Genomic DNA, 72089 nt, shown 5'->3' with positions numbered 1-72089 from the left:
GAGAGATGGTTAGTTAGATTTTTGCCTAACAGGTATTCCAGGAAAGAGAGGGAGGGGAAAATACCTCAAGTCTGAAGAAGAGAGAAATTTCAAACCAAGTGACTAGAACAGCGAATAAAAATTCAGCACATCAAAAAAATTATTACATGAAGGCTCATCATCATGTCATTTTAGAAAATCAGGGATAAAGGCAGTATCTAAGCACTTTCTAGATTTAAAAAAAAGTCATAGGAAGGATTTTGAATCAGAATGACATCATGTTTCTTAAATTAGAAAACAGACTGAGCTTAGAATTCTATGAAAATTTATTTTCACTCAGAATTTTGAAGTCATTCCCTCACTGGTTGTTAATTAAGAGTAGCATAAAGTTGTTTGTCCATGTTTAGGATATCAGTATAATTTAGATTTCATACATCACTTCTCAGGAAGCTACTAGAGAATGTGTCCCATCAGAATGAGAGAGTAAACCAAGAAAGGGGAAGATTTGGGGTCCTGGAAACAGAAAGAGGCAGAAGGAATTCTCAGGATGCTGGTGTGATCTCGGGGCATCTGCTCTGAGCCGACCCACCTCTGACGAGTACAGACTGGAGCAGAGACCAGAGGAAGGTCTGGTGTGTATATATTTGGGGAGAGGGGGTGGGGGTGAGGGCAGGATAGACATGGAACTGTGACAGATTATCCGAGTTAAAAATTGAAAGGTTGTGGAGGGTGTTGGAGGAATTATCAAAGAAAATAAAAACAGAGGCAACCAATAATCCCAGGAAAATTTAAGAGTTGCATAAGAAAGGAATCATAATCACACTATACTGCTTGCTCAGCGGTACCGATTCCATTGTCAAAATAATACGTGTGCAGTCTAGATTTAACCCCCCAAATGTTATACTGTTGGGGAAGCATGGGAGGGTAAGTCCAGGATTGGTGATGGGAATTTTAAAAACCAAAAATCCTCTTCCATGTGTGAGAAAATCAAGTTAAGTGGTATCTGACGTTGATAGGATATATTATAAGCAGCTTACTTAGAAACATGGAAGTCCATACTAGGGAGCAGTGCCAATAACAGAAACAGTTGTAAGGTTTGAAAGTGGTTGCTCTGTGAAGTAGAATTGAGGATAGATGGTGCTGGAAAGCTTGCCGTGAAAAAGGAGGAGTGTTTTGCCTCCCCTGTGTGCGTGTACTACTTTGAAAAGAATAAAAGTGGTTTGGAAAATGAAAGTACACAGTATATATACCTTGGGCAGAATTATAGAAGTTTTAGTATGGTTCAGATTTGGGGTTCTCCACCTTGGTGATATTGACATTTGATCCAAATAATTCTTTGTGGAGGGGGCTCTATGCAGTGTGCTGTGGGATGTTTCGCAGCCTCCCTGGCCTCACCAGATGCCAGTAGCATTCTTCCCCGGAGTCCTGGCAACTAAAAATGTTTCCACACGTTGCCCCGTGTCCCAGGGTTGGGGCCGGGGGTGGGGCGAAATCAGCGCCATTGGAGAAGCACCGATTTAAAGGATTTAAAATCTGGTATGGAATGAATCATCTCAATATATAAAAACGCTGGTCAGCACAGTATGGGCAATGCAGGAAACAGCAGCCTCATCACGCAGAGCTTGAACCCCACATGGAGCAAATGAAGTGGTTTGGAATTCTCTGGCACCGTGAACCGCCGCCGCCCACCCCTGCCTTTGGGACCAGAATGTGTCTTAGCCCCTGGCTCTTGGCCCGGTTAATTCAGGGCTCACTAAAAAAAGAAAAGGACTCAGGAGGAAACCGCGGCTCCTCTGTCATGCACCGTGGCTTCGGAAAACATATTTTAGATTTTTCACATTATTTTCAGGGTGATACAACTGAATTTCTCCAGAGTGGAAATGTTAATCATTATGGCAACTTCGGGGAAAAAAATGCGCGCTTTGGATATATTTCTCTGCTCAGTTGGCTGCAGGACGAGATACATTCCTCCTACCTCCACCCCCTCCCTCCCTCCCTCCCCCCCTCCCCCCCTCCCCCAGCAATTCTTTTGCAAGTTCTTGGTTCAGTTCCTTGCAAGGTGTTTTCCCTTAGAATTTACAAAGGAAGTCAACAGGAAAACGGTTCCTCAGATTTTTTTTTTGATGTGGATGAAACCTCATAAATAATTTAATACCCTCATTTCACAGCTGAAGAGTCTCTGGTTCAGAGAGAGTTTCTTAATTAGGAGCAAAGTGAGGCCTGTAACTCTGCTCTTTTTTTTTTTTTTTAACGTTTTCATTTAAACAAATAAAATGCATGTGCACAGTAATGCTGTGGAAGGGAGACAGAACAGGGCAGTGAAAGGGATCAGGCCTCTGGCGTGTTTTGTCAGCACCTCCATACAGTTCAGCGTTCTGAGCATGATCTGCCAGGAGCGTGTGCCCTTCCTTGTCAGCTTAGACAAAATGAAGGGAAAAAAAAAAAAAAGAAGCCAGAAGCTCACGAGGGGCTCCTGAACTCCGATTCCTGATGGTCCAGACAGAGCCCCTTTGGGGGGTAGGGGGTCTAGGATGACGCAGGAGCAAGTCAGGAAGGGAAGCCTCAGGTCCCCCCGCCTCCCAGCTCTTGTTGGGGCAGTCCTGGAGCCAGCATGCTCAACCACTGCAGCTGTCCTCACACTGGTGGCCCAAAGAGTGACGTTGGTCCGTACCGTTCGGGCGACGCCTTCCTCCCTCTGCTGGATTGAGGCAGCCGCGTTCTCTCCACCGACTGGCCCTCCGGTACTCTGCTTGCTGTCAGCATCCTCATTCCTCAGTAACGTGATAGCGAGAGCATCCCCCGATATTTTGGGAAACTTCCGTGCCTTCCTCTTGCTCCCATTCGTTGCCTCCAGTACCGCTCAAGCAGTAGCCCCTTTCTCTTCTACCTTGCCTGACTTCTTGCGCCAACAAGTGCCACCTCCTCCATGAAGCCTCTCTAGATTTCTTCCATGCGGAGAAGACGGCGTGCATGAGTCCTGGTCATCCTGTCAGCCGCGGTCCTCCTTGTCCTCCATCTCAGTAGCAGTTGTTTGCTAGTCTTTGCCTGATTTTTGAGAGACGGCTGTCACTAGAAGCCAAGAACACCACACTATTTTGGATTTCCTCCTACGTTGCCATACTCTCCTCTGTCTCATTGGCCAGGTCCTTCTTCTCAGGGTTCAGTGGTCAGTATATATAATATATATATAATCGACTATATTATATATATAATCGATTATATAATATATAGTTGATTATATACTATATATGTAGTTGATTATATATATCACATATATTACCGACTATATATATTACATATATAGTCAATTATATGTATTATATATATAGTCGATTATTTATGTATAATCTATTCTTTTTCAGATTCTTTTCCATTATAGGTTATTACAAGATACTGAATATAGTTCCCTGTGCTATACAGTAGGTCCTTGTTCTTTATTTCATATATAGTAGTGTGTATCTGTTAATCCCAAACTCCTAATTTATCCCTCCCCCCTTCTCCCTTGGGTAACCGTAAGTTTATTTTCTATGTCTGCGAGTCTGTCTCTGTTTTGTAAATAAGCTCATTTATATCATTTATTTATTTTTTATTTATTTATTTTTATTTATTTATTTATTTTTGCTGTGCTGCACGGCTTGTGGGATCTTAGTTCCCTGACCAGGGATTGAACCCAGGCCCTCGGCAGTGAAAGCTCGGGGTCCTAACCAATGGACTGCCAGGGAATTCCCTGTATCAGTTTTTTAGACGCCACATGTAAGTGATATCGTATGATATCACTTGTTTTTCTCGGTCTGACCTAACTTCACTTAGCATGACCATCTTGAGACCAGTGGTTCTCAACGGTGCGAGTATGCCCTCCAGGGGACGTGGGCAGTGTGGGTCAGTTTTGGTTGTCACCCCTTGGGAGGATGGGGGATTCCTATCGGTGTCTAGTGGGAAGAGCCTGGAATGCTGTTCAGTATCCTGCAGCGTAGAGGACAGCCCCACTGCAGACACAACGGTCTGATCTAAATGCCAGCAGTGCCGAGGATGAGAAATCCTGCATCAGATGCTTCCTTCCAGGCTCACAGCTTCAGAGGTCATGGTTACTGCCGGACTTAACTCTGTGACTGTGACCTGTCCCACTTGCTCAGACCTGTGTGTTTAACTACCTAGTTAACAGCCTGCTTGCAGAGCCAGTGGGCGTTTCAAAGTTCACACCTTAAAAGACTCTTGATTTCTCTTCCGCTCAGCCTTCGTGCATCCCGGGCAATGGCCCCACCGTCCAAATTTTGCTCAAGCTCTGAACCTAGAAGTCGTCCTTGCTTCTTCCGTCCCCTCCCCAGCACGCCTCTGCCCTACCGGTGTGTCCTCCGCATCGCACCCCCAGGACACCTCAGACTCTGTGCGTCCCTCTCCATCTCGTCTCTCATCTTCCCCACCTGCACTGTGTGAGCCACTGTGTTCCTCTGCTGAGCAAGAGCTGCTTCGGGTTTTGTTCTAAGAACGATGGGAGCCCCTGAAGGGTGTCTAAGTAGAAAGATGGTCACATTTTCTTTTCTCGTTCAGTCTGGTGCTGGGTGAAGAGAGGTCAAGAAGAAAGGATCAGAGTCCTTTGCAAGGGCTGCAGAGTCCTCTGTGATCCAGGAGGACTCACTTCTGCTGCCCAGTCCGCTGACCTTCCTCCCTGTCTCCCAGTCGCCAAGGTCGATCTCACCACGGGACGTTTGCACTTGCTGGCCACTCTCACTCCCATTCGAGGGCTCCCTCCTCGTAGAGCTCCATCCCAGCCCCCGGTGTAAACTCAGCTGCTTGTCCGCTGGTCCCTTGTCTCCCACTACCAGTTTGAGCGACATCACTTCTCTCCTGTTAAACGGTCTCGTTGTGAGTTTTCTGGCGAGTTTATCGTCACTGATCTCCCCTCACTGAGATCTCCCCAACCCCCCTTCTCACTGTCCGGCCGGGTAAGTGTCACATGACGGCAGACCTCTGGTGTCCCGGAAACCAGGGCCGCACTGAGCAGCGTTTCCGCTTTCCACAGGACTGGGCGTGTAGTTCTCAGTAAGCATGTGCTGAGTTGCGTTGAATCTAGAAATACCTGTGTTTTCACTTAGCGTCTTTTAGGATGCTAGAGAAAAATGAGAGATGGGTAGATGTTTCAGTGACTGGAATTCCCTGGGAATGTGATCACAGTCGGTTCTCAGATAGCGAGACTTCTGAACAGATTTGTGTGTGTGGACAGTCGCGTCGTGTGCTTTACCTAGAGACGTAAGCCTGCCGTTCACCTACGGTGGTGGTCCGCCATCTGACGCCGTTATTATTTCAGCTTCTTAAGACCTCCTATTTCAGAAGTCTGCCTGCTTCGGGAATGGTCGAGAATGTATTCGAGATGTCTTCGTTGATATGTTTTGCCTGACTTTGGGTATTTTTTTCATTGACAGGTAACTGAAGACAGAAAACAGGCCTAAAAATAAACCCTAGAAGGAAGAAGGGATTTGCCTGCATTTGGCTCTGAGTAAGTGGAATTGTAAAATGGATTTCTTTCTTATTCCATAATGAATATCCTGTCAACCCCTCCACGTTTTCTGGGCTTAAAAATTAACTATTACTGTATTGGCTGTACGCACCGGAAACAGTGATTTCCCAGGATTTCTTGTAGTAGGTGATCTGGTAACCAGAAAATGCTTTGTATCTGCGTCGGCACTTCATAGCAAGCTCCTGTGTTATTTAGCTTCTGGAAGTCAGGAACTTTAGGAGAGAGAAGTGGAGATGGTCGTTAAAGTGCGTGTGCTTTCGAGGCAAGCGTCGTTGCTGCTGGTTTTTCCCATGTGCGTTTCAGGTACTTATTTTTCCTCAGATGGCTGATTTATAATAAACAGAGTTTTTTGACTCTTTTGCCTTTCACAGGCTCCCTTTGTCTTGTATGTGCCTCTCAGAATGTGTTTGGAAAATGACAGGCATCCACTGCTTGTGGACCAACCAGAATTTTCCATAAAAGCCTTGTTTGGTACCATTGTGAGGCAACGTGGCCTGTGCTCTAGGCCCCTGGGGAGGCGTTTTCCTTCTGTCTGAGCCCCACGTGGACTGTTGTGAGGGGTAGAGAGAACCCAGACTCACCGAGAACAGGGCCGTCTGGGTTCTGGAGTTGCCATCTTGGCTGCTGTGTTTCACCCAGTTTACAGCGAGGCCCGATTCTCACCCACATCAAGAACATCCTTTTCAGACCACCTTTTATGAAAGTCTCCTATTTCTGGGATGACCATCCTTTGAATCTGTTACTTCTGGAGCATTGTGGAGTATACAAGGATGTGTGAGGTGTGTCTTGTGTTTTGGGGTAAGGGATTACAGGTGCTGGAAAGCCGTGGTGTGGATGGGCTGTGCCGTGGGTGGTGCAGACATCTCCTGCTGTGGGAATTCCTAGGAAGGGTCTATCAGCCTGTGCTGGAGCAGCTGAGGAAGGCTGGACCTTTCTCTTGAAAGGGACACTTGGGTTGGGTTCGGTGCTGCATGGGATTTCAATACGTACTGAAGAAAGGCGTTCTAGACGGGGACTCTGTGGGCAAAGGGGAGGAGTCAGGAATAAGAAAGCTTTTATTTTTTTTAGGGAAAAGTGGATAGGCCAGCCTGGTGGAATGCAAGGGACTGGGGGGAGGGGCAGAAAAGGTATAAGGAAGAGGCAAGGACTCTGAACTCGACCCTGTCTGCACAGTGCCTAAAGGAGACTGATTCTGATTCTCTTAGCATTAGAGCTGCCATGTTTGTGCACCAAAGGTGACCTTTAGAACCAGCCCCTACGGGTGAAGAAGGATGAGTATATCATGGCAAAATACTTCTGTAACACTTACTGTGTGCCAGACACTGCCATAGTTTGGTTAACAACTTTATTGAGTCATAATTCACACAGCTGACAATTCACCCATCTGGAGTGCACATACAATTCAGTGGTTTTTAGTGTATTCACAGAGTTATGCAACCGTCACAGTTGATTTTAAAACATTTCATCACTCCCCAAAGTATCTCATACACGTTAGGAGTCACTCCCCATTCCCACCTCCCCCAGCCCCTGATCACCACCAGTCTACGGTCAGTGTCTGGGGATCTGCTCATTCTGGACATTTCATGTAAATGAAATAAATCATGTAATATGTGTGCTTTGTGACTGGTTTCTTTTTTACTTAGCATAATGTTTTCAAGTTTCTTTGTAGCATTCCTTTTGTTTGCCAAGTAACATTCCATTGTATGAATAGACCACATTTTGTTTATCTGTTTATGAATCAGACACCGTTATTTTTGAAGACTTCTATTTTGAAGTAACGTTGGACTCAAAAAGAGGCTGCAGAAATAGTACAGTGAAGTCTAGAGCACCTTCCTCCGCCTTCCCCGGCTGATAACATCTTACGTGAAGGTACTGCTTATGGAGAGTAGGAAACTGACATGGGCAGTGTTGACACAAATGCAGCCCTTATCTGGATTTTAGCAGTTCTTATGTGCGTGCGTGTGTGGGTGCATGCGGACAGTGTATGAAATACAATCACGTGTAGATTCGAGCAACCCCCATTGTAATCTGGTGCAGAACTCTTCCATCAGCACAAGGAAAGCTCCGTGTGCCCCGTCTGTATGGTCACCCTCTCCAGCTCCTGGCAACAACTGGCTTCTCCGTCTCTGTAATTTCATCCTTCAAGAATGTTCCATAAATGGACTCGTGCAACGTGCGGCCTTTTGAGACTGCCTTTAGTGACTTAGCCTCCAGCCCTTCAGATCCATCCCAGGTGTTGTGTATCATTACCAGCGCCTATGCCTAGTATTCCACAGTCTGGGTGCAGCAGTGTGTATTTATCCACTCATGTGTTGAAGGGCGTCTGGGATCTTCCTGGTTTGAGGCTACGACAAACAGAGCTGCTGTGAACACCCACGCACAGGTTTCGGTGTGAGCCAGATGCTGTTTTCAGGTCCCATTTATTCCTCATGCCGTCCGGCGAGGTCGGTGCCATTGTTGCCTCTATTGCCCAGAGAAGGATGCTATGGCACAGAGGAGCCCTGGGCCTCCCCAGGTCATGTGGGCAGTGCTGGAGCTGCCGAGTTCGGAAGATGCAGCGATGGCATTGGGCTTCCCCACCTTCAGGACGCTGCTCAGGAGAGAGTTCTGGCCCAGCTGATGCGGAGAGCAAGCCACCCCGCGTCCCCCGCCAAAGAGAAGAGTGCCAGCGTCAGGGCTGGGATCTGAGCCGTGCCGCTGGGGATGAATCCCTTTCGTGGACAGAAACAGACCCAGCTCGGAGGGAGGCAAGCCCGCTGTCCTGTTGAGCCGCATCCCCCTTTGGAGGCCTCTGTGTGTGATCGGGGAGGAGGGTCAGGCAGCTGGGAGCCCGGGGAAGCCCTGCAGGTGTTGTCAGCTTTTGGGGTGATGGAAGTCAAACCCGCGGTCCACGGGGCACGCATCCGTGTCATTGCTGCCGAGAGCCACCCGGCTGCGCTCCCAGAGCTGCTGCCCACGCGCGTCTCCAGGAGCTGCCTTCAGAGGGGCTGCTTGCTTCCACCTGGAGTTCAGTCATCCAGGCGGCGAGAGGCTGAGCGGTGTCCTCTGTCAGTGTTGTCGTAGTGCAAGGACAGAGGCAGGAGAGCAGGAGAGCCCCCCTGCTTCCATCACCCGCGCCTCTGGCCCATCTGGGAGGCTGGTGGGATCCTCTGAGCCTCGGTCTTCTTTTCTGTGCAGCGAGGAGGTTAATCCTGCTTCGTAGTGTTTCGGTACACTGTGTGCAGCAGTGTCTTGAGTGCATCGAGTCAGCGCACATGCCTGTTCTTCCTCCTGCTCTTTTCCCACTTCCCCTGCCTTAGTCACAGTCTGGAAGTGATGGAGAACCCCGGACTACACAGTGTTTGTTTTGGGGCTGCGTTCTGTGTGTGTGTGTGTGCGCGCGCGCACATGCGTGTTGCTTATTCTAAGCCTTCTGCTTTCTCATTGTTCTCTGCTGTTCTTTTTTTTTTTTTTTGGTAGGGGGTTCCTAGTAACTGGGATGGGTGGCCAGTTCTCACCAATTCCTTTCTAGTCATAAAATCCAAGAAGGGCTCAAATGAGCCAGGTAGCTGTCATTAAAAGGAGCCCTGACTGAGAGAAGTGGTTCCCTGGAGCTCAGAGAGAGTTTCCCGTTAGAATTAATTAGAAGTGGGCACAGAAACAAGGACAAAACAGTGTCTTTTGTGGATCTCATCTGGGTGGACCGTTGTGTTAAAGACCAAACCGGTTGCCGGGGTTTTCATACTAAGTTGGTGCAGGTGGCAGCCCGGGGAGGGGTGGGGTTTGTTCAGCAGGCCTGGGCTGCCATGGGCTAGAGTGGGGTGTTGCTCATTTGTCTTATCGAAAGCCATAAAGCGTCCCGGGTGCCCTCGGAACCATCGCCTGTTGATTTAAAGACATGAATTCCATGTGGTGGAACAATTGCATTTTCTGTGGTCTCCAGCTGATGAAACGTGCTTGATGAGGTGCTGTTGATAGTGTGATTCAGCCCTTCCTTCCTCCCTTCCGACCTTCGGTTCAGATTTATTCAGTGTACTGTTCTTTCAAACGACGTTTGTCTTCTTGAATGCCCAGAACACACAGGTCGAGCCCCACAGACACTCCCTCCCTCCATGTCATCAGGAAAACTGCTTTCCCCCGAGAAGCTGCTCCTTTCCTCTCGAACCCACGCAGGCTGGGCAAGGGCCGTCGGGAGCAGCCATGTCCCAACTGAGGGATTGAAAGTCTGGTGAACTTCTTCACGATGGAATCTGATGCAGATAGACATTACGTTCTGATTAATTAAATTCAAGAATAAGCTCTTGAAATTGGCTGTCAATTCTGGTTGTAAACTGGCCCGAAAATGATGAGACGTTTCTTTCCTTTCTGACATCTGTTGCTACTTCTGGCTCTTGTACCAAATCAAAGTATGTTGTTTTTCTTAGTGTTTCCTTTTGGCTTTCCTTGTAAACATGGGTGGTTCCCAGAGATCTCTTTCTTGGTTATGGACAGTGGCTCTCAAGTGGGGGCAGTTTTTTACCCCCAGGGGACACTTGGCAAAGTCTAGAGACATATTTGATGGTCACGTTTGATTGATTTGATTGGGGGTGTGTGTGATACTGGTGTCAGTGGGTGCTGCCAAACAAACCACAATGGACGGGACAGTCTGCCGCACCCCGCCACACACCAGAGGATTATCTGGCCCCAGATGTCAGTAGTACGAGCTTGGCTGCTCTGGGGTTTGGCCCAAAACTTGGCACGTGTTGAACATCGCCCTCTGTCTTCTTTCACAGTAGTTCAGCGCCTGTTGGCATTGACTCTGAAGCACCATGGTCAGGAGTTTTTGATCCTCCTACGATGTCACGAATACGCAGTATGACTATACTTTTAGAAAAGTATATGCTTGCATTTCTGTTCCTAAATTATGTTTTCCTTTGCAGGAAGAAATGCATTTTTGACAGTGTGATCGTATGTATAAATTCATAGGCATCAATTCAGTTCAACTTCATTTAATTTATAGTCTGTTAAAGAGTTTGCATAATTTGGTTTTTTTTTTTATGGTCAGTGATAATTCTAAATCTTATTACTTAGAATAATTGCGGGGAATTTCCTGGCAGTCCAGTGGTTAGGACACTGTGCTTTCACTGCCCAGGACCCAGGTTCGATCTCTGGTTGGGGAACGAAGATCCCACAAGGCATGCTGCACGGCCATCAGAAAAAAAAATTGTGGGATCCTCCAAGTTCCTACTTATTGATTGATTGATTGATTGGCTGTACGACGAGGCAGGCAGGATCTTAGTTCCCCGACCAGGGATCCAACCTGCGTTCCCTGCAGTGGAAGCTTGGAGTCTTAACCTCTGGACCACCAGGGAAGTCCCCAAGTTCCTACTTTTATAAGATACCTCTGTGCACAATTAGCAAATTTTTAAAGGAACCCCCGACATGAAAATAGTCCTCCGGAAGACTGTAACTGAAAGATCATGCCTTTACTTAATACCTATTTAAGTCAGATTTACAAGGGATTATTTTTTATAGTGATAATATGCGTAACATATAATTTACCATCCTCACCATTTTTTTCCCAATAGGTGACAGTTTTATTTCCCATCTTAACCATTTTTAAATGTACAGTTCAGTGTCGTTAAGTATGTTCACATTGTTGTGCAACCATCCACGTGCAGAACTTTTTTCATCTTCCCAAACTAACACTCTACACTCATTAAACAACTTTCTATTCCCCTCTCCCGGCCCCTGGCACCCACTATTCTTCTTTATGTCTCTGAATTTGACTATTCTAAGGACCTCACATAAGTGGAATCATACAAGATTTGTCCTTTCGTACCTGGTTAATTTCACCCAGTGAAATGTCTTCACAGTTCAGCGATGGTGTAGCATGTGTCAGAACCGTTTTCCTTTTTGTGGCTGAATAATGTTCCATTGTGTGTGTGCACCATAGTTTGTTTATCCTTTCCCCCATCGATGGATAGTTGAATGGTTTACAAAGAACTATTTTAAAGTTGGGTCCCTTTATGTCTGACTTGTGACCACTGTTTAGACATAGAAAGTGTTCCAGGTGGTGTGTGGGGAAATGACGAGGTACTCACATAGAACACTCCAGAATCTTCCTCATACTTTTCCTCAAGTGCCCTTAACACAATTCTCTGCTGATGTAGGAACTGTCTTCTGAGATGGGCTTATGTGTTCATCCCACCTGCCTCGTTCCCGTCAGCTTCCGAAGGAGAGAGCAATAGAAGGAGTATTTTGATGGGTAGCAGAAGTGTTCAGAATGGCACCCTGTGCCAGCCCACGTCCCACCGTGCTCTCTTGCATTGAGGGCTCTTCCTCCTTAGCTTTTCACCAGAACCCCCTAATGGAGATGTGTGAATGTCCCCCGCTGCCCCTGAATATGTTTTCCTCTTTCCACCTCTTGTGCCTTTCCTTCTCTGCGAAAGTGTAAACTCTGGCTCTGGGTGTATAAACTTCTGAGACACTTTGCAATCAACATGATGAAGTCTTTATGTGAAAGAGTTCTTGATTATTCGGAAATGTGTCTGTAACTTAAGCATCATCTACTTAGCGCTCCTGTATTGGGATCTGATTTTGTCCTGACACGTTATTGCGGTACTTAATCCTAAAGCAACTGTTGTTTACTTGCAGGGGTGTCTTTTCAACTCTCATGAGCTTATAACTTTATTTACACAGAACAATTGAAATGAATTTCTTTGACATTTTGGTGCAAAGTAGGAAAACAGAATTCATATTGTATCTGTTCTTTTGTTTCGCAGGTAAGGAGTGCCTTCTGAGTGCTGGGTGCTGAGAATGGAGCAGGATATTATTTTGCTAGGGGTGCCTGCCACACAAAGATTTGATCTGGTTTTTGGTCTGAGATGGAAATCGTAGGGTGCAGACTTGGAGGTTGATGTAAGCGCAATAGAAATAGTTGAAAATCTGTTACAAAATTTATATTATCTCTGGCAAGTTACCTTACTCAACAAAGTGCTCTCGTGGCATTTTTAAGTCTTTTAAAATACACAGACACCAGCTACCTTTTGTTTTTTCGAACTAAATAAGGCGCCGTTGTATGCTTTTTTTTTTTTTTTTTTTTTGTAAACCTAAAGAAAAGCTTCATTTGAAAGGCAGATCCTCACAGCAGAAGGATTTTCTGGTTTATTTTATGTTGCTGATTAATTTGAAGTATGATTCAAGTTTTAACTTATAGTTTCTTTATTAAATTAATTACATTATTGGGTACGCATTTAGTCTTTAATTTTATGTTGCTGATTAATTTTAAGTGTGATTCACATTTTTTTCTTTGTTAAATTAATTACATTATTGGTTACTTTCATTCTTTCATTTACAAACCTAATCGGAGGCACTGCATTTGACAGTGATAAAGGGCTGGGTATTTCCTGACCTTTAATATTTTTCCATCCACTTTTTTTTAAAGTTTTTTTACATTAAATGTAAAGCTTTTTACATTTTTTACAGTAAATACATTAAAAAATGTATTTATTTAATTTATTTATTTTTGGCTGCGTTGGGTCTTCATTGCTGCACACAGGCTTTCTCTAGTTGCGGAGAGGGGGGGCAACTCTTTGTTGCTGTGCGCGGGTTTCACATTGTGGTGGCTTCTCTTGTTGCAGAGCACGGGCTCCAGGCACGCGGGCTTCAGTAGTTGTGGCTCTCGGGCTCAGTAGTTGTGGCTCGTGGGCTCTAGAGTGCAGGCTCAGTAGTTGTGGCTCACGGGCTCTAGAGCGCAGGCTCAGTAGTTGTGGCGCACGGGCTTAGTTGCTCCTCCCGTGGGATGCATGTGGGACCTTCCCGGACCAGGGCTTGAACCCGTGTCCCCTGCCTTGGCAGGCGGATTCTTAACTGCTGCGCCACCAGGGAAGACCTCCATCCACTTTGAAGGCATTTTTCTATGTGACCACATAGTGTTTGGTTTACAAAACGTATGTTCCTCTAAAACACCAAATCTAAGCTGCAAATGTGTTTTCAGCTGAGTCTTGTCACAGTGTTTACTGACATAGAATGTTGTCACTTTGCGTGCTGTAGCTATTTGTCTTTGTCAGTGGATGTAGGTAGAATATTAATCTTGTATGAAATTCAGATAAGCAGGGGGCAGATGGATTTATGGCGCTCGAAACCTGTAAACTCTGCAGCTGCGGTGAGTTCTTGAGCTGTGAATAAAGAAATTCTGGACTGTGGCTAGCAAGGGCTGGCGTGACCTGATGTGCCACAAAATACGTCACCCTGTCAGGGATCTGCTTCTTGCGACGTGTCTTCTCTGGTTTGGTCCTGATGCTGTGATGCTGCAGCCGTGCACTCCCTTTGAGAGGAGAGTGAGATGCCTCCTTCGTGTAGCAGCCCGGGCATGGGCAGAGCTGCTCCGCATCCCCGGGAGGCTTTGGGGTCCCAGTGGCTAAAGCAGGTTCTCGGGTCCATTTAGTCTCTGGAGGTTGAGGAGTGTCCGCACCACAGGCTCTGTGTCAGCCAGGTAGGGTGCACGCGAGGCTCGGCGAGCGGGCGCCCCTCCCGGCGTCACAGGACTTCATCGACAGGACTGCAGCACCTGCAGGACGAACAGAGTGGGGTGTACCGGGCCGTGCAGGGATTTTGGAAATGGCAGCACACACACACACACACACAAACACACACACACACACCCTTCCCTAGAGTGGAAACATCCTCTGCTTGCTGACTGCATCCACTGTCTCAGAGAAGGAATGAGCTGTGTTAGTGCATTTGTGATTCATGGCCCAGGCTGGATGGCTTGTAGCCACTTCAGCCAGAGCCACTTTTTTCAGCAGCTTTATTGAGGTATGATTCACGTACCATCAAATTCACCCCCTTAAAGTGTATGATTTGATCGTGTTTAGGGTGTTCACAGAGCTGTACAGCCGTCACCACAATCTAATTTTAGAGTATTTTCAGTACCCCCAAAAGAAAGCCCATACCCCTTAGCAGTCACTCCGCATTTCTTCCTCACTCTCCCCAGCCCCTGGCAACTGCAGATCTGCTTTCTGTCCCTGTGGATTTGCCTATTCTGGACTTTTCGTATAAATGGAATCATATGATACATGGCCTTTTGTGACTTGTTTCTTTCACTTTGCATAATGTGTTCAAGATTTCGTGCGTGCCCTAGCATGTGTCCGTGCTTCATTCCTTTTTATAGACAAATGATACTATTTCATTGTAGGGATAGACCCTATTTTGTCCATCCATTCATCAGTTGATGGACATGGGTTGTTTCCACGGTTTGACCATGGGAATCATGCTACCGTGAACATTCCAGTACAGGGTTTTGTGTGGATGTGTGCAAAAGTAAGATCAAAATGACCCAGTGAACCGTTTGCTCTCAAAATATTGGATTGGCCAAAAAGATGTTAGATGTTCCGTAAGAGGTTACGGAAAACCCCGAACAAACTTTTTGGCCAACCCAATAATAAAGGGAGGTTTTTAAGATGAAAGTGTACATTTTTTCAAGTTAAGGATTTTTAAGATAAGTATCCTTGTAAATGTGTTTTTGTCTTTTAGCACCCGCCCCGTCCCCCAGAGTATAGCACAACAGGGCTATTTGAAGTTTGGAAGGTGTTGCGTCCTTCCCTGGGTTGGGACAAGCCAGGGCACATGAGTGTGCTGTACCCAGGAATGCCTCGGACGCTGTGTGCCGCACACTTGGGCAGATGCCAGGCCTGCTGAAGGCGGTGCAGTATGCAAACAGGTTTGTAGATGGACCCGGAGAACTCCAGGAGCACAGAACTGAGAGCAGGCTAATCAGGGAAGGTCGGGTAACGTGATGAGGTGCAGCAGGTCATTTAAATGGGCCCACGTAGCTTGTTCGGATGAGGTAGGTGCAACCCTTTTCCTTTAACCCAGACTATATTTTTAGGCCCATCTAAGTATTTTCCAGGTTCATATATTTTTCATGTATGGCCTGTAAATTTGGAATAAATGCCTTCTCTCTCGACTTCCTGTTTTTAAAAAATACAGTTCTTACAATTACCAGCTTGTCCAAGGGTCCAGTGGTCAGTTTGTGGAAATTCCCATTCTTTAAATCTATAAGAACCGCCACATTCTTTGCAATGAGTTATTCTTATTTTTCCGAGCCTACATCCTCCATCGTGCCTGGTGTTAATTTGCCTCCCGGTCATTCTTCTCCTGAGGCCCTCGAGAAGCACGCGTGGCGTTAGAACTGTAATGAACGCCGTCGGATGGCCTCGGGCAGCCGCCCCCGATGGAACTTCCTAGGAAGGTGGGGTCGTTCCACACCCGTGCCATCCGGTGGAGCAGCCCCTGGCCCCGTGTGGATCTTGAGCTCTTGAAATGTGGCCGTTGTGCCTGAGAAAGTGGATTTTAGATTCGTTTCATTTTAATTCATTTAACATTAAAGAGCCACATGTGGCCAGGGGTTGCCCTTCGTGGACAGAGCGGGTAGATCAGGAGCCTGATTTGATGGGTGAGTTCAGTGAGGCCCGCGGTGGTGGCAGGAGACAAGATGCGTCTGTAGAAGAGCCAGACTGACCTGGGCCTTTATCTGGGGGGATACCTGGAAACCTGTGTGGTCCCTGACCCCTGAGAGCAGTGGTTCTCTGAGGAGGTGGTTTGCGTTTGCCGCCCCTCCGCCTCCCCAGATATCTGGCAGTGTCTGCAGGCGTTCTGGGGTTGTCACCGCCGGGGGGCAGGGGAGCTCCTGGCATCTAGTGGGTGGCATGCTGCTCAGCATCCTGTGGTGCACAGGACGGCCCCCCACAGAGTGATTTGGTCCCAAATGTTACCAGTGCCGTGGGGGAGAAACCCTGCTGCAGATTCACGAGGCTGGCCTGGTCCTTCCATGGGGCGCAGACGGCCGCGGCCCCATCTTGTAAATGGCGAGAGGGAGCTTGCTCACGGGCTCGAACCGGGGCAAGTGTGCCGCCCGGTGGGACCAAGGCGGAGGCGGTGAGTGGGGCGCCCGCCCCCCGTGTGCTGGTCCACTGAGTGTACAGTAGGAAGGCGGCGTTTGTCAGGGGTCAGTCTGAGAGTGTCCTTTTAAGTGACAGAAGCCACAAAGTCCTCCCTGCTCTGCGCTGCTTTCTCTCAAGCTGAATTACGGGAGCCCTGCCCCTCCCTGGTCACCAGCGTGGCGGGAGACGGCCATGGGGCCTGGATGTGTCCTCGTCACTTCAGGTTTGGTGACTTACCCCTCCAAGATACTCAGAAAGCATTTGGAAAGGTCCATTTTTGCGAACCCGTCTTGGCAGTGTCGAGCCCGTGTCCGCTGGGTAGCCGCAGAGGGGCACCCACGTCTCGTTAGGGCCGTGAGGGAATTCTTAAGAACGTTTCCTGGGTGTAGTAAACGGCCCGGCACGCACCCCAGCTGGAGGCGGTCCCCCACCTCCCAGCACCCCCAGCCCTCCCCCCAAAGCAAGCTGCTGCCGTGGGAGCTGGCCCTGGTCCCGAGAACGACGGGGCGTCGTGAGGACCGCGTGCACGTTTGAGGGTCGAGGCTGAGCGCTGCATCGCGCCAAGCTGGAGGAAGCGGGAAGGAGCCCTGGGAGATGCGGGGCCGAAAAGGGCTCTGTCGGTGGTGCAGACCGGAACGGGATGCTGCAGTCAGACAAGCGGCGTCCTGTGCTCGAGCACAGACGGGTTGCCGCGGCAGGTGCAGGGGCCGCTTCGGCAGCGAGGCCGCTCCTGGCATCGTGGAACTGAACGGGCCGTTTCTTCTAAGGATACTGCAAAGTCTTGCGACCTCTGTCATCCTGAGGAAGGTCGGACAGCTTGCGAAACAGATAACATTGATAATAAGAGGAAAAAGAAATGAAACCATGATGCTTCTATTCTGTGGAAGTCATTTTTATCCTGTTTGCAGAAACCATAGATTTAAGTGGGACAGATGTGTCAGCAATTTAATAAGACAGTTATCCTAGGAGTTAAGTTGAAATCATTCACAAAAATAAGCTCTCTGGCAAACTTGAAACCCCGGGGGGATTTTGGATCCTATTTAATGTAAAATGCCTTAAAGCGAAGAGTAGCAGGCATTTTGTTCCAGTTCCAGGCAGTTTATTGTTTTGTGTTTTTTTCCCCTAAATATTTGTGAATGTGTGAATTACTCTGTGTGCCAGCCATGGAAAATAAAACCACAGAGAGGGGGAGGGAGGTGTCAGATAAATTCCTTTTCAGCAGAGAATTGAGGCGTCTTGTTATAACAGAATTCATCTCCACAACAACGTGATGCAAGAAGCTGTAACAGAGCTGAACTTTGCGGACTGTATCTCCACCGTCGATGCACTGGGAAGCCCACCCAGGCCTCGTCGCAAACTCCAGTCTTAAATTTGGTGTGAAAGGGGCTTTAGGACACCTGCCTGTGGGGTAGCGAAGGCGCAGCTTCTAGGATTCCGATTTTACGTCTTCTAGGGACTGGCCTTGACATATCTTGTGTCGACGCTTACCGATAGAACTGGAAATCGGAACCAGAATAATTAGATTGACTTTTCAGATCCCGTATGTGAGCTGAGAAGGGACTCGAAAGCATGCCCTGTTTATTCTTGCGAGGCTGAGGGAGGAAACGACGGGGCCGTGAGTCGCTAAGAGCTGGTTGTCATTTTCCTTTACGCAGCACGGGATGCCCTCTGCATTTGGGGGTTCCGGATCTGGCGGGCTAGGATCCCCGTGCGGCCGTGAAGAGAAGTGAGCAGCATGGGACTGCTAGCTGGTTTACACCCTGACCTCCTCTCAACAAGTCAGCCTTTTAGTCCCTGCCCGCCCCCCCCCACCCCCCTAGAAGACAGCAAGGAGGGAGCCCACAGCCATTTCCCACGCTGGATGTGAGCACTTCTGCACCTGGGAGTGACAGAAGGTCGAGGAAGGGAACGGGAAGATGGAGATGACAGAGGGGATCTTTTAAGTGGGTTCATGAAAGTAAAGGGAACCACACTGGTACCAGCTTTTTTTTTTTTTTTTTCCTGGCTGTGCCGCCTGGCATGCGGGATCTTAATTCCCTGACCAGGGATTGAAGCCATCCCCCTGCAGTCGAAGCACGGAGTCCTAACCCCTGGACCGCCAGGGAATTCCCTTGTACCAGCCTTGATATTCGTTAAAATCATATTGATTTAACCCCTGTCATTATTAGTACTGCTGTGGTTCTTGTTGCTCTTGGAAAAATTATCGCACATCCATCTTGAGTCCCTAGAAATGACAGCCCTGCTGAGTGAAAATGGTAAAGACCCCTTTCACGTGAGGCCTGACGTTGCACAGGAACAGTTTTTTTTCATCTTCCCAAAGGCCGTCTGAGTGAGTCGGTTAAACTCGTGAGCTTGCACATCTGCAAGTTCTTTTCTCGTGCTCTCTGTTATGATTGGTTCTTCCATTTCTTGTCCACCAGGACGCATCAAAAGGAGTCAGAGTTCACACTTGGCTCCGGAACATTCCAGAACTGGACTAGGCTCCAGTGAGGAGCCTTCAAGGGCTCTGGTTCTCACTGAAGGGGGATCTTCCCCCCGGCGACTCTTGGCAATGTCTGAAGATGGTTTGGGTTGTCCCAGGGAGGGAGGCACTCCCCTCATCTCTTGGGCGGAGACCAGGAATGCTGCCCAACACCCTGCAGTGCACAGGACGGTCCCAACAGCGGTGCCACCCAGCCCCAAATGTCACTGGTGCCAAGGCTGAGAAACCCTGGCCTAGGGTGCTTTCCACTTGCTCGGTGCTGCAGGAACGGCTCTCTCCAAAGATTGTCTCCTTGGAGAGGGCCAGGTCCCTGTACACGGGCCAGCTGTGCAGGTCCCCGAACTCTGAAAGGAAGTTGGAAATGTGAGGGTCAAGTCAAAGGAAGCCTGCTGCCTGTTGAGCGAAGCAGGGACCCTACCCCTGTGAGCTGCTGGAGGTCTGCTGCCTGGCCCAGCCCGGCCAAGGCCTGGCTGCGTTTCTTTTTTTTTTCTCTTTAATTTTATTTATTTTTGGCTGCGTTGGGTCTTTGTCGCTGTGCGTGGGTTTTCTCTAGCTGCGGCGAGCAGGGGGCCACTCTTGGTTGCGGTGTGCGGGCTTCTCGTTCCGGTGGCTTCTCTTCTTGTGGAGCATGGGCTCTAGGTGTGCGGGCTTCAGTAGTTGTGGCACGTGGGTTCGGTAGTTGTGCCTCATGGGCTTCAGTAGCAGCACACAGGCTTCAGTAGTTGCGGCACGTGGGCTCAGTAGTTGTGGCTCGTGGGCTTCAGTAGTTGTGGCACTCGAGATCAGTAGTGGCGCATGGGCTTAGTTGCTCCACGGCCTGCGGGATCTTCCCGGACCAGGGCTCGAACCCGTGTCCCCTGCATTGGCAGGCAGACTCTTAACCACTGCACCACCAGGGAAGCCCTATCTGCTCAATTTTCTGTAAACCTAAAACTGCTTTAAAAAATTGTTTATTAATTTTGTAAAAAGTGCAACCCATGGCTTGACCAGTTCTGTATATACCACTTTCTTAGGCAGTAAATTATCTTTGCAGAGCGCCTTTGGGCAACAAGCAATGATGCAGCATAGCCCACATAGACAGAAGGGTTTTGAAGACAACAAGCCTTCAAACTCATCCCCCCACTAGAGTGTGAGCAGGAATGACAGAAGGGGGAACAGAATGTGGTGTGTGGAACCCTGGGTCCCCCTTTTAGCTACAATCAAGGAGTCACTGAGCACATGAAGGCAGCCTCGCAGGGGTAGCACCGCTCTAAGAAACAAGCGACACTTCTGACTTGTTTTACCCAAATAACTTAAACAAGCAAATAATAACCAAGTGATTCATCCTACATGATCTTCAGTTTTCCCATTGATACAACTGACAGTATTATGCATTATAGATGCTGCTGTGTTGTTTTCAAGCCTTCCTTGAAAGGCTTCACAAAAACGTCAAAACATCCTCGCATATGATACTGATGATAAGGAAGTGGATATGTGTGATCACATATGAGATATCTTATTAAGGGAAGTGTGGGAGGGTTCTTCTTTAGAATATTTTCAAAAAGCTCTTCTAAACACTAGATATATTTTTTATTACTTTTACTGCTGTTATTCTCCTACTTGTTACCTGAAGTTTTGTCTAAGGACCGCAGGGGTTTTCTTAACCTTACAAGTAAGTTTCTGTTGAGTAGAACCTCGTCATGCTACTTGTTGCTATTGATAGAGTTTGTTAAGCCAACAGTGAAAGCAATCTGTCCTCTCAATGCATGGTAGCACTTCAATAGTGGAGATTCTGGAATGAATTTTAAAATCAGAGATGAGAAGCATTTCCCCCACCCACCTGGGATTGGAAAGAGAAAATTCAGTAAGACAAAACAGGATGCAGAGCTTAAGAAGTGGGTTAGAGCCCACGAAGTTCTAAGAATCACAACTGTTGAAGAAGTATTAAGCAGACGAGAAAATTAGTGAAATGAGTCCAGGTTGAGTGAGACTGAATGCTTTCCCCAAGTCCCACATGGTAACTGCCTTTTTTCTTCTGTAGGGGGAGAAAGAATTGGGAAGAGATTTCAGATTTCTAGAGATTCCCTTGAATAGTTCCTACTGGACTGCTCACTGGGACAATATTCTTTTTCCTCCCCAAGGTGGCCATATGCAGCAGCAGTTCACCCCATCCATTCACTCTCATCACTTAGAATGGAGTTGTCCCCATGCAAACATCGAGCAATGGCACCGTGAGAATTGATAGGCTCATGAAAGCAAGGCTGATGGGAGCCCTGGGGTGCACCCCCAAACTAAAAGGACTCAGGTTGCAAGACCTGTCACTTAACAGTCACAGCAGGATATATTTTTGGTAATTGAAGCCTAATTTGGATTGTGTTTTTGGAAAACGATAACATTAGTTTTCTAAAAACTAGAAAATTTGTTAGGGGGGAGTGGTGGCTCTCTCCAACTCCACTTTGAAGCTAAAATGGCAAACTGTTTGGAATACAAACTTTTCCTTCCCGTGGATTTATGTAGTAGATGTTTCAAAATGACTGGCAAATACATAGAATTCATACAAAGTTAGAGGCAAAAGGGTGCTCCAGAACCCTCTGGTTGAATCTCTTCACTCTATAGTTGAGGAGAATGAGGTCCAGAGAGGCTAAGTGTTATGCCCAAGGGCACACAGCTGGCTCACAAGACGAGACTTGAATCCGGATTGCCTATGTACTGGCCAATGCTCTTCCCTCTCTACTGTGCGCTACTTCCCAGCACCACAAGAGGACACCTACTGTGTCTTGCAGAATCTAGACTATTTTTTGAAAGCTTGGAACTAAACTTGTGACTAATTAGAATACAGTGTTCCACCACCTTTAAGTCACCAGCTAAAATCCACTGCTCCCCGTCGCAGCACGCCCGAGGCCTTCTGGGTAACCAAAGAAAGATTATTGTCTCAACTCAGTTCTCTGTGTCTAGGTACCCACAAAATGGAAATCACTTTACTTGGGGAAGAGCAAGAGGACAAGATGAGATGAAAAGGAAGCATGTTTAAAATGGATAAAAGGAGGCACTTTTTCCCCACTACACACAATTGAACTGGGGAACGCACTGCAGCAGGATATTAAGATCAATGGTGAAGATTTGTGTTTTAAAAGATTAGACATTTCACATGCATATCATCAACAGCGACACTCAATGGGATGAAAGTAAGATGGATGAAAGTTCTCAAGCTTCAGTGCATAAGTTGATCACCAACTGGGTCAGGTGAAAAGAAAAAAAGTTGTCTACTGGATTAAAATTTCACAGAAAGGCAGATCTGGGGGGTTCCAGTCATTGTTGCTGTGTAACAAACCACTCCAAAGTAGTGGTGTGAACCAACAGGCATTTTATTATGCACATGGATACGGTGGATCAGGAATTTGGAGAGGGCACAGCAGGGATGGCTTGTCTCTGATTCATGACATCTGGGGCCTCAGTTGGGAAGACTTGAACAACTAGGAATGACTTGAGGTTGGGGGCTGGAATCATCTGGAAGCTTCTTTACCTAACCTGGGATGACTTGAAGGCTCACTCAGCTGGGACTGTCAAGTGGAGCATCTATATGTAGGTGTCAAGAGGGAGTGTCCCAAGAAAAAGCACTTCCAAAAAACAAGTGTCCCAAGAGACCCAGGTAGAAACTACACGGCCTTTTATGACCTATCCATGGAAGTTTTAGAGCATCACTTCCAACACAGTCCATGGGTCCAAACCGTCACAAGCCCACTGAGATTCAAGAGGAGGAGACTTAGGACCGCCTACATCCCTCCCCTATGGGGAATGGCAAGATCACATTGCAGAAAAACCTGTGGGATGGGAGAGGTTTTCGCAGCCATCTTTGGAAAATGCAATCCCCCAGGGAAGTGGTGGGTGATGTGAGGTTACAAGAACACACAATCTAGTGGAAAAAAACTGACATATGAACAGAGAATCACAGTACAATAAAATAAATTTCAAGGTAGTTATTTCCCCCTCTTTTGCAAGAATTCTTTTTTTTTTCCCTTTGATAAGAGTCATCACATTAAAATTTTTTCATTCATTGTCTGTCTTCTACTAGATTGGAATCTCCATGCATTTAGTTTCCTACTGTAACCCCTGTGCCTAAAACACTACCAAGCCCCAAATAGGCACTCAATAAATATTTGCTGAAAGAGTACACGAGTAAAGTGCTGTAATAGAGAAGTAGTGGGAGGGCTGTGGGAGTACAGGTAATAACAAAGCACTCAGCTTGACAGAAATGACATTTGAGTGGGTCTTGAATGCTCTTGAAGGATAAACAACAATTTTTCTGGTGGAAAAAAAAGGGAATAAATTTTTCTCCTTAAATCTCCTCCAGAGACTTCATTAGCCAAGTTTAAGTGGGCAGATCTCATCCTAAGTGTACAGACTGCAAGTAGTAGTTACAATGTTCTTGGTTGCAAGTGAAAGAAAACAGGGACTCAAATGTATGAAAAAATAAGCAGCGTATCGTATCACATAACAACAAGTCTGGAGGCCAACAGTTCAGGCAGCCTCAATGCCATCCTTCTTCACTGGGTCAACTTAGCTCCTTTGTGGTTGCAAGATGGTGCCCACAGTGGTAGGCATCACAGGCAGACAAAACAATACCCAGCAGGGGAGAGGACTGCTTCTCCTTTGGAGTAAGAGCTTTCCCATAAGCCCCTGACAGACTTACCTCACACTGGCCCCCACACCACGCCTTATTGGCTAGAACTGTGTCCCATGCATGTATGTAACCTAAACGCTGATAAGAAGAAGGGGAGAAACACGAGCAGTTAGACTAATCACGTGTTACTCCTTGGGGCTTGACCTGAAGCTCCTGCCTCTCCTGAAGCACAGGGCTATGCAGAAAAGGGTGGATTCCCCCACAAAACAGAACAAAACAAATAACGGGGGTTTTGTTAGGAAGGAAAAAGGGGAGATGACTCCTCGGCACATAATCAACAGTGTTTGCAACATTAGGCTTGGGGAAGGTTAATGTTCTGTTTTCTTTGTGGATGACTATTACCTAACAATTTTATTTATTCTTTTTCATGCTTTTTGCTCCTTTCCTTTCTCCTCTGCACTAGTAGTCAGTTGAATACATCAAGCGCTGTATCAATAGGAAAGAGTGTCATGTGTACAGTGTACATACGAATCTAATTAATCAAAAATATGTTGATTAGACGTGAGTGCACTTTCAGGTAAAAACCTTGATTCACATGCTTCTGATAGCATAGCCATGCCCAGCTGTTCACCACTTGAATCGTGCTCTTTCATGGCCTTGTGCCCGTTACTTGTGCTGATTCCTCTGTCTAGGAAGTCCTTCTCAGTTTCCTTACCTATAGTGGATACTAGTGATTGCCTCTCCAGCGTCCATTCTATCCTTCTAGTAATTTGCTTGAAGAGATGGCGAACTGCCAAACTACTTTTTTCAGACTCCCTTGCAGCTAGGGTCTTGATCTGAAATAAGTTCAGTCAATCAGGTGCACTTGTGTAAGATTTGGAGGCAGATGCAAGGAGAAGGCATCATTCTGTTGCTGTTGCTGTTGGCCAGCAAGGTTTGAGCAATAATGTTAAGAGGCATTTAATGCTGTTGGACTCAATGTCCTGTTTCAGTGTCTAGTCACCAGTTTCATGGGTGTGAAGCGCCCTTGCTGCAGCACCATCCCAACTTCTGGAACATAGCTACTGTGGTAGGCCCATGAACTCAATAGCCCAGGGGTACCCCCCTGACTTCTGCCCCTCCAGCTCATCAATTTTGTAAGCCTCTGTTTGATTCTCAGTATTAAATATTTCTCTGTTTGAAACACCTAGAGTGGTTTCTTCCTGTACTAAACCCTGACTCATAGATCACCTAATTCATATTCAGCCTTCCAGGCACAGCCTGGGTCTTCCCTGAGCCACCAGGTTGGGCCAGGTGCTTCCTCTGTGCTCCCACCACGTCCTGCCTGGTAAGCCCATGCCTCTTTATCTTTGCACCCCTGGCACCAGTGTTTGGCTCACAGCATGTGCAGCATCAATATTTACCGAACTGAAGCTCCCTCTGCCAAGATACCAGACAGGTCCTGAAATCTAGTCTAAAGGGTGCCCCACCTCATGCCTGGTCTGCAAAGCCCAAAGAACAAGTGGCTCTAGACTTATACTGGATTCTAGATGAATCCAGAGCCCTCAGCTTTTCCGTACTTTAGTCCCCCACACAAGAGGCCACACCAGAATTGAAAATTTGACCTGATCCCCAGGAAAAGGATGATAAGGAACAAGGGAAGTTGCTTATCTCAAGAGTTACCATCTGGTGGTTTTCAGGACCCTCTACTGCTGGGCCTACAACGAGGCCTGCAATCAATGGCAGCATAGCCTTTGGAGCGAGGAAAACCCAAGTTGGAAGGTGTGTGCCGTTGTGTAGCAAGTTACTTTCTGAACCTCAGATTCTTAATCTATAAAATGGGGTTGATAATATCAACCTCACAGGATTCTTGGGGGTAAAAGAGATTATATATGTAAAATGCTTAGCACAGTGCATGCACATTGGAAATGCCCAATACCCAGCAGTTACTGTTACGGCCACCATTGTTGTTGACTGTGCCATCACTGTACCACAATTCTGTTACATATTTTTTACTTCATATACATATACTTTCCTTCAGCCCAAACAGACGCACATGCAGTTAGACTAAAACGTACTTCTCTATACTTTCTCCCGAGGTGTTCCATTTTACATCATGATGTGATTAACCCTTTTCTGCAGAAGATCCAGCTAGGCCCAAGTTTGGGGCTGTGCTGAGGAAATAACAAAACCATCTATGTCAGTGGCTCTCGACCCTAGCTGAAAATCAGGATCACCTGGAGAGCTAAAAACAAAACGGCAACAAAAAGAAACAAATAAAACGAAACCAAGAAACAATGTCTGGGTCCGTCAGCCAGAGATTCTGATTCAGTAGGGCCCAAGCATCAGTAGATCTTAAGGCTCCCCAGGTGATTGTAATGTGCAGCTGAGAGCCATTGCTGAGGGTGGGAAAGATTAGCGCTTCCATCGCCTCTGGGAAAGAAGAAAGAAGCTCTTACTTTTCTATAATCGCCACCACAGTGGAGGAGGGGAGAGGACTAAAGATTACAGTTGAATGATTCCACTTATAATGTGAACAAGGCATTCTTATTATGAACCTGGATAAATGACTCATCATGTTAATCCTCTGATTAGTGTCTGGGTTTCTCATCTAGAGGTGTCTGATCTGATGAGAAGAGGAGTTATCAGAAATGCTCTAGGACATGGAAAAAGCTAGTCTGGAAATACCTGTGAGGGATTTCAAGTTGGCTTGTGGGTGTCTGTCCTGTGCCAGCCCTGTGCACACTCGCACACTTGCGGGCTGGTTGCTGATGTCAGGTGTACGCACTTTGATCCAGGGCAAGTGAAATGATCCCTGCTTTGGCATAAAATCTAGCTAATATCTAAATGCTAGAGATAGCTGGTGACAGCTGGGCGTGTGCTCAGACATAAAGTACAGGCATACCTCATTTGACTGCGCTTTGCAGACTTTGCTTTTTCACAAATTGAAGGTTTGTGACAACCCTGAGTTGTCAGATGATGGTTAGCATTTTTGAGAAATAAAGTATTTTTAAATTAAAATATGTACTTCTTTTAAAGACAGAATGCTCTTGCACACTTAATAGACTGAAGAATAGTGTAAACATAAGTTTTATAGACATTACTGGAAAACCAAAAAATCCATGTGACTCACTTTATTGTGATATTTCCTTTATTGCAGTGGTCTGGAAGCAAACCCACAATATCTCTGAGGTATGCCTGTACATCTAAAAAATGTAACTTTTTCCCCATTATTAAAGTGATACACAAAAGAAAATAGAGTGGGAAAACAGAAAAATAGCATGAACCCAGTAGAAACTAATAACAGACTTAAATAGAGTTACGAGGTGCTAGACATGGTTTTAAGCTCTTCACCATATAAATTCATTTACCCCTCACTACAACTCTATGAGGGGTAACTCCACTTTACAGATGAGGAAAGAGGACCTGGAGCTGTCGTGTGACTTGTCCAAAGTGGCAGCTAGTAAAGGAAGAGCCAAGGTTTGGACTCATGCTGCATTTAACAGGGTAGGGTCAACCTCAGAGATATATATAGCTCATAAGGTAAGCTTTATCCAAGGATTCAATGCCACTTGCTAAAGTTTAAAAAGTTAATCTCAGTTGCCATTTATTCATCCATTTATTTCACAAATATTTACCAAAGGCATCTATGGGCAGCACACTGTTCCAGGCTTGATTATCAAGATACTGAAGAGTATACAGAGGCTACCTGTCCAGTCATTCCTATAGCATTGAACTCTCAAGTGTCTCAATATGTATAATCAATACAAGTATAGTAAGATTAGAAATGCAATAACTATTCTCTGATTACAAAATCCAAAACCAATACTTCAAAACTTTCAAAATGTCACAGTCTTACTGGATGGAATGTTTGGCATGATCCTCCGTATTTTCATCAATTAATAAGTACACCTTGGACAATAATTTAAGTTGAACCTCATGAATTCCACTTTGTAGCAACACGTTTAATATAACAGTAGTGTCTTCAAGTCAGAAATTTGGTGTTTTTGGATGGATGGATGGCTGGCTGGCTAGATGGAAGGATAGATGAGTGAATTAATAGCTAAGAATGCCTGGCAATGTTCTAGTTGCTTAAAAATTGCATCTTTAAAAATAATTCAGTGTTTTCCAGTTTGTTAAACAATAACTATGACTCAGAAGAAAACTGTGATTTCTGTCCTTTCCATGGACTAAACATGCAACTTCAAGGAAGCCATTATGATGCCAGTTCCATCTGATTGTTGTGAGGATCAAATGAGCTAACTGAAATGAATTATGTAGCACCCTGCCTAATACATGTTAAACAGCATATTTTAAACTGCCTTTAAAGTGAAATACTATATGCAGAAAAGCAAAAATTCAAATGATACAAAAAGCTATACAATGCAAAATACGTTTCTTTTGGCCAAGTTTTCCCGCTATTATTACTACTATTATTAGAGATCTCCAAGCAAAAATAACATCTCCCTGTTGATTAAGAAGGGAGAGGTTTACAGACTAGGAGATAACATCCTTTGAGTCAGAACCAAGTGAAATAACACATGTATTCTGGTTCAATTCCAGCATGAGTGATTAACATTCTCCAACTTCAAATAATTTTTATTATTAGCCAACACTTGTCCATCCCCAATAATACACATGTTGCATACAGGCCACAGAATGAGGCAGCCTCTCTTGGCATGTTCACAATCTGTGCATACTTTCCACTGAGGGTTTCCCTTTCTTTTTGATTGCTATTCAATAGCTTTTCAACTCCCACTACTTTCAACCCTGGGATGTTTGCCGACACTGAGTGCCAAGTAGTTCCAAAAAAACCAAAAAAATATAAGCACCTGTAGAATCCCAGGGAAGGAAAGAGGTAAAGTACATTTTAAACATATTTATTAACGGTTTTAATGTTTGTGAAGAGATTTATATTTATTTCTTTTAACTTTGAGGCTGGGATTATTTCTCACAAAGTCTTGTTGATAAGCAGGAGGAAGAGGGCTATTCTGCAATTTTGTCTCCCAGTCTGTGTAAGTGGGATCCAGGACACAAGAACGACTCAGCCCTAAAGTGCAGTCCTGAGTCCCTCAAGAACTCAGGCCCTCCTGCCTTTTTGCCGCCTTCTTCCAGTAGAAGGAAGGGGTGGGGGGAGCGGGAAACAATTCAAACCCTCTTTGTAAGGGGCGGGGCCGGGGCGGAGCCTCCCGGCGGGCATTAGAAGCAGGTGACCCAGGCTGGGCGGGAGAGGCCAGTCAGCCCGAGGCCGTGACTCCACTGCGGCCAGCGCCGCCGCCGCCGCCGCCGCGCGCAGTTCAATACCCGCCGGAGGTGGGCCAAAGGGTGCTAGAGGGCGGGGGAGGAGCGGAGCCCGGCGCGTCCCGGGAGAACCGCCACCGCCCCCAGGAGTCCGCTGGAGCGCGGATCCCCCTGCAGGGGAGGAGAAGAGCGGCGGGCGGGACGCGGCGGCGGGCGCGCACCATGCAGTCCTGTGAACACACACTGGCAGCGATGGGGGAAAATAAGTGTCCCTGGACTTTGGACTAGATTACAGCCAGATATTCCAAAAGCATCGAGACACTGCTCTCTGCGGCCTCTGAAAACAAATGAGACCCATAACACCCTTGCATAAGCTTTTAAAACATGGATCAGTGCGGCAAAAGGAAAGCTGTTCCCCCCCCCCACCTCAATATATTTTTCTCTTCCTCCTCTTCTGAGAAAGCCTATATAGTGATGAGCACACACTTTACTGTTAGAGAATTCTGTTTGCTTTTCTAATCTGTTGAACCATTCCCTCATTTATATATGAAAGTCTATGTATTGATGAATACACACGTACACACACCACGCATACATACTTTACTGTTAAAAATTGTTTGCTTTCCTAATCTATTTAACCATTCATGCAAGAAGAGTGTGAGGCCATTACTGGGGAAGGGGGTGACAGTGCATTGGCCAGCAGAATACCAGTGACCAGGACTGAGTGGGGACTAAATTTAAGAAGCTAAAATGGCAAAAACAATTAAAATTTGAGGATGTCTCCCTAGAAAAACAGCAAGTGTAGGGATTTGCGCTTCATTTATACCAAAGTTGGAAAAGTCAGATTTAAGCCCAGGTCAGTTTTTACATTATGGATATTAAGTAAACAAGTGTATAGTTTCCATAGTGTATTTAAGCACTTTGCTGGTGGAAAGAAGCCTGGTGTTATAGTTTTCATGGACTTTCAGAAGCTATTCACGTTTATAAAAATGCACTGCTCTTACACACTCATCCTCTGAATCAAAATTTCAGTATATTCGACAAAACCTTGTACACCGAGCTACAGAACTTTTTGCACATCTGATTCCTCTACTTGTTCAGAAGCTTCTTAGAACCTTGAAATAGATCCCCTGCCTGAGGGCCAGTTCCTCTCTTGTTTTTCAAATGAGGAACTTTTCTGATCACCTTGACCTCTTCCCTCAGTTAACATGTCTTCCCAGAAAGTACAAAGATTATTCTGCTGCCTTAGGCCATTGTGCCTAATTTGGGTTTTTCCTCTTCCTTTTTTTTTTTTTTTTTTTTTTTTTTTTTGTGGAGGAGTGTAAAGATGATGCAGAATGTATCTAAAAGTTGTGGGATGATGTGGTTGAAGTGATTTAATTCTTCCTGTTAAAACAACTATTTTTCATTTTGGCAACATACCAAACCTAAAAAGAACAACCAATTTACTTTAAAAAAAAAAAAAAAAGACAGTTAAGGCAAAGGATACTAAGCCAAGGAGAGGCAATACAGGTAATGCATTTGGAGGTCTAGGTCCAGGCCAACTCTCAGAGCTGCCTCTGTTTTCAGCCTCTGTTCTCACCGCTGCTCTCCCCCTCCCTTCCCTCAAAGATGAAGCCCACCTGCTTCCCTCAAGTCTTACCTCAGCCACCCCTCCCGCTACCCAGGGCAGAGAAGCCCATCTATTTATGGTCGCCCCCTATTTCCATCTCATATGCTGTTTTCTTCTGATTTTTATTTTTATTAGGCAAACAATCCACACTCATGAAAACAATTATAAACTGGAAGGTTGTGGGGTGGTTTAGCAGCTTCTTCACAGCCAGCTCTGTGATTTTAGTGAGGATTTAAGGCCCAGTTTAGTTTCACATGTACAGCTTTTGGGCTGTCCCTTTCATGGTTCAATTGTAAGCAACGTCTCCCATCACAGATTAGGGGGTAAAGATTTAGAAGGAACTAATATGTGACCTCTCAGTAAATCAGTTGATAAGACTTAGGAAGTCATTTTAATTTATATTATTAACCTCACACTTTGAAGCTGTCTAAATTGGCTGAAAATAAGTATTCTTGGTGCCTTATTGGTTTATCCTTGCAAACCTTTGTCATGTTTTCTCGTAGTCATTTCCAGTGATAAGCCTGTGTGTGTGTTGTGTGTAATTGTGAGCAATGTACAAGCTTAAATCACGTGCTGACACCACTGTTTCCAAGTTGGTATTCATTAGGCCGTTTCCTCCTGGGCTAGGGCTGCACTAATCCCGACACCGGCTGCCGGGAGAAAACCTCATGGAGCCCACACCGCACCTTAATAACAGCATCCGTGACCTGCAGTCTCAAGTACAGAATGGGAACCCCAGAGCTAGGAAATGTAGTTGTATATTTTAATGAACTGCTACCCCTGCTAAAGAGGCTTCTTTCACTTTTGTGCTCTACAGAAAGACCAAGGCGGGTAGGAGGGACAAAGCTTTGAATAACTGCTTTCTAACACCGAATGTGGCCAACAGGACAGAGAACATCACAAATCTAGGCAGGTGTGAGGTACAGTGGCTGAGGATTTCCTGCTCCCCCTGCATGCCCTTTCTTGCCTCCAAAGTCCGATCAAGGGATCCTGGGAAAGAAATACGCCTGGGTTGAGGAGGGTGGTTTTGAAAGAAAAAGCTACCAAGACATTAAAGCAGGGTGAATGAAGGGTAGGCAGGATGAAAGTAACTAAGTAACCTGGCTCAGAACTCTCAAAAGCTTCTAGCAGCTTGATGACAATTACAGGATTTATTTCAGTCTGTGGTACATCATTTGAAGACAATATTACTTCATGTTGTTACAAACTGTATGTATAGCGTGTATGTGTTGTGGGTGTGTATATAAATAATATATATTATATATATGAGAGATTTAGTGACTTTTGATACGGGTTTGGTGCAGGTGAATTTATTACTGAGCCAAGTGAGGCACATACTGAGTCAGTAGTTCGAGTCCAGGGCATTCAGTACTTTTCCTGATTTCCATGTGTGTATAGTGCCTGTCCCATGCGGTATTGTCAGTGTCATGTCAAATCCAGAACTCACAAAGCAGAGCCAGCGATATTTTATTTGTAGACAATCAACTAGAATCTATAAAATTATTACTGGCAGATGATTATAATTCCGGATCCCTAACACTAGCAAAAGGAAACCCAGAGCATCTTGATAAGAAGTTTTCTGTTTTTGTTTTGTTCCTGGAAGTCAGTAGAATAGCAGTTGTATGTGGTTATATTAGTGCCAAGATACTTAATTTGCTGACCTTATTATTTCAGAAAAAAAAAAATTGTATGTATTATATTTGTGGGAAGTTAAAATAATGCTTTGAGATTTTTATCAAATATGGAGAGTAGTTATTTATGAAAAACAAAGAAATGTCTATTTTTGTTTCTTTGTTCCCAATTAATGTAGCTAAATTTTAAAGTGCATTAAAGCAATGGTAAAGCAAATAAGATGCTGTACAAGTAGTTTTCGCATGCTTTCATGGAGAGACACTGTGTTCTAAGAGTATCTGAAGGAGGTATGTGCATTCTAACTTCATGATCAGATTTCTCGGATGTACTTTGAATATAAGTGGCAACGTTTTTATTGATAATAAAATCAAAGAAATTCCAATCACCAGAAGGAGAACTAATGAAAACATGTTTTACCTGAATGAATATACTTCATAGCTTTCTCCTGCTGATCCTGTGATTGTTTCATGATTCACTTGAAGAAATGAAGGAAAATACACATAAGAACAGAGACATTACCTGAGATTGTGTTCTATTTTATCAACCCTCCATCTATACTCTGTACTGAAGCAATTTGGATAGAAGTGCTGCTGTTGTTGTGTGTGTCTGGTTTGCAGTCAGAAACTCCCAAAACTTCATCATTCAGCAGTTAGATCCACAACTTTGTATTAAGGTCTAAATACAAGTCAGGGAACCCAGCTAAGATAAGAGGATATATGGTTCTCCCTCTGTATTTGTGGGTCATTGGTTCCAGTAGTCTCCCTCCCCCCCGTGCCACCCCATACCAAAATCCATGGATGCTCAAGTCCCTTATAGAAAACGGTGCAGTATTTACATATAACCTACGCACAATCCTCCCATCTTCCCCCGCACCCTCCTTTATACTTTTAAGTCATGTCTAGATTACTTATAACACCAAATACAAATCCTAAGTAAGTAGTTGTAAATATAATGCAAATGGTTGGTGGTGTGCAGCAAATTCAAGTTTTGCTTTCTGTAACTTTCTGAAATTTTTTTCCCTAAGTATTTTCAGTCCATGGTTGGTTGAATCCACTGATGCAGAACCTGTGGATACGGAGGGCCAACTGTCAATTGATTTAGAGTTGGCACTTCCCTGACAATCTGGACAGATGCTTAGTAAACCTGAGATAATTAATTTAGCATCAAAGTGAGTACTATGAGCATTATTAGATTGGTACATGTTAGGGCATTTGGGAGAACAGAGAATACAGCAGTTGAGCTGGATCCTGGTGCAAGAGCCACTGTGCCTTACCCGTCCAGGTCTCTAGTTGGCACATCTTCCCAATGCTTTCTCATTGTTCATTCCCCCCAGTGGAAAAGGGGGGCACTGTTGGACTTAGGAAGTTGGAGAAATAGGTAATAATGCTTCTTTTAGTGATTTAGTTACAGAGCTCTTACGTGCAACAGAATGAGAGGAAGTAGAATGGTTCTGTGCATAGATTTGGGAGCTAGACTGATTAGGGATTCAACTCCCAGCTCCATCATTCATGGGCTGTTGATCCTGAACAAATTACTTAAGCTCTTAGTACTTCGTTTGTGTACTGCATCTTATACTTTCTCATCTGTGAAAGGGGGATAATGATAGTACTTATATTTTAGGGTTGAGAGGATCTAAAAGATGAAATCAGGTTAAGGTAAGTAAAACAAGGAGGAAGCAGCCATTCAGGCATGGAATGGAAAGGGAATTGAAAGACTAGTTTTCAAATTTGTGTCTGCATAAGAATCATTTGGGCTTCCTATTAGAAATGTAGATTCCCAGGCTTCAGCTCCAGGAATTGAGATGAATTTGGGATCCAAGAATTAGGTCTTTTTGTTCTGTTTTAGTAAACTTTTAGAATGATTTTAGGTTTACAGAAAAGTTGCAAAGATATATCCGTTTTGCCCTAATATTAACATATTATCATAGCACATTTGTTAAACTAAGAAGTCAACATTAACGCACTACTGTTAACTCCAGACTTCATTTGGATTTCACCAGATTTTCCACTGATGTTCTTTATCTGTTCTAGGATTCCGCGTTGCATTTAGAGAAGCTTCATTTCTTACAGGGACTTTCAGCCCATGAGAGGCAGGTGGTCTGGAGACCACATCTTGAGAAACACTAGGACATGTCAAGGGCTGAGGAAGGTCAAATTGCCCCATCCTCACCACCATCCTGGTGGTGGGGGTGTTGGATATAGAAATTTGATTTGAAGAGATGGGATGGAATCCTCTCCCTTAGATGAGAGGGGTTACCTTAAGAAGTGAGGCATCTATTCCTAATGCCAGATGAAATGAGTTTTGGAGTTTGGAAGGTGGGGTTGCTGCCTAGCCTGAGGAGATACATCTAGGGATGTGGGCAGATCAGGGGAGTGAGTGCAGCAAATTGGGAACAACTACTTTGTGGGAACACAGGAGGGCTCAAGTAGTTGATTAAAGGGGATTACAAGGGGCCAGTTAGCCCGTGAGCCATAGAAATCCTGTATTTCCTGGAACCTGGTGATAGTGTTTTAGAAATGGCTCATAGTAGTAACCAACATCAAGCACTGCCACATTGGACACGAGCAGAGAGTCAAAGGGTGAAGCTGAGATGACCTTGTTGAGAGAGGGCAGTGGGAGGTGGACAAAACACTGATGCCCTGCGTTTGGAAGAGTCGGTTCCCACAGTGAGGAGATAAAGGGCCACCATCTGGGGAGCTAGAAGTAAAGGTCAGTAGAATTGAGAACGGTAAGATGAAGGAATAGATGTTGTAAGAAAAAGCTAGCAGAGTAATTTGAGGTCTTGAAGTTGAGATCGACATATTCTTGAGGACCTTAGGTTCTGAGGCTGTCACTGACTTTCTCTAATCACATTCAAATTATTTAGCTGCCCTCACAGCAATTAAGTAATCACCTAACCTGTTCCTTCTTTTTTTTTTTTTTTTTTTTTTTTTTTTAAAGAACATTCACCTCTTTTCATTTGACTCTGGATTTCTCTTAATTTCTATACTACTTCACTTTCCTGGTTCTTTCTGCATGTTAGAGATCCTAAACCATAAACTGGTATTCATAACATTTCTTTCACATGAAGTACATGTTATCTCATCTGCCAAACCCATTTAAAACGGACTAGTGGAAATTGCCTCAGAAGCCAAACAGATTGCACCTGTGTACAAGGGACCAGGTGTCTCTGAAGGGCTCCTAGATCTTTTGTATTCTTGCTGGCACGGTGTCAGGCTGGCCAGGCTGGTGAGTGGCTAACAGTTAAGATTTTAGGTGATCTAATCCTTAACTTGATAGATGCTGGGTGTAATCTACAGATTCTGCATAGAAATTAGCACTTACCCCTGGGAGAGCCCCTACCAGCTGTCAAGTGCTTTACCAAATAGCTCTATACTCAAGAATGCGGCTTCTGGGTGAGGGAACAGTCGTAGTCATTTTACATGTGGTTAGAGAGAAGTCTTGGGTGATGAAAGATTTTAGCTAACCTACACGCTATAGGTAAACATTTCCAAAAACATTGCATAACCTGAATACAGAGTGAATTGTTTTCCAGTAAATACTGGCTTCAGCATTTTTCAAAAATCAAGGAATGGTATATTTTATAGAATGGGAAAACTAAGAAATGAAATTTGACCTGTTGTAAAACTAGGATTTAGTGCTGTTGAATTTCAAGAATGGGCATACAGGGTACATTAGGAGTAAATGTGAAAGCATAGGGTCATGATGGAATCTGATACAGGGTGGAAAAAATTTCTCTTAACCAGAAACACTGGGCCCTAAGAAGTTGTCTTAGGGTCAACCACATGAATTTAACATACAAAAATGGCAATTTAATTTGGTTCAAACATACATTTCAAACTTTTGTCTTTTCCTTGTAAAGAATAAAGTTCAGTTCACGGTATACCAGAGTTAAAATTGCACAGATGTCAGTATTCCAATAGAGAAAAATAATTTTTCTTAAAAAGCGAAAAAATAAAATTTGAGTTCAGGTAGTCAGATATTCTTTTATAGTCTTACTACTTTAGGGAACAAACCCTTCCTCGGTATAAAAATCTGGGAAAAAATGCCATAGTTGCCACCCTATTAATAACTAGTTTCCATGCCCCATATTTGTTGGAGAACCTACTTTGTGATGTTTAAATTTTTACCTTAAGTTGCCTCAATTTCCCATTTATTAAAATGGCTGTATTGCCTCTAGAATTAAAGCTGAAGGGGAAAAGCAATTTTTAGCGATTCCCCTTATTCTACCAACTTGTTCTTGAAGCTACAGTCATGCCCAATGTTCCTACCCCCAATTTTTTTTTTTTCAAACCTTCGACCACTCGAGATATGTCAGCATTTCTGCTTAGTAACTGGCATATTACTACGCGGTGCAAACTATTGATATAAACAGTGACTTGTGATCGATTTTTTTTCCCTTCTGTACTAAATCAGATCATTTCTCCTCATCAGCAACTTAACAAGAACAAAGTTAAAGATGTGACCTTAGGAAGGTAACTAAGGTGGAGGAAATACTACGGCAATACTATCAGGACTGATGGAATATTGCTCAAGTGCAGTGGCTAGGGTCTAAAAGAAACTTGAGAGATCTGGTATATTTCCAACTGAATGTTAAGTGAAATAGCATGTTAAAGTCAAATTACGTGGCTTGTTTAAAAGTCACCCTCTTAACAGCAACCACAATTCTACTGCTTCCTGTTCTTCCATTTTCTTTCCTGTTCAATTGCTTGAAACCCTCAAACAACAAGTTCTGATTCTACAGTATTCCTGTAATTCCTTTCTCTGTGGATTTACCTACTTTTATCTTTCAATGTGCATTTCCATCTTGGCACCATAACAAACAATTCAAAAATGCCATCTAATGCATTATGCCACTGAGCACTGTAGCCAGTGATTTTAAGTGGACTAGATTATCTTCAGGTTGAAAAGAGCGTAAGCTGAAGAAATAAATGTCTACATCTTAACTAAAGGCAGGGGTCAAAACAACTTATGAATGGTTAGTTGGAAAATGCTTTAAGGCCCGACTATCAGAGCTGACTGAAAACATTTGAGTTAGGCAGAGTTGTAATGTTATGTGAACAGTGAGAAGTGTTACAAACACAGTAGCCATATATTTTAATTAAAACAGAGTTTATTAGCTTTTCTTTTAATATAAACATGAGGAAGAAAAACCACATAAGTTGTAGCATTCTTTTCAAAATAAAACTGCAATCAGTACTTGAATTTCCAAGCTCCAAACTCCATAAACAATATTTTTTGAGGTGGTAGATTGTAGTATTTTATATACCATAATTTATCATTTATGTCTCTGTCCCTTAAAAATGATGGAACCTGCAGCACTCAGTATAATGTGAAGCCTTGCTATAAAGAGAGAAAGTACTTCTGGCCCAGAAATGCTTTGTTTACAGGCAAAATTCCTAGGATTACATTTGAGAAGGTAGGAGGAGAAAGATTTCACATAGTTGAGAACACTTTTTTTTTTTTTTTTTTTTAATATTTCAAGTTTAGGTGACATCGTTACCAATCTCCAAAAAGACTGATTACTGGACCTCCCTGCCTTTTAAAGCCTGAGGTAAGGGTTCCTAAGGTTTATATGTTTCCTCTTACATAGAACTTGAAGTGAGACACCTACAGCCAGGTTAACACACAGGATAGAAAAGCTGTTTCGTATCACTTACTCTCCTGTCACTACTACTAGGGTCCAGTTCTTTTCAATTTATTACATGTGAATTAACACTGTTGTTCATAATTCCTTCACCAAATCTAGAAAAAAGAAACTTAGGTGATCAAGCAGGTAAGCAGCCCAGCCTTGCAAAGGACTATTTTAAAAAGAGGAGGGGAGGTATCCCCTCAAGTCTTAGTGCAATTTTAAGCTTTGATACTTGTAGAAGTATAAATGCCACAAACTTACGAAACATCATTTGAAAGTTTAATCGAATTTCTTCTAAACTCATTTAGTTTTGTAAATTTTAAACGTTAAGCGTTTATTGTTTTATTTTTTATTTTTTAAAATTTATGTATTTATTTATTTATGGCTGTGTTGGGTCTTCGTTTCTGTGCGAGGGCTTTCTCTAGTTGTGGCAAGCGGGGGCCACTCTTCATCGCGGTGCGCGGGCCTCTCATTATCGCGGCCTCTCTTGTTGCGGAGCACAGGCTCCAGACGCGCAGGCTCAGTAATTGTGGCTCACGGGCCTTCCCAAGCCAGGGCTCGAACCTGTGTCCCCAACAAGAGAGCCTGCGACAGTGAGAGGCCCGCGCACCGCGATGAAGAGTGGCCCCCGCTTGCCACAACTAGAGAAAGCCCTCACACAGAAACGACCCAACACGCCATTAAATAAATTAATTCATTTAAAAAAATAAAAAATAAAAAAATAAAAGCTTAATGTTTAAAATGTACAAAAGTAAATGAGTTTAGAAGAAATTCGATTAAAGTTTCAAGTGATGTTTTGCCAGTCTAGCATTTATACTTCTGCGACACTGTTCTGGAGTATCCAAGCACACTATATTAAAGCTTAAAATTGTTCTAAGACTTTTGGGACACCTTCTATTTCATCACCGGCTTGTTAATTACTGGACCACCATGTTGGCTGGAATTATGAAAATATCCTTTAACACAAGTACATAACAAAGAGGAAAATCATCACAAAATCAGAAGCACCATTATAGTTAACAAGAAATGCAGCACGGACCCAATAGAAGGAAATAACCTACTTTCTCTGTTTATGATCGCAAACATGCTAATATGCTAATAAGTACTGCCTGCAAAGAATTTGGATGACATGTGTTATTCAGCAGCTTTTTGGTTTAAATTGATTGCCAATAATGACTAGCAGCTTCAATGATATAGTAGGGAGGAAGAACCCTGCAAAACCTAACGATGCTACAACAGTCTGTTCCGAAGTTTGGCTTTATGAGTTGTTAGGAGTCCCATGGTTTTTTTTTGGTTTTTTTTTGTGTGTTTTTTTTCTTTTTTGTTTTTTTTTTCTTTTTTTTTCTTTTTTGTTTTTTTTTTGTTTTTTTGTTTTTTTACTTTTTTTTTTTTTTGGAGTCCCATTTTTTGATGGTAATACTGCACTGATTCTAAAGGAATATGCAGCAGTATGGGACAGTGAGGTAAGAAAAACATAGAAGTTATATAGCTAGTGTCTTTAAAGTCTAAAAATTTAAACTATTAATTAAAAAACCTCACATAGCTCACAGCTATCAGATATCTGTGCGTGGATTGGGAGCAGATATCTGTGCGTGGATTGGGAGCTTTTAGCTTTGGAATGGTTTTTGTAACTCTGTTTACAATAAAAAGGACAGAAGAGCGTGTTACATTGACGAGGTCCCGTTCTTTCCTATGAGCATAATCTTCGCTTGTCCATGAGTCTCTTGAATTCAATGTCTTTCTTTAAGGTGAAAATACTAACTTTGCTGGTTTCTGAGCAGGAGAGGTGATATTTCTCCAGTCTTTGTTTCGAGGGGTTTATGATGTTACAACCCCTCACTTCTCCCTTAAGAGAGGATGGCATTGGAGCGCCGAATACCAATGAAATGATCAGCGCTGAAAGACCTTCTCATAGCAGCTCTACACACGTCTTTGTATTTGTCGTCACACAATCTGGAAATGGCCTAGGAAAGTCAATCAGGTAGAACATAGGTATAATTAGGGGGGAAAAAATGTTCGGACCTTAAAAAAACAAAAAAAGCATCATTGATAAGCCACACATCTCCATTCGTTTAGATAGTTCATAGTTACTGCTACTTTGGATAGCTGATATCTACACTAACTGACAGTTCCCTAAGGTAATAACCTTTAAGGGCTATGATTAGATTGCTGGGGCAAGGGGTAACTTGCCCTAATAACTTAGAGTTACTTAAAAATTGGCTTCCTAATGATAGGCTCCTAATAGCAATATCATCTGTTACCTACACACGTGATCCTTAAACGTAATGGACATACACTTGGGCAAAATCAGTGTTTACTCAGCTATTCAACTTCTCTTCAGTTTTCATTAGTTATTACATACTCTAAGAAAATTTTAATCAGGTAGGTATGTGCTGAAGGTAGGAGAGGTCTAATGACAAGCGCTGAAAGGTGCTATTTCACTTGCACATAAATTATGGTAGAAAAACATCTTATTCTAAAGTACCACCAAGGTACCACAGAAAGTATCAATTTTAAATGTGTTCATTTCAGTTGTGAATTTTGCTGTATACCCACCAAAAATCATAAGCCATAAGTATTACGTTGTTCCATGTACGTTACCATGTATATTAAAAACTCATGTACTTTCTACATCCAGTATCTGAATCCACATTATACCTTCCAAGTATAGGTCTCTCAGGTTAGCCACGGATGCTTTGTCTAATAAACTCATGGGACTGAACTGTGATACACATACACACACACACACACACACACACGAACTGCAAGCTGAGTAAAAAACAGTTAAGAGGGAATTCCCTGGTGGCGCAGTGGTTAAGAATCCGCCTGCCAATGCAGGGGACACGGGTTTGAGCCCTGGTCCGGGAAGATCCCACATGCCGAGGAGCAACTAAGCCCGTGCGCCACAACTACTGACCCTGCGCTCTAGAGCCCGTGCTCTGCAACAAGGGCAGCCACTGCAATGAGAAGCCTGCGCACCGCAATGAAGAGCAGCCCCCGCCCGCCGCAGCTAGAGAAAGCCCGCGTGCAGCAGCGAAGACCCAATGCAGCCATAAATAAATAAATACATTTATTTATTTATTAAAAATATCAAGACAGTAGAAATAGTCCAAAACATCAATTATTAAAAAAAAAAAAAGACAGTTAAGAGTGGTAAGTAGATTATGTAGGTACATCTGATTAGGGATACAATTTTAAGAAATTATTCATGTATGGTTATATGTAAGTGTAGAGGTTCAAATGGAAAACCATTAAGAACAGATTAAATATGATTGAAAGTATTCTGAATTATGGTTACAGAAGAGACAATTTTTTTTTTTATAATGTGGGATCCCTGTATAAACCATAAAAGACACAGGAAATATGATGCCAACGGGTCAATAAGCTCTTCAAACTGTTAACAGCTTTCCATTTTCCTAATCACTGCTTAATATAATTTAGCTACAGGTGTGGCTTCGGTGGCTGACAGAAAACCCCTGTTAGTGATTTCACAGCCTTACCTCTAAGTTCTGTGCTCTTTCTTTGCTAAGAGGAGTGAATAGAACATTCAGGTTGTTGTCATCTGCTAAGGAGCGAAGGTCAAAGTAGTATTTGGCATACACACTGAAAGGAACATTAATATTAAACTGAAGTAGCTCCACGAAGTGCCTTTCCATCTCATTCCTGGGGGAGGAGGAGAAGACAAAACCAACACAGGACAATTTTAGTCAACTGGGCTATCTTCAAAAATACCATTCTGAGCTACTAGGATGGCTCTAAATACTGTTTTGAAACAAATAATGGCTACCCAGCTGGATTAATACCCTAATGTTCAAACAAGGTACAGCTATTTGTGGTCCTTTCTGCGTCCCAGCACTTTGAGTCTGGGACAAGGGGGAAGAGGTCATGGCCCTCTTATGCACTCATGCTGCTGACTCAGGGGCTCATTCTTCAGAGTTCCATTAGTGCAGCTGTACGATTCATGCTCCACACTCACTCACGAGGCCCCGCTCTAGTGATCAGTTGAAAGGAATGATGTATGCTGTTTATTAGCTCTGAAGAACTTGCAGACATTTTCACCGGGCTGGTGACAGGAAGGGGCTTACTGAAGTAGAGACGAGCCAACAAAAGGAGTGGGCACATCACCACGGCAACAAATGGATCCATCGAGAGCCACTGCTATTATCTCTGAGGGGGGAAAACTCTTGAGGCAACAAGGATTCATCTCAAGTAAATAAATAAATAAGCTACATTCGATGGGAAAGGGAATCCCCCCACCCCCACCCCGTGCATGGGGCTGTGTCGAAGGGCATAATGCAAGTTTCTGTTCACCTTAAAACCTTACTAGGGTGACTTGTCGTCACCATGACAGGACAGGATGCACTTTTTAAGCTTAGAAAGGCAGTAAGATTATGTCTCAGCTAGACTAAACCCACTTTACGATACGACCTCTGATAGAGCAGTTGTTGCCCCCGGTGTTAGGAGAGCAGCCCAGAATGTTCAGACCTACCGCCCCTTGCCAGGACAGACTGCACACGCCCACAGAGGGCGAATTCAATGAAGTGGGAAAGTAGAGTGCTGGGAGCAGGCTTCTGCTATATGACCATATCCAGCCATTTGCTTGCCAAATGTTTAAGTAAATAAATATAAAGTTAGAGTAAATCTTACCACTTTTCACAGCAATCACTTTAGAGAGTTGATTAGATAAAAATGATAAATACCCAAACAAACATGCAAGTGGCTTATTTTACCATACATTTGGTTTCTTGGTTTTCAAGTGTTAATATTTTATCCATTGGATAAATCAACAAATGCTCCATGTTCTCCTGTATGGAGAGCAGAGTATGAGCAGAAATGAGGTTTCTCATTTGTTGAACTTTAAACCTAACTGAACCTACTTCCAAAATTAATTTCCTGTTCATACGGCCAGAAGTCTATAGAAATGTAAATCAGATAATGTTTTGATAATCAGCTAATCAGGACTTAATTTACTACAGGAATAAATGCACTTCACTATCCCTTTTATATTTTCTCCACTAATACATTTTAATTGTGTGGAAATACAGTACTTCATAGGATTAACATGTCTATTAATAGAGCTTTAATCACTGAAGAAAAGCATTATGCCTACAGAATATGCATCTTCTGTGTTTTTTGCTGTTTGTAAATGGCTAGGTGGCTGAAGAGCCTTCCACTTACAGGCGCAGCAAACTGTCTGAACAGCAGCTGCTCAGTTTAACTTACTCTTTTGAAGGGAAATATATATTTAACAAGACACAGAGATGTTAGAAAGTTTTAAGGAAAAGCTGATAGACAGCAATTTTTCAATTCAGACTCAAAATGAGACCATTACAAATAGTAGTCAACAGCAGAGGGATGAAACAAATGTGTATTAAACACTTTGTTGTAATGCTTTCCAACTCCCAAAGATCATAAACAAAAGCAGCCTATTATAAACATAACTCCTGGTGATTCTCCGTTCTACACAGAAAAGCGTTGTTTAGAATTAGTTTCTTCATAGCTGGACAGTGCCGCCAATGCTCCTGGGCTCAATGTCTATGAACACCCACACGTTTCCCTGCATGTTCTCGGATGTTGTACCTGGAACCAGAGCCCCAGTCAGCTCAGCTGCAGATTCTGAGAAAATTTCAGCTGCCATCATGGCAGGGATGGTGTTCACGATTACAAATTTTCCTTCCTTCAAGGGACCAGTTCAAAGACTGATGATAGTGTTGGTCAACGTCACTTTAGTTTCTGCAACTTCCAAAAGTACTTCTATTCATTTCAAATTCATTATCTGCTGTTCCACTGTTTGCTAAGATTGCTACCAGCAATATCACCACGACCACCTGGTTTACATGATCACCAAAGTGGGCATTTTCACCAAAAGCCACTTTGACAGCTACTGACAGTCACTGGTCCCTTCTCTTAGTCACAGCTTTCCTCGCTTCAGCTGTAAATATGCACTTTGGTAATTGTGAATTATCTAGGGTAAGGGGCAAAGGTAACAAAAACAAACTCTTGCCCCTGCCTGCCATCTTGATTGGCCTCTGCTGTCCAATATAATCAAGAGGTGTCCTTTCACATTTTCCTGAATGCCACCCACAAAGACAGGTTCACTGGCAAGCGGGCACTTCGAGAGTCTGCTGGAATTACCTCTCTGGCTCATCCTGCTTCCCACCCTTGGGGCCCTTCACCAGAGCCAGATTGGAAGCCTGGCGTTTCATGCCAATGTGAGCGTGCCATCTGTGAGGAGAACCTGCCTAGTTAACTCAAGGCCCCACAAAGTGCCGCTGTGTTTGCTGAGTGCCCTGGGTGAGGCCCCAGGGATGCTTCCCGGACGACCTGAGAGGTAGGTGTTTCCTAACTCAGCAGACTTTAGGGGAGGAGACAGGAACACAGGGATCTGAAACCTTTATATGTGGCTACCTGTACATCATAGTTTCTGTAACAACAGAACCTCAGATAAAAAGGAGAAAAAGACCAGCAAAAGCAAATACACAATGTGTGACTCAGGTTGAAATTATAACCTGTCAGTAGTCTAGAGGCCCTAAGACCTTAACAGTGGCCACTTGCTTCAAAGACCAGGCATGTGCCCCTTAAAAATGGACTGGACCTGGTAGACAGCTTTAAGAAAGCTGTCAAGTTACTTACTGTACCATGTTGCTCTGGTAGTGAGCTTGTAAAATGTTTGGCAAAAACCACCAGAAAAATAATTTCAATTTCTCAAGCAGAATATTACAACAATAACACATCAAGACCTACCAATGAATGAGGGGAAATACAAATTGTTATACTACAGCTAGATAGAAAGAAGGCTGTAATTTTATGTCTATTTCAGCTCTCTGCACAAGGTAACCTTTCTTAAAATGTAACATTTCTTAAAAATGTAAACTTTATGAGAGCAAATGAGGTATTGGAAAATGGTTAGAAAGTTCACGGTAACCTTACAAACTCACATGTCCTCAACTGTAACGTCCTTGAGGATCTGGCAGTCGTCCACATTCCATACAGCCCGATCGTCCCAAAACTCGGAGGCAAGAAGAATGGCTCCCAAAACAATTCTTTTCCAGTTAGTGGGGCAAATGTCGATCTCAGCATAAGTTAAAAGCCTTTCTAAGTAAACCTGCAAAAGTAGAGCACTGATCTTTGATTTTCGTTCAGTTTAAGTGCTGTGATAAGAATTGTTAGGAATGACAGATTTCATCTCTTTTTGACACCCCTTTTATTCCTAGGTTCTACAAAGACTTTGCTCAGCCAAGCCAAGGCCAGAGGCCAGGTCACAGTTGTAAGTCAGATATTTCTGTGAGTCTGATATTTCTACTCTGCCCGTGTGAATTTCCAACCCAATTTTGGTCACAGGAATGAAAGGACATCTCAGCAAAGGGCATTCTAAAGACACGCATTGTATTATTACCTTCCCACTTGTCAAGGGCAGCACATACAGCCCAGTGTCGACTTCAACTGTTCAGTAAATGCTTGAGTGCCTATCACGTGCAATGTTAACTACAAGACTGGTGGTGGTTGCATGGCGATTTTACATAACGCTTGAGTGTGTAAAATTCTGGTAAGACTGAGCACATCTTTACCTTCTCTTCAGAGTCACCAGTCCTTTTGTGGCATGAACTTGAAGATAAAAACTGGTGGTCAAGAGAGCCTCCCAGTGGCTGCTGCGTGGCACAGCAGGACAGGCAGTACAAAGGGGCTTTACAACTGTCAAGTATTCCCATATTTTAGTGCCTTTTTAAGGAACACACATGCATACAAAGGGTAGTCCTTTTCATATCCCCAATTTTCACATCTCCATTATCATTTCATTATTCATTTCTGTCTTACATAATCTGCAGCTTAGTCAATTCTTTTGGTTTTAAGGTGGGAAGACCTGCCTGTGTCTGTATCCCTGGGGCTCCTCTAAACCTGCCGGTTTGTGAGATGATTTCATGGTTTCTTTTACATGTATCAAATGTCTACCCTACAAAGAACTGGATGGAGTTAACAGCTGAGCAAAGATTAGAGAGGTAAGCTGTGATTTGTTGTTACCTCTGTAGAAGAGTGTATATGCCATTTGACAAAAAGAAAAATGTCCAGTTTGAAAGAGTCTGTTTACTCTCTGAAGGGTTATCAGATTGACAGCTCAGATTCGCCCATGCCCTCCAAACTCTACTGTGTTTTCAAACACGGGTATTGAGATTATATGTTCTTAGTGAAATTCGGCTCCCATTCCCCAAAGAACTCAGCACTCTCTAGTACCCTAAGAACGACTCTCCCCGCAAGGTTCAACTCTCTACTTTATGGGACTCATCAGAGGCACTGAAACGACACTGGCAATCTCTCAACTTCCTCTCACCTTTGTACTGGCAAACTTGGTACACGTGCCGATATTCATTTATCCCACTTGCCCTCCTGTCTCGGAGGAAGCGAGATTTCTTTCTTTTCACTGAAGCTAACTCTCCTGTGAATGAAGTTGATCCCACCTCACTTCTGCAGAGCACTGTGCCCACAGTTAGTCTCTTTTTGAACAACTTCTCCCTCTCTGTCAGAGGCTTCCTCCAGTGTGAATGCTTCCATGTCCCCAGCCTGTCCCCCACTGCCCCTAGACGGCGTCCTCAGGGCTGAGGCCAGCTCCTCATCTCCCGTCCTCTCCTTAACCCACTTCAGTCAGCCTCCTGCTGCTACCACTCTACAGAGACTACTCTTGCCGTGGTCACCGGTGCCTTCACACAAACAACCCAGAGCTCTTCGTCCCAGAGCTCCACTCCCCAGGCCTTCCCTCATAAATGAAAGAGCACTGCCACACGCCCAGTCGCTGAGACCAAAAACCTGCACTTGAGTGTATCCTGCTCCAATCTCTTAGAACTTCTTGTTATCTCTACCTTCACTGGTACCCTGACCGCTTTTCTGTCTGTCACTTCTGACTTGTATCGCTGCCACTGCCTAACTTCTCTGCCTCCCAACAGACTACAGTCTGTTCTCCCCAAAGCAGCCAGGAGAGCCTCTTCAATTAAGAGTACTTTATGCGCCTGCTCCAGATCTGCCAGAGGTTTCCCATCAAACAAATACCTTCTTCCCGTGGCCTGCAAGTTACGAGGCCCTGTGCGGTACGGCCTTGTCCTTCCGTGACCTCATCACCTATGCTCTTTCCCTCATTCCCCGCTCGGATCACAATGGCCACCTTGCTTTTCCTTGAACACACAGAACAAGTTCCTGTCTCAGAGCCTTGCACTTGTCCCCTCTGCCCGTAATGCCAGCGTACCTGATCTTCCTCAGTTCAGCCAGGTCCTGGGTTCAAACATTACCTCTTTAAAGAGGCTCTTCCTGAGCTTTGTAGTAAGCCCCTCTAATCACTTTATCCCTTTACCTTGCTTTCTCTTCATGGTTTTTACCACCACTTGAAATAGTCATCTTTTAAAAAACACTCATTAAAAAAAAACACTTATACTTTGCTATACACCTGAAACTAACACAACACTGTAAATCAACTGTACTCTGATAAAAAAAAAAAAAAAAAAAATTTACGTCTTCCACACTTGCCCCATAAAGGCAAGAACTTTATTTATCCAACTTGTTCTCTCCTCCACCCCCCACATGTAGAAAAGTGACACAGAGTAGGTATTCAGTGACATGGTATTTATGACATGAGCAACTTCTTGGTAGCATTTAGCGTTTGGACCATACTCTCCTTCTTGAACCTCTCCTGGTGTCTCTTAGGGTTCTCTGCTGGGTTTCCTACCACTGTAGCCACTCCTCTGGGGATCTGTCCCTTAAGTGCTGACAGTCTCTAGTAGGATCTATCTTCTACCCACTTTTTATTTTACATACTTTCTCTGCATTTGAACAGCTACACTTAATTCCCTCCCTCTAGCTCAGATTCATGCTCCAATCCCATATATTCAAATGATTACTAGACACTGCCATTCTGCTGTCTCGCAGGTACATCAAGCTTAACTTGGCTACAAAGAAATGCCCCTCTTCCAACCCAAATACTCTCCTTCCTGCATTTCCTAGCTCTCCATATGCAAGCACCATTCCTGCCTCTCTCAAGCATGTGCTAAGCACTCCAAGTGGCCTGTAGCGCCAAGAAAAGGCCTGTGTCTGATCCAGTACCCACTGAGGGGTCTCTTTTCAAAAGGACAAGCCTCCTGTCCTAAATTCTGCCTTGATAGGAGCAGGCAGTGAGTGGCCTAAGTATTCCTTCCCTGCAGACCACGCAGCTGACTTTCCCCCCTACAGGTTTGCTATAGGGAGGAGTAAAACAATCCCAACTACCTCTCACTTGAATATGATTTATTATTCAAATGATAAAATCTTACCATAGGAATTAGGAATGGATGACAAAAAGGTCCTTACACAGCTGTAGCTTAGCAGGCTAACTAGAGTAAAGCCTTCTGAAGTCCTACTGGCACCCTAGTCCTGGGCAACTTCACATGCAGGCAGTAAGAGGACAGCAGGGATGGTTAACACCATTATCCATTATCCAAGGAACAGAGAACTGAGGGCAGTAGTTCTCAGTCAGGACACACATCAGAACTGCCTAGGCAGTGCAGTCTGGGACTCAGCTTCAAACTGCCCGGAACCTGTTTCTGCCTGTGGACCAGAGCGCTCAGTGATTGCCCCGCCCCACCACCACCACACGCGTCGTCTGTGTGTGCGTGTGTGCACTGTGCGTGCGTGTGTCCCCTCAGGTGTGGAAGGAGAAACCAGAAATCTCTCCTGCTGCCTTTAATAGCAATTGTTTTGTGATGAGAAAAGCAATGGCAACGTTTTAAATCATAATGATGATTAAAGCTCAAATGTGTATACTTTACTTTCTTTTGATAGGTTTCTCTTAATAAAGTTCTAATGATCGTTTCAGGAACCTACTTTCATTTGGGAAAAACAGGACCATACCATGTGTACAAGACAGAAATTTCTACAGATGCTTTATGAAAGAAAAAATATCTTACCAAAGTTACTACTGCACCTTCAGCAGTTAGCTGTACGGCACTAGAAAGAGTATGAACAAATCCGTAAATGAATTTGTGTTCAGGATCATGCTCGAAGTATTCCTCTGGAATCTTTTCTCGCTGAAGGGAGAAAAAATGCAATTTAAGTATCCACGGAAGAAAAATACTTAAAAGTACCCTTAAGATAGCAGTCTTCACACTTGGGCCCACGTGCCCCTTAAAATAATTCTGATTGGGTGACATGTCTTGTAGTCTTTTAAATATAAACAATGGGATCCTAAAATACCACAGTGATCCAGTACTCACCACCATTCATTAAAGAAAAATACAGGCACAACCGCAGAAAGTTTATGTATTTCCACGTTCCTCCCCACAGAATTCTAACCAAATGTAAACTATTGGGTTGGCCAAAAAGTTCATTTGGTTTTAAGTAAAAATAAAAGACACAGTTTTCATTTTCACCAAGCATTTTATTGAACAATATATTCACTAACCAAACAAACTTTTTGGCCAACCCAATATTTTTAGGCTCAAAAGTCTTGCTGATCACCATATGTCATACTTTTCTGTAGTCAACTTTGAAAACACATTTCCAGTGTCCTGTAACCATAAGGCTCTAAGAATGTGCTGTCCTGTACAGCAGTCGCCAGCCACGTGTGGCCACAGAGCACCCGGAGAAGTGAATTTTAAAACTTTGTCATTTTAATTCGTTTAAAATGTAAACAGTTTTCTAATTTTCTTCTTAGAGGCCTTATCATATTAGGTTTATTTACAAATATTTATATTGTTTGATGCTATGGAACATCATCCTTTAAAAAGATACATTTTCTGTTACTTGGGTATGTTTACTTACCTGCTCACTATTCACACAAAGTGCAACTCGGTTCATATCCATCAACCCCTTATACAACACGCCTTCGGGAAAATGACTAGACACAACATGGCGTGGGGAAGAAGACTTAAAGGAAGATGAATTTGACTTCGAGCTGGAGGAAGTAATTTTCTTCTAGTAATTAATTTCAAAGCAAATCAGCATGAAATAAACACAACTGTATAAGAGAAAAATACCACTTCAATAAAACTGACACTTACTGTGAGTGGATGTAATCTCTCATCAAAAATATCCAAGGATCTATCTGCATCTCTATAAAATAAGAATGTGCATTTAAAAAATTAATTCAGGAGTTACTATCATAGTAACATATCTGCTAGGAGTAGAGAGAGGGGTAGAGGAAGCTTAACCTTCAACGAAGCAAACAGTTTTATAAATTCTTCTCCTGGATTCCACCCTTAGAAAGGTTTCCTGACCTATTTTTACTCAGCACATCACGTTCTGTGAAATCTTTTCTACAACAACCAGCGAGAGTTGCCTCTATAAGCACTGACCCTCCCTAACAGGCAATGCTAGTAAACCAATATATTTTCACTCCTCTAACCTCACACTGGAATATGCAAGAACATTTTATAAAGCAGTGGTGGTGGGCAATAAATTCTTCTAACTTCAATCAATGTGAATATGAGATTCATGGTTTTTTCCCGTTTTTTTCTCTTTAGTTCTTTATATCCTTCTTGTGTATTTCTTCTTGTCTCTTTTAAATAGTTTGAGTTAAAAATGTAATTGTCTTTTTATTTTAAAAGAAACCAGGCTTTTTAATTTAAAATTTCACCACACTAATACACTGCGCTCATTTGAACAGCGGTTCTCTAAATGTGGTCTGCAGGCCTCTGGGATTCTCCCCTATCCCCTCCTTCAGGAGGCCCAAGAGGTCAAAACTGCTTTTATAAGAATACTAAGACACTACCTGCCCTTCACATTGTGTGACATTTGCTATGGATGTATAAAAGCAAAAGTGGGTAAAACTGCTGGTTTCTGAGCATGAATCAAGGCAGTGGTACCAAACTGAATTAGAAGTCATTCAATTATTCACTGCCACTTGCAGTTAAAAATCTGCTTGAAGAACATCCTTGATAAAAGAGTAAAAATTAATAGTGTTCTTAAACCTTGGTCCTTCTTTTTAATATTCTGAATAAGTGGAAAGTATGCATTAAGCACTTTTACATACTGAAATATGGCTGTGTTAAGGAAAAGCACTTGTGACTTGGCGGTAAGTCATTTTTTTCATAGAACACCATCTTTATTTGAAACACTTTTTTCATCGAACACCATCGTTATTTGAATGTACAACTGACACAGTCATTCTTTCAAAAATGAACAAAGTGAGCCTGTCACTTCAAGGAAAATAACTCTAAAGTTATTTGTTGCCAATGATAAAATTCAAGCCATCAAGCTAAAAATATCAGGAGTTTTGGAAAACTTCTACCTTTTATTGTGAACTTGACAACTTCTCAACACTTAAAAGACTTTTCTGGTAAGACTGGTGGTGATACTAACAAAAGTGCGTTTTTGACACTGTCTAAAGAAATGTGAACCAATACTTTCCAAATGACCAATGTATAATATTATAAAGTCAGGTACAGGTAAAAAGATCTACTCAGTATGCATGACAGATCAATGGGTATTAATTTAACATAGTATTTATTACAAGTTCATTGATATGATTTAGAATTCCATTTTAACTAATTTAAGAAACTAGCACATGCAGACTTTTGGTACAGTATCAAAGAATATACCAAATTATCTGAAGACTTTAAAAATACATCTTTTTCCAACTATATATCTGCAAGCGGCTGGATCTTCTTCATATTGTTTCTTCAAAACAAATGACTGAAGACAGAATAGATATGAGAATCAGCTGTCTTCTATTGAGGAGATACTTTTCTCTCAATATTTTTTGTTGTGGAAAATAGTTATTTTTCATTAAAAAAAAAATGACTTATGTTGAACACTGGGGTTCCCAATCAGGGGTGATTTCGTCCCCCAGGGGACTTCTGGCCATGGCTGGAGACAGTTTTGGTTGTCGTAATGTGGAGGGAAGAAGGTGCTACTGGCATCTAGTGAGTAGAGGCCAAGGGTGCTGCTATATATCCTATAACACACAGGACGACACCCCACAACAAAGCATTATCTAGCTCAAAATTTCAGTAGTGCTAAGGCAAACCCTGTTTTAACATACAATGAATTTAATTTTTTAAATTCTCAATTTCAATTTCTAATACAGTAAATTATCAATATAACCCATATAAACAAATACTCTTTGGGATGCTCAGTAACCTAAGAATTAAGGGTCTTAAGAGAAAAATAAATGATTCACTTCTATATTGTAATAAAAGCACTCTAATAATAAAAGCTTATGCCAGTAACATCTATAGTTATTACCTAACACTAAACTTGATACCTTGTAAATTAATTAGCTGGAATAACAAGATAGGTTTTAAAAGAGCTCACCTGTTCTTGATGTGGTAATATATTGCTAAGGTCATACTGTGGAGGAAAAAAAATACATTGTAATAACTGATTTTTATCATATCAGGCCTGAAGACATTTTTAAAAAGGGGTTAGCAAGGAGGGAAGACCTTCCAGAGGCCCAGTGGCCCCGAAATCCTCGAATTCAGAACAGTACCACATGGGTGCTTTCCCCCTTGTTTTAGGTTCTTCAGCTTTTAGCAAAATTAGGAGACCCAAAATGCTAGATATGCTGTTAGAAGGCATGTTTTGGTTGATTATTATAATATATAAATTATTACATACGTCCCCTGTCATTTGTCCTTCTACCCACAAAACCTTCTGTCCTGTACAAGTTGTATCTATCTATACACATGCTTAAATTTAAGCCATATAGTAGTTTGTGTGTGGGGCTGTGTGTGTGTGTGTGTGGTTTTTTTGTTAGCCCCTGCATTTCAGTTGATTTAGTTCGCTATCCACCTACCCATCCGTTTTCCATTATTTCCCTAAAAGTAAATAATAAAAGTGCTCTATACCAAAATGATTTCAAATCACTTTTACATAATTATTAGAAAATTTAATAGCAAAATTTTATAGCCACAAAACTGATGATAGGTCTAGCTATCCTGAAATAAGCAGTGCTAATAAGACAGCATAATACTACACAGTATCCTATTAATGACAGGTATTTCCAAATTATTTTAAATAAAGTATTAACGAACAGATAGATACAAGTCCTTAGGTAGTCTTTTTTAAGTTACTATATTCCTAAGTTATTCACAGATGTTGTATATTAGGCAACAAAGGGGTTCTCTGGTTAAGTTATATGCTCCCCTTTGTTCTCAGTGTCTAAAATGAAACTCAAAATAATTGAGGGAAGGCAAATCTGAATTTTAGAATAGGTCTATAGAATCTTAGCACTTGTATAAAGGCCTGTAACACCGTTAGCATCAAAGATGGATACTTCTATAGTGCTTCCAAGTTTCATCTTCAAATTGATTTTAAAATCACAGCATTAGAAGTTTTATGATGGAAAGGACCACTGAACCGTAGATGACATTTAATTAAACCACCCATTTTACAGATAAGGGAACCAAGGCTTAAAACTGACTTACCTAAGGTCCCACTAATTATCAGAAGCAGTTCTCTTTCTCCTGCCCTCTAACCAAATAGTGGCTCCCAAGCTCAGCTGCACACTGGGATCATCTGAGAAGCTTTAAAGACTGCCTGGCTTCTGCTTCAAGATGTTCTGATTTAACCGGCACTGGGTATGACTTGGGCATCAGGACTGTTTTTAAACATCCCCAGATGACTGCAGCGTGCAGCAAAGTTTAGGGATGAATGAGTTAGGGTTAAGATCGGAGAATCACTCGGGATGCTTTTGTCCATATAATCATGCTTCACATCATTCCCCATCTTGTCAACAGGTGTGTGTGCGTGGGTGAGAGAGAGACAGACAGACAGACAGACACACAGACACTGTGTCTTGGAGGCGGGGGCAGGCGGGTGGACTTTGTGCATCCAGAAACATATATCCTGAAAAGTTGCATAAGTGATTCTAATAAGGCTCACCTACCCCACTGAGAACAACTACCCCACTGAAAACTAACCCCATGATAAACATTTTCAAAATCATTCCTAAAAGCCAATTGTCCCTATTAATTTTCTCAGTAAACCTTTATTTCACCAATAATGAATGTGATGAATGATCATTTCTAAAACTTCATGAGAGCAAATTAAAATTTACTGTACTTCCAAAAATTAGACTAGGTCGGGAAAAAAAAAGGATGAAACCTTCTTGTCTGAGCAAGGTTCATCTTTTTTTTTTTTTTTTTTAAATTTTATTTAATTTTACTTAATTTGGGCTGCATGGGGTCTTTGTTACTGCGCGCGGGCTTTCTCTAGTTGCCAAGAGCGGGGGCTGCTCTTTGTCGTGGTGCGCGGCCTTCTCACTGTGGTGGCTTCTCTTGTTGCACGGCACGGGCTCTAGGTGCGTGGGCTTCAGTAGTTGTGGCACACGGGCTCAGTAGTTGTGGCTCGCGGGCTCTACGGCACAGGCTCAGTAGTTGTGGCGCACGGGTTTAATTGCTCTGCGGCATGTGGGATCTTCCCGGACCAGGGCTCGAACCTGTGTCCCCTGCGTTGGCAGGCAGATTCTTAAACCACTACACCACCAGGGAAGTCCCTGAGCAAGGTTAACCTTCAAAGTACTTTTGAATTATATACTGGACATCAGACTCTTTTGAATTCAAAAGAAGCTGCGACTCTAGCCAAAGTAGAGTGGTTTTTGTACCCACAGATTCAGTGTCTTGGCTGAAGAAAAACATTCAGTGATTATGTGATAAGTGCCCAAACTCAGGACTTTAGAGATGGGGCTCAGTTTTTGCTGAAACATGATTTGATTGCAACTATTATTGTAAGCAAGAGAGGAAAGTTACATTATTATGACTGTGAACTTGCTGTCTTTAATTAAAGTAGAAGTTACTGATAATTTAAATAGCTAAAAAAAAAGCTGGCACATTAAAAACCAATTAAAAATACAATTAGCTTATAAAATTAAGACAACAAATAAAATTAAGGATAAGGACATTAATATTTTCAAATAGCATTTCCCAAACTGTGTTCTGGAAAATCAACATTCATATCGTAAGGAGATGTTAATGTTTCGTGGACAACCGCGAGGGAGGAGGCAAGAAGCTCTGCATCCCGTTTGGTTTTTTTCTCTTAAATAAGCTTGAAAGGTTCATCATTAGGGTGTTTTGAAAGTGCATCTCCAATTGTGGACTATGAGGTGCTCCCAGAAATTAAAGAATAGTTTCCATCATCATGACACTGTTCGTGTCTCCTTAAGTATAAGCCTGACCACAGCCATGTTTCCGAAACCTCACCTCTTTTATTGTTCTCTGCTGTGATTGATACAGTGTGTTGGAGATATATTTATATATATAAACAAAACTTAAATGTGTCTATTAAGTTAAAACCTCAGTTGAACAAATTTCATCTACAAAGAAATTAAGCTTGAGTGTGTATTTCTTAAGACTGGTTTGATATATTCTCCCCCTCTTTGGGGGACAGGAAGGAGAAGTAAAATTTCATACAGAAAGAGTGCAGGAAAAAAAAAAAAGCACAGTGGGATAAATCTGACAAACTCCAATTAAATTTAAATGCAGCTTCGCTTTGGTGCCAGTAGGGGACAAGCTGTTCCTTCTTCTAAGAGCAGCTTCCAAAGTAGTGCACGTTGTTTGAGGACTACAACTCATACAGAAATAATTGTCTCTAGAAACAGCCAATCAAAAGCACCTCTCTTTCTCATTGTGTTCAACAATGGCTTAGCAACAGAAACGCGTCAAATAAAGATTTATACTTTTTCTGGGATTTCTTATTTGCTAACTGGCTTTCCCTTCTATCATGCGCTCTAAGATTAAAATGGAAACTGAAAATTCATATTTAGGTCCTTGAAATCAATCTATAGTTGACACCAGTTTTTTAACCTGATCACTGAAAAGGACAATTCAAATGAATGAAATTATGTATGGCTAGGATGCTTTTAGCGATAAGGGGGTCTGTCACTCAGCCCTTGGCAACCTACTTGTACTCACCATTTTACTGTGGTTCTAAGATTAGGCTGGCTGACCGTGCTGTCATCTAGAAATATTGTTGAGCATGAGCTATACTTTTTAGTAAGCTGCCCTGGAGATACCTGAAGGGGAAGGGAAATAGAAGAAAATGTCACAGTAAGTTAAACCTATCAAGTGTGTTTTTTTCCTTGGTTAAAATGTCAAACGATAAAGCATTAAGATTTTTCTTACACTCCATGAACTGCCTGAGTGTGATATCATGTGCAGCTCTATGGGAAACCTCTATACTCTGACTTCCACAGACGAGCTTTGAGAAATGGGTTATAAAATGCTGCCTTGATATAGTACCTATAATCAAACCTGGCAAGCACCTATTATAAATTACCTTTATAATAATGTAAAAAGTTTAGAATAAGATTTCAGGGTTTTTTCCTTAAGCAATGAAATGCAGCTGAGATTTCCTATTTCTATTCATTTACTACAATAAAACGTAATGCTTTATATAATACCGATGTAGGAGCATTTCACTGCAGTAAATGAACACCAATAATAAATGTATTAGTTCAGGAGACAGTGTGACGAAACAAACGTTTTCCAATCAGAGGCTGGGCATGCCAGGGCTGCTCTATCACTAAAAAGCTGGGGGCCATAAGTCTCTCTGGGCCTCAATTTCCTTATCTGGAGGACAAAAAGGTACTGCTTAAAGATTCTCTCGCATCCAAAAAAAACGGATAAAACAACTCTGAGAATTTAACTTCTCACTTCATGTTTAAGTAAGACTGCCAGTACATTACTCAAGTGAGAACCTCAGAGAATACTTGCCATTCATTTCAAAATTGTACTAATTCTGTTCTACGTGTTATTTGACACTCCTGCCTCACCCATGCTGCTCTCTGCCTGCAATGCCTTTTTCTTCCTCCTGTCCCAGCAAGCTTGACCCCATCTGCCTCTAGGATCCCTTTGCCAGCAGGCACACCACAAAACTTCTCACTTTCTGCACACTCACACATCTAATTTACCAACTGTTCCATGGTCTCAGCTGCTTGCATAGTACCACCCTCTTAAGTAAACAAGCTTCTCCAGGTTAGGAAGATTCTTCTCCTACCTCCAGCTACTGAGCACAGAATCTGGGACAAATTAGGATTCGACAAGTGTTTGAGAAATTATTTAAGATCAGTTACAACTGGAGGTAAATCTTACTAAAGGTACAAATTCGTGAGAATTTATCTACAGTGGTGTTGGATAGGTGACAAAGAACTTTTTGAGACCCTCTAGAGAATGAACTATCTTTAAAACACTTTAGAAGTATCCATTTATTTGTGAAGAGCCCATGAACACGGCAATAGTCAAATACTAAAATGGCCTAAACTATGTTAGGACAACTCTCTTCCTTAAAGTAAGGCCAATAACCAAATCCCAATCACTGAAAGCCACTGGAAGGAAGAGTAGCATTCTTTAATACCACAGAATACGAACAATTTTAAAGCTGGGTTTTGTTTTTGGTTTTTGTTTGTTTACTAATTCAGATGAGCCTTCCTTCCTCCTATTCATATAAAATAGTTTTCACCATGCTGTCACACTCTCCCATCAATGTCCTCCACAAATACATGAAAGGTGAGGCAGGGAGAAAATCTAGTTGATGCTTTTTAAAATACAGAGCATTTAAATAAAAATTGCCAGTATCCAATAATCAGAAATATCCAAATGGCATATATAAAACACCATTTTGCTTGTTTCAGATGCTTTATGCAAAGCCACTTATTCCTTATTAACAAAAAGTTCTAGATGTAACATGTTTGAAACAGTATCACTATTTGGAAGACTAATTTCTCCTTCAAGCTAGAAATGTTTTAAACTAAAACTCTGATATGGTCCTTAAGCTATTTGGTTAATGTGTAATTTTAGAATCTCAAAAAACAGATACAGCATGAAAAATGAAAATTCACTCATTCAAATACTTTGATTCTAAACGAAGCAGGTTATCTTTTAAGGTCACTACTATTAGGGTATAATATGACATACACTACACGTAATAAAAGTCAATGCTGACCAAAAATCTATATATATGAGGGGAATAAAAATAGTAAGGAAATGTACCAAAATATAGACTAGTTGGTAGAGCTTTGGGTGCTATTTATCCTGTTTTCCTCTATTAAAACTTTTTTTTCTATTATGAATGTATATGGATTTGTCTTTGGAAATATTACTGCTAAAACATTTAAAATTTTTAATTAGATGTGCTCTAGAGTCCTATGGGGGCTCATTTAAGTTGTATCAGCAACTTACAGTCTACTGGCTCGATCCTACAAAAGAAACACTTCCACAGGCCTACTCCTGAAACTATTCAAACTTTCCAGCATCTAGTGTTCACTAAAGGATGGCAGAATTGAAGCCTCTGAGCAAAGCCTAGATATGTTAGCTGCCAGCAGATTACTTTCCTCTCATCTTGCTTGAAAATTTAAGATAACTGTCCTTTATGATTAAAGCCTTACCATTGCTGGCTCACAACCTCAATAAACTGCACTGACACACATAAGGGTATAAAATGCAAATACAAAAAAAACAAACAAGTAGCAAAAAACACTACTGACAGTTTAATGTTCATAGGTATTATTTCAATTGGTCACTGAAGAAGAGTATTTATCTTCATTCAGCACTAAGGACAAAATACATGGACTTTTACAATCTTTATAAGGGGAAAGGTTGCTTAGTAGACTGCAGGTTTAATGGTGAAGACTAGAAAATAATCATACCTAGGAGGCTAGTAAGTAACAACCCTCAAAGCTTATCATTAAAGGTCAAGTACCTGTTGAAATCCTGCCCCCACCCAATGACTCTTCCCATTGTGCCTACCGCCTCTGATTTTAACCCATTAAAAGAATAAAGCTGGAGAGAGCGAGAGTACGAAGTGCGGCAACCCGAGTCATGGCAGGACAGGCATTTAGAAAGTTTCTTCCCCTCTTTGACCGAGTATTAGTTGAAAGAAGTGCACCCGAAGTTGTAACCAAAGGAGGCATTATGCTTCCAGAAAAATCGCAAGGAAAAGTATTGCAAGCAATGGTAGTAGCTGTTGGATCAGGCTCTAAAGGAAAGGGTGGAGAGATTCAACCAGTTAGTGTGAAAGTTAGAGATAAAGTTCTTCTCCCAGAATATGGAGGCACCAAAGTAGTTCTAGATGACAAGGATTATTTCTTATTTAGAGATGGTGACATTCTTGGAAAATATGTCGACTAAAATAAGTCACTATTGAAATGGCATCACGTGAAGCTGCCCGTTCCCCCAATGGCATCACGTGAAGCTGCCACTGAAGTTCTGAAATCTTTCATCCTGTAAATAATTTCCGTGTTTCTTTTATAATAAAGTAATGATATCCAAACTAATGATATTCATTGTCTCTGAAATTTCGTTTTCTCTGTATTGATTTAAACATTCCCAAATAAAAGTATATAAATGAAAAAAAAAAAAAAAAAAGAGAGAATAAAGCTGAAGTTCACTTTTTTCTTCCCCCTTTTCACAAGTTTTGGATACGTTTATTAAGAATCAATGACTTTCACTGAAAAGTCTGTAATACTCCATCTATGTTGCACATTAATGGACAATATGGTAGGGTGAGTGGTTTGAATAGAATTCATACTCAAGGCCTTAGTAGAAAAGTATAATATTCTAATTATAGGTATAATCAAAAATATTGTCTGAATTAATATCGTTAATTATATTGCATTAAACTTCAAACTCAGAACCTATATTCAAAGAATAAATCTAAGTTTGAGTAGACTGACCACAAATCTATTTCCTCTCCCCCTTCTTTCAGATATCATCTCATTAGAATTAAAGGCATTTTTTAAAAAAGCTATACATAAGACAGGATAAACAGCAGATGATTTTTAATGTTTGAAAGGTGAAAAGACTAGATAAAGGAGTGGTAACTGACATGGCAGAACAGAGGAAGCACAACCTTGGTACCTACAGAGAGTGACTAGGACAGGAACAAGAAAACCAGTTTGTCTTACAGAACCCAAGGCAGGCTCAGAGTTCAGAGGCGTGGTCCCCAAATCCTTGCAGTGAGGCCCATCAGTTAACGAGTTGTCCAAGTGATGCTTCCAATTAGATCTTAACAGACAGCCAAGGACCATCACGCGTTTGAGGGAAGCCCCCAACAAGTAAGAGATCAAAACAGGAAGAAGGAATGGGACTTCCCTGGTGGCGCAGTGGTTAAGAATCCGCCTGCCAATGCAGGGGACACGGGTTCGAGCCCTGGCCCAGAAAGATCCCACATACCACAGAGCAACTGAGCCCATGCGCCACAACTACTGAGCCTGCGCTCTAGAGCCCATGAGCCGCAACTACTGAAGCCCGCACGCCCTAGAGCCTGTGCTCCGCAACAAGAGAAGCCACTGCAATGAGAAGCCCACGCACCCAACAAAGAGTAGGCCCAGCTCACCGCAACCAGAGAAAGCCCACGTGCAGAAACCAAGACCCAATGCAGCCAAAAAATAAATAAATAAAATAAAATATAAGGACGCTTTAAAAAAAAAACAAAACAGGAAGAAGGAATTGATGGGAGTGATAAAAACTCAGGAGCAAATGAAAACTTGAAATTGCATCAGTGAAAAAAAGAATGACAGGATATAAGAGAACTCTATAAATTGAAAATAAGGTAGACAAAACAATATATTCAATAGAAGGATTAGAGCACAGTCAAGGAAATCTCCAGGAAGCAGGACAAAAAGACAAAATGCAAAGCAGGAGGGGAAAAAAGTTAGCGATCTGGTAAGTCTAAGACTTCCAACATCTGAATAATAGGAACCTGGAAGAAAAAAACAGAATATCAAAGAAACACACAAAAAAGGTCTATACCAAACCAAATTATGAAATTTCAAAATCCCAGGGAGAGGGAAGGTACTAAAAGGTTCCCGAGAAGGAAGGGATGGGGGAAAATGACTAAAATCGGTCATGTACAATGTACCATACAATGTCAACAGGTTTAAGAGCAACAGTGTAAATGAGAAGATGAGAGGGAAATGTCTTTAGAACGGCAACAATTAGTTTCAACTGAGAATTCTATACTTTATCAAATAGAAGGAGTTTCAGAGAGGCTAGATCTCTATAAACGTTCTGCCCATGTGCCCTTTTCCCAGGAAAATGTGCTCCAGTAAAACAAGGAAGTATAGCAAGACAAGAGGGAAACAGAATCTAGGACATAGGGGATCCAACATAAGAGAGCAGAGTTATGTGAGATCCCAGATGACTTCACACAGATATCCCAGGAAAAGAGGCATAGAGCAGGCCTAGGGGAACACTAGTCTATATGGGAGTAGGAAGACAAAAGATTGGGGCAAAGTGTCTCCAAGAAAAAAATGGAACAGATGTGGCTTAGTAGACGGAAAATATTTTTCATAGGCATGTGACAAATGTTAAAACATTTGGGGAAAAAAATAGCTGTTAGAAAACAGGCAAGTGAATATAGTCAGGAAATTAATTCCACAGAAAAAATGAAGGATGTGAAAGCAGGGAGACCGGGCAGGGAGCTACTTACTGCATTTGGCTGTGTGAGATCACGTTGGCTAGGAAAAGGGGGATTGGGTTATCCTAGAGAAGTGCAGAAGTGCTCCAATTTCATTAATATTTAAGAAAAAGAATGAAGGGTGTACAAGGAGGAGGCACAGTCAGAGAACTCTATGGCTCAGCAATGCACAATATTTGCAGAGTCATAGTAATGTAAACATTGATTCTGATTTAATAAAAACTGATACATGTTGAGGGAACACAGGGAGGGAAATAACGTCATGGTGGAGCGAAGAAGCTCAGCTTTCACCTGCTATGACAAGAAGTCAATGGACAGTGCTAAAAATTAACTTACCTGTTATACTTTTATTACTTTGGTTAAAAAATAAGATCAAAAAAATAAGGCAAAAGAATTTAAGGCAGATCTTTATACTACAACCGTATTAGTGAAATTTAACGTAAATGTCAGAACCCTTAAAAAATGGGCACTACTAAGTCAAAGACTTTCCTGAATACATTTGATAATTAGGAAAATAGAGATTTAGAAAATCTACAAAAAAGAGGTCCATGCTAACAGTATTGGATCCATCATATTTTTTAGGAATCATGGCAGACATATTTTTAATTCAAACTATTAATTTCTTAACTTTTCAACTGTTTACTTACATGGTTGAAATGGTTGCTCCTCCTCTTTTCCCGCACTAAGAATAAAAAAAATTAACTGATGAATTCTGATACAAATGCCATAGAAAAATAAAGGTAGTCACTAATTATCTGATGGATTACCAATAACACAATGAGATAGAATTCCATTCTATTTTTTAAAATAATTTCCAACAAAATATATAATTTAAATCACCCAGCAAGATGAGTCCTATAAATAAAATCTAAAAACTTAGTTTCACTTTTTTGACCTAATAGATATTCTGTATTAGGCACAAATGAAAGACTCCCCATTTACAAAAGAAAAGGACAAAGCAAATTAGGCCAGGTGAGAAACTTAGCTAATAAAAAAATGTACCTGCTGCATAGCTGAACTACTAGCCAGGAGTATTTTCTAAGTCTTCATTTACACACAGCTTACTTTAATTACCACAATCTACAGATGACAACTCTACGAACCAGTTTCTGGCCAGGCACTCATCTCCCAACGCACCAGGATCTCTGGAAGCATCCTGAACCACTTAATGGTAACCTACTCAAATACCTTACTGAAAAAATACACAACTGGAAAGTAACCTATGTTAAACGTAAATTTTAAAATGAGTGTGCTGACCTAAATGAACATATCTACAGCACACAAAACGGTTTTGCTCCAACAAAGGCCAGAAGAATAAAAGCCTGAAGAGGGTCTTAGGCCACACTCTTGCTCACATTGCCTCCTTTAACTCCAGACAGGCATCACAGGCACGGATTCCTTAAGGCTGAAGAGAGAGACAGGCATGGGACAGCTTTTCTTTTACTGTCTCCAGAGCCCCTCTACATGTGAGCAGCTCATGGCTCTGGAAGAAACTGAGAAATAGAGCAATCCTAACCAGAAAGGAGTGGCTCAAGTACACACACTAGAAAAATGCAAGTTAGAAACCCCAGGAGCTTCCAGGTTGGTGAGCATGTAGTACCCTTGCAGAGGGCATCAAAGCTCTGTGCCCTGTCCCCATGCCTGGCCCTATGCATCTCTTCCATCTGGCTGTTCCTGAGTTATATCCTTTTATAAAAACCAGTGATCTAACGGAAAAAAACCAAAAGCAAAACAACAACAACAAAAAACCAAACCTCCGTTTTTTATTGTGCTGCATCACTTTAAATATTATGGAATGTTCACTTCTTGTATTCCTGCTCTCGTAATCAACTGAAAAACTTGGTCACGTATGGCTTTTTAGCAAATAAACTAGGATTTAACATAACATTCAGGAAGACAAGCAGGCAAGCAGGAGTGCAAAAAATTCTACGGTTCTGATTCTCATCTTAAAACAAGGAGGACACAGGAAATGTATATGAGTTTCACATGCTGAGGATAATCTTCTGGAAAACCCCATATGGCATGTTGCTCTTATTACCCTGGCACAGCACTACATTAGGATGAGAAAGTTTTGAATAGCTTAAAAGTTCTGAGTAGCATAAATCTGGATGTGAGATAGGCTCGTCTGGTTGAACACTGTGTAAAACAGGGCCAAAATCACAAGGCTCAATTCCTACATATAACAACTGATTTTTCTGATTTGATCAAATGAAAACCTAACTGTGACCTAAACCCTATCATTTGTCTTTAACATATGTGCTCTTCGGAGCAAGGGGAAAAGGACAAAGTAGCATGGAGAAATAGACCACATCTAAATCATGTGGCCAGTTGACTATGTTGATAAAGAGGTGGCAAAATGTATAAACAGATAGTCTAAGTGTTCTCCTCCCTAAAACACTGACAACTAAAGGAAACTGTATCATCAACATATTAAAATAAGACAAGTGAATACGTAAAAAAGTGAAACATTTAAACCACTGTAAGAGTTTTTCTAAATACCTCCTATAATACACAAAACAAAAACAGTTTTCACTCTTTTTCTCAGGGAAAAAAAAGCATTGCCTTACCATCTGTTTGAGATTTGTTCGGAAAAATGGTGCTTGCCCCTGGGTGGTCAGAAGGGTTTGGTTCCAAAGCTAAGTCTGTATAGGAAGAAGAGAAAAAGGTGTGGTGATTTAGTTGAGTAGAAAAATACATGATTTTAAAGATAGCTACACATTGATTGAAACCACTTTTAATAGTCTTGAGAAGAGCTTTTAGTAATGACAAAAAGGCAATTTTAGTAAAGGCACAATATAAAAATTCTATTGGGAAACAGCAAAATTGTAGAAACTCTCCATACATGTGGAGTAAAACCATGGCTATGTCTTAGACTTCTTTAACTTGCACCTAAATAATCTATGCCATTTTTAGATGAATCATATATGTGACTCCCCTCCTATTTATCAATTAAAAATTCAGTCACCCTCTTTTAAAGCTGATATTACTAGCACATTCCAGGAACAGTCTCAAGAAGCAAGTTATGCTGTGGCCAACTACTGTCAGATACCAGCTGAATATATCAAATATGCCAAAACGAAGTGAGTTGCTTTTGGCAAATGTTCTTCAGACAATCAAATGGCTAATTCTAACTCCATTCAACAAATGAACTCATTTCATTGGCTGTGGTTTATCTGGGGGCTATTCATCATGGCAGATTTAAGAGGACTACATAAAAGTTCAATGTTCTAATCTAGAGGAACACTTCCATGAGAGTGATTTTTAACTTTGCCCTCTATTTCCAAAGCTAAACTCACTACTTCATTCCACGCTGCATGATTAATTTGGGGCTTCAATAAGAGTACTTTCTGGAGCAGATCATAGGGCTACTAGAAAAAAATTTTGGCCATACCTACACGAAAAGGTGGGTCTGCCTGTAGCCCACCTTGCACCAAGGTGGGATAGCGTCTTCTATTTAGGCAGAATACAAAACAAGCACAAGCTACCACACAGGATAGTAAGGTTGTTGTTTCAAACAAACAAACAAACATCAAAGCCCTATGACACTTCCTCAGCAAAGTCCATCTCAAACCATTTAACCAATCTTTTAAGAAATTGGACCAAGATTCAGATAAAGAGTAATGGTTAAGCCAATTATTTCCCAAACCACATAATAACTGATCTGTTTTTGAAAGATGGCTTTGATGGTCAAAGTGAAATACAAATATATCCCTGCCTCTTAGAGAATCCAAAGAATACACACATTGATATATTAAAAACTAATTAGTCTAGTAGTGAATTCTGTCTAACCCAGCATTTCACAAATGTATCTACCTAGAATCCCCTTTTCCCACCCAGAAAGAATTTGGCACGAACAGTAATTTTGGACTTCCCGTTTTAACAGGAATCTGAGCCATCCATTTTAATGTCATTGCCAGCACTAGTAATTTACAGAGCTAAACCAACTGCTTTGTTCTTCATGAAAATTCCTTCACTGAATTTGAAGTTTATCAAGCTGCTTTTGGAGAAAATATTCTATTCAACATTTTTATGTAAAAGACCCATATAATTATTTTAAAGTTTTTTTCTCCTACATATTTGAAAAATTAAGACAATGGGAAAATAAATTATTTCAGCTGTACACAAAATGGCAGGCAGAGACTTTCACAGCTGCCTCTAACCTATAGCTTCCGAAAGAATTCATGACTACTTACCTATACCAAAAAGAAAGTAAATAGACTACATTTGAATCTAAAAAATAAGCAGAAATGTTTGCAAAGTAGCTGTCTTATTTATCAGTGTCTATGGCATGGTAAAACTTAACAATTTTCAATGGAAGTCCAGGAAAATTAAGTGCCAGAATCAAAGAGAAGCAAGCTTTAACACACACACACACACACACACACACACACACACACACACACACACACCCGCGAAACCAAGATGTGCTACTACAGATCTAAATACAAAAGTCAAGAAGGCTTGGATAAAAGAAATGACAACATGCAAAAAAAAAAAAAAGTAAACTTAGCCCAAGTGACCAGAAAAAAGCTGGCACTCTCCCTACTCTATCCTAGGGGGTTCAAAGGGAGGCACAGGACCCAGGACCGGCCAATCAATCACAGCTGTCCTGGGACTTGCCAAGAAAAGAGAAAGGCAGAACTGTACTCTAGGATCCTTAGCTAGTCTTGAGCTGCTGGACACTCCCCTTGCTATCATGAGGGGAAAGGCTTTTCAGGAGACATCAACAGAGGAGAGCAGAACTGAGGAGATCATTTAACTCCTGGGTCAAGTAGTGCTTAACTCTGTGATGTTCTTTTAACTTGCAACTGAAGGAGACCTGCTTAATCAGCAGTACTGATGATCACACTAAAGGTGGGGAAAGGTAAAAGTCACTTGCTCATTCCTTTAACAAATATCATGAACAAAAATCTGCATGAGACAAAACGATGCTCTGTTTAAAAGTTACACACAACCATTCACAATCATTAACACACAATGATTCACAACCGTTACTTTTAGTTGCTTTTCTTATACGTTAAAAAAAGCTCTAATTAGTGTACAATTTATGTCTTCTTGTTACTAACAAGCGCTCTCCACCCCACTGTTGCATATTTATTGTTTAATGAATACACACTGGCCCATCAAGTGTTATTCCTATACTGGACTTAGCCAATCCCCTATTGCTGGGGATTGGTGCTTACAAAGTTCTATTCTTAAAATATTATGAGGAAAATCTTCATGTACATAGTTTTTTAAAATAATGGTTTTATCTCCTTAGCAAAGATCTTCGGAAGTGGAATGACTAAGCCAAAAGATTAGATCACTTTCACGGCTCCATGTACAATGCTAAATTGCTTCCTAAAGAAGGTGGGGGGCACATTAGGGTATAATGCTACCAATCATGACATTTTGAGTTCCTACCCTTGCTTTGGATACTTGAAAAAAAAAAAAACAATTCCTACTGATATGAATGAGGAACCTCACTGTAGATCTAATTTGTATTTCTTTTGATTACAGTTTGACCATTTTCCCACAGTTATCAGTGTTATTTCCACTTTGGTGAGTTGGCCTATCATTTGAATGTACTGTAAACACCAGGGCCCTACTGCTGTCAGTTTGCATGAGGTTTTCAGAAAATATTAATCTTTTGTTTATAGCCTATATAACTAACAATTTTCTATATAACTTGCACTTTTTGCTAATGAAAAATACCACATCACTATCTTATAGAATGGACATGTGAGCCATTAGACAGTAAACTCATACATACACACAATATTTCTGCACTTCCCATGAACTATCTTCCCAAGAGCCTAAGGAGACTATGATAAAACCTACCACACTCTTCACTATCACAAAGGTAAGACTGCCAACTATTAAGCAAAGCTTTACCACCCACCATCCCTCTCATCCCTCTCCCCACCACATGCACACACAGTAATTTAGAGACTTCAGGGAATTACTGTGCATTCAGGAAATTACATGGATTCTTCCGAAAGTTATTTCTTTAGAAACCTCTAAGAATGTTTTACCCAGGAGAAATATTCTTGAGCTCATGATTAGGGGTTATGATTAAAACTGTATTTTAAGACCCATCATTTTTGTATTATCAATTTAAATTGCAACTTATTTGACAGCATGATAGGTCGATGTAGAAAAAGTATGATTAAAAAAAAATTAAACTCGGTCTTCATGTAAACATTCCTCAGAGGAAACCTGTAAAACACCACCGACACTGAGTACTGTTTTTCCTCCAATCTAAGATTCTACCAGTTGTTAAGATCCATCTCAATTGCAGTTGTTAAAAGTGTGAAAACATAGGCAACTTAGAACAAATGAAATGCATTACTGAAGGCTAAAAGTGTTAAAACTATGCTATCAAACTGTCGATAAATGATTTGTCCTTGTTAAAATATTAGAGGGAGAGGGAAGTGACCAAGAAAGCATCTGACAGAAGCAGCATATTTCAGAAAGCGATTAATATCGACATATTGATTTCAATATATTCCAAATAAACAGGAGATGTCAGCAGTTTCTGGGCCAACTGCTGAGCACCAGTTTACTTAACGGTAACCACTGCATTTACTGAACTGCCCTAGCATCCCTATACTGTGCAGTGTATTAGTTTTATGGCTCATAATACAAACATTACAATCTTTACAATTACCATGTAAACTGATGATTTCATCTCTTTGCGTCCACACTTTCCACCGCAGTCAGGGAGTTCCTGCCAGCCAGCCCTGAGCTGGGCTGCCTCACCAGCGGGTACACAGCAGGCTCCTGCACCTGCCAGGCTACTGCTCACCCAAGCCTTGATCCTGCTTTCCTAGCTTCGGACAATCCTGGCTTCCAAACTTCCCAGCTCTGGTTTCCAACTGCTTCTGTACCTGCCTCTACCCTGGTTCTCAGTTTTGCCTTATTTTAATCCTCAATCAGTGTTACAGTGATCATGACTGAGAGGTGACACATAGGTAAGTACACCTGGCTTTATATATTTCTAAAGAGCACTTTACTCAGTTTCTTGGACTTTTAAGAACCTTTCTGGGTTGCAAGTTACCTTCATTTCATTTCACATTACGCAGTGTTACTGTTTTAACTCTTAAGTTTTATTACTTTAATACACTAAAACAACAACAACAAAAAAGGCTGAGAAAAAAGGTAGTATTCCAAAGAAGCTCACATAATGTCAACAATAAATTCTGTTCCTATATGCCATGCATTTGGAATTTACAGTCCTACTCTCTATCAATACTCATTTTTAAAACCTTGGACAACTCAATTTATACCTAAGAGAAGAATTCCTACACTACCTAACTCAGAACATGGTGAGAATCAAATGAAATGCAAGAGCAATCTATATACTACAGCCTATTTTAGACCCTTATTAATATCGCTTTTTTGTTCAAGCCACTGTTGGCTCTCACCTGAGCTACCGCACCAGCCTCCTAACTGGTCTCCCTCTCTGCTTCCTTCCACCCTTACAGTCTATTCTCACACAGTAGCTGGTCTGATCTCCCTCCGCCCTCTCTACCCCCCTTCCCTTTTTCTAAGAATTAACATCATTCCCCTGCATATAATCCTTCAATGGTTTCCCATTACAATTAGACTAAAATTCATATTTTTTGGTCAAGGCCCACTAGGCATACAAGGTCTTAATCCCCCATATTCCTCCTGGCATTCATTCACTCAGCTGCAGCCACCCATCTTTCTGTCCTTGGCACGCATCAAGCATATTCCCTTCTTAGGAACTGCACAGAAGCCTCTTCTCCCACAGCCTCACATGGCTGTCTTAGGACTGCTCATGGGTCGCTTAAGGAGAGAAGCTGTCTTTAACCACCCCTTGTAAAACTGTCCTCCTCCCCAGCCCATTACCTTCATTTTCTTTCTTAGTGTTCTCACTACCTGATGTTATTCTTGTGTCGTCAGCCCCCAGGCACCTCTAGAAAGTAAGGACCTGAGTTAGGATACGGGTTTTGTCTTGTCTAACCACTGTTTGTCCTGCCTCTGGAATGGTGCCTAATAATCATGTTTCAGTGTACCCAAAACCAGTTAAGGTTCTCCCAATTTTCCCACATCATCTAAGATTTCTTCTAATGCTGTCTTTTGATGTGTCTGTCACCTAAGACCAGAGTTAATTTCAGATCTCTTAGAGTAGTAGTTTAGTTACTCAGAATCAAAGACACAAGACAGGTTACCAAGAACCACGAAAACCTAAAAGAGGAAATCTAATGTTCAGTGAAAAATCAATGGTAACTTTAATTTGGGAAAAGAACATTTAATGTTAAAATACCTTTACTACAAAATGACTCACCCTAGGAATTTAATTAAGTCGTAAGACAAAGTGTACAATCAGAATGCTATAGGGAAGTATCAATACAATGCATCAGTTTTTATCTGTGTCCCCTGAATAAAGCATTATAATGGGATTATAAAAGATGCTCAACCATAAAGGCTGGGTAAATGAATTATGCTCCAACCATTCGATGGCACAGTAAACAGTTGGTAAAAGGCAGGCTGTAGAGCTATGCGCAGCTGCATGGAAAGACATCACCCTGGAGCACTCTCTAGGTGTCAGCACGGTTACAGGAGCTTCATGTTGTTACTTTTCTTTATAACACAAAGTTACAAAGTGGCACATAAAGAACAATCCCATCTTTGTAAAATAAACACAATGTTATGTTTATATGCATACAAAAGGTTCAGGAAGAATCAACACCAAAATATTAATAAAAATTCTGGATATTCTGAGTGTGAGTGAAGGACTTTTCTGTGTTTTCTCAATCTTTCACATCAAATGTTCATTAATACTGTCACCAAAAAAAGGAAAGATCTGTTGCTCAGAGGTTTTTCCACATCATATTGCCAATTCCTTCCCTACCCACTCTTCAGGGGGATGGGAGGTAGGGGTCACTTGAGAGAGCACCTTTCACCAGAAAATTAGCAAAGCTCCTAAGGTCAGAACATAAAGGCTGTATGAAAAGTTGATGAATAAAAGGAAAATCAGATAATAGGACCGTAGCATCTTCTTTTCTATTATGACACTACCATCAGTTATATTAGATATACTGTTAAAGACAAAGTAGTAAAAAATTCTTTTGAGTCTATCTGAAATCTATACTACGTTCTTAGGAGTTACTTTTTTGAGATGGCTTGAAGAAATCATGTTCTTCTCCAATGTTTCTGAAGAACAAGACAGAGCATCATTTATGTACGATTTTCTCTAAGTAACCAAATAATTCTTCACTGTAGAAAAGCCAAAATGTTTTATATCTGAGTAGGTATTTCTCAGTTTCCAGGGAAACTGATACAAAATTGTCTGAAATAAAGACATGAAGAGCAAACTTCCAATGTGCCTGTACTTTATATTTGGTGTTCTGACCTTGTTTCTATGGAAACTTAATTAATAGGCAAATGCTGAAATTGAGGTTTCTCTTATCACTTTATCGAATGCCCCCCCAAAAAAGACAAATTGAAATGAAATTTTAACAATCATGTTAAACATAAAAAGGTAAATTCTGTACTCATGAACTCTATTTTTCCAGTTCCTGATTTAGCACTCCTTCCTTATCATACATAGTCGTATGCTAAATGCTTAGTACCTTACCTGCCCGCTTACCAGCTTCCCCTAATGTCCCTCTGTCCAGGGCATTCTCGGCTTCAATTGGATTTCACCAGAACAAACTCTTTAAATTATATCAACGTGTTTACCTGACTGATAAATTTAGGCTATTTCATGACTTCTACTTTTATTCATATCCATTGCAATGTATGTACAGACAGAGAATGGAGAGGTAAATGTTGCTTCTGAGTTGTGTACAATAAACTGGAATGGCAATAATCAAAACTGGAGTATGCTGAGATAGGCCTAACTTATGGATAAATTATAATAAAATATAAGGTGCACTCTAAACAGTTTCTTAAGCATCCCAAGAACTGAATTTGGCATATCTACCACCTCCCAAGTCTGTCTCTTTTGTTCAGTAGCTGTGTTACACAGTCATTTCAGATCTCTAAGTCTTGGCTTCTTCATCGGCAACAGAGGGAGAATATATACGGGCCTTATTTGTAGATGGAAGGGCCGAGTGAAATACACAAGAAAATGCATTGTAAATCTTAAAAGAATTCTATAAAGGTCCAATTTTCGTCTCTCATCCTACACTAGCCAACTACTAACTGTTTTTAAAAATCATTTAGAGGCTTACCTTATAGCAACAAGCAGAGCAGTTTTCACAAGTACTTACATGCTTTGTGTTTAAAGCTACAATTAATTCACATAATTTGTTCATTCTTTCACAATATCTAACGATTCTGAAAAGGGAGTACTTTCCACTTACAAAGCCACGTCCATCATAAGGGTGAATCCACAGGCTTCATTATTCTAACTTTTAAAGAAATTAAATAAACCCAACTAAAATTTAAATAGAAGAGCTGTAAGACATTTCGTCTATGAAATAATGAAATAATCTCTGGCATTTAAATGAAACAAATGGGCCAGTGGGGCTTTAACATCTTTATGATACAATGTTTTATACTTCAAAGAACAGTCTTTATTAAAGTGCCACTATGCTACCCAGAATTTTTTTTTTTTTTAACCTAGAGCCATCCCTTTCCAAAATTCTAGAGGCAAAAATCAAACATTTCCTCTCTTCTCTCTCTCCTCTCCTCCCCGACAACACCCACCCCCAGCCACTTAGTCTACAGAACTTTTACCTGAACATTCCTAAAGTTAAATAGTATTCTACGGGGGGGGGGGGGGGGGCGGAGGAGGAGGGAGCCATGGAGACATTTTTCTGCAGGATGGATGTGGTATGTTAACTCCCAAACCTTTATATTACAAATTACAATCTGAATTTGTTTTTTCTCCTTTGAAACTTCTGTCCAGCAGTCTCAGGAACCACCTCACCCCTCCCTTAGAACAGGCAACGTGCAAAAGAAGTCGGTTAAGGCTGTGCAACTGAAGACATACTTGTGTCAAAGTGGGAATTTAAAAGTAATCAGAACTCCATGGGGTCTCCTTTGGTAAAGAAAAAAAACCCAACAACTCTTCTCTGCAGCCGTGGCAGTAACGTTTCACACCGTTCACAGTTATTTTAAGCCCCTCTCCCACCATTTTCTTTCCTATCGTGTTCAAATTATAGTTAGAAGGGATAAAGTAGCTTCTATC

At 42.0% G+C, this 72089-nt stretch overlaps 1 long non-coding RNA gene across 2 annotated transcripts; it reads right to left on the bottom strand.

Moving 5' to 3' along the window:
* Nucleotides 1–38636: 38636 nt before the first annotated feature.
* LOC309662873 lies at nucleotides 38637–44588 on the bottom strand. Of its 2 annotated transcripts, XR_014265040.1 has the most exons (3): nucleotides 44515–44588; nucleotides 41077–41239; nucleotides 38637–39540 (listed from the first exon to the last, which is right to left on the bottom strand). It is a non-coding gene; the product is annotated as an uncharacterized lncRNA (long non-coding RNA). The 2 variants fall into 2 exon arrangements; XR_014265041.1 differs by lacking the exon at nucleotides 44515–44588 and having other exon boundaries at nucleotides 41077–41451.
* Between the last annotated feature and the right edge of the window lie 27501 nt (nucleotides 44589–72089).

The sequence above is a fragment of the Balaenoptera physalus genome, assembly GCF_965194825.1.
Source record: "Balaenoptera physalus genome assembly, chromosome: 6".
Taxonomy (NCBI): Eukaryota; Metazoa; Chordata; class Mammalia; order Artiodactyla; family Balaenopteridae; genus Balaenoptera; species Balaenoptera physalus.
Note: the sequence above shows the minus strand (reverse complement) of the source record. Positions and strands in the feature narration are given on the sequence as shown.